At 34.5% G+C, this 72,089-nt stretch overlaps 1 protein-coding gene and 1 long non-coding RNA gene across 2 annotated transcripts; both read left to right on the top strand.

Annotated features, from left to right (window-relative positions):
* Nucleotides 1-16,949: 16,949 nt before the first annotated feature.
* On the top strand, nt 16,950-63,898 carry LOC133321317 (uncharacterized). Its single transcript, XR_009754009.1, has 3 exons — nt 16,950-16,964; nt 61,001-61,084; nt 63,769-63,898. It is a non-coding gene; the product is annotated as an uncharacterized LOC133321317 (long non-coding RNA).
* A 93-nt stretch (nt 63,899-63,991) lies between these two features.
* On the top strand, nt 63,992-67,852 carry LOC133321311 (carbonic anhydrase 5A, mitochondrial-like). Its single transcript, XM_061530404.1, has 2 exons — nt 63,992-64,448; nt 67,643-67,852. Exons 1-2 carry the CDS (start codon nt 63,996-63,998, stop codon nt 67,850-67,852), a joined length of 663 nt encoding a protein of 220 aa, XP_061386388.1. The 5' UTR covers nt 63,992-63,995.
* Nucleotides 67,853-72,089: the final 4,237 nt, after the last annotated feature.

The raw sequence follows: 72,089 nt of genomic DNA, 5'->3' as shown, positions 1-72,089 counted from the left end.
CACATACCCTTAATCATGATCTAAATGCCGATCAGCTGATGTTTGTTAGTATACATATAAAATTATTAATTTGCGCCAAAAATATTTGTTTGCAATTTGAAAAAGAATAGAAGAATTACCACAAAGGAAATGTTTTTGCAATACTGTGATCGTTTGGAAAGTAAAAAAACACCTAAAAACACAAAAATTCTATAATTAATTTTTATTTTCCTTTGATCTGTCATTTTTGTATTTGTCAGCCGTTAAATTTAAAAAAAAAACGGCATGTAAAAACAGTTGCAAATTTTGGTACAATGTGAGAGAGTTGTATTTTTTCGTGCAAAACCCGCGTTGCATCTCAGTAGTATCATGATTTCGATCATGATTTAAAATAAATCCTGCTGCACGATGATTTAAATTTGTGTGGTAAATCATGGTAAATTTAGCCTGATTAAGAAAATAAACCCTGATTCAGCCTTTAATCATGATTAAATGTTATATGTAAATTCGCTTTAAATATATTTTAACTTTTTGCGTGCGTTAACGCGATAACAAAAAACGCTCAACGCGAACATTCTGTTTAACCCTTTAGAGCGTTTGGTACTATTAGTACACATAAATTCGAATTTCTAACAGTAATCTAAATTCCAATTTTAGTACATCTCGTACCCATAAGTACGAATTTCCAAAACTACCTCAGTCATGCTCTGAAATAATAATCTTAAGTCCTCATTTAAGTATTCCACCTCTCTCCATTCACTAACATTCAAATTTAACCAAATTTACTATTTGTTATTTTTTGTAGATGTAACTACGATTTTCCATAACTTCCTCAATTCTACACTCCAACAGCAGTTTTAATCATAAATTTCCAGATTCCAGCCCTATTCCTTTACATAGATCCAAATTGTAGCATATTTAATACCGTTTCGTACTTACTAGTTCGAATTTCCAACACTACCTCAATTCTATACCAGTAATTTTAATTCCAAAATTATGGAGTCCAGGTCTATCCGTTTACACATAATCAAGTTGTACAAAATATGGTACCATTTAGTTCACAAAAGTACTATACTTCCATATTTCAATTCTACAGTCCAACATCAACTATTATTCAAAATGTTAGGTTTCCAGTTCTCTCTTCATTCACCCGAATCCAAATTGTACCAAATCTAGAGCCGTTTAGTACTTTTCGTACACAAAAATACTAATTTCCAAAGCTTTCTCTATAGCTCAAACCTCAACAGTAATCTTAATTCTAAAACTCAGATTTTCAGTTCTATCCGTTCACCTAAAATTCAAATTGTACTAAATTTAGTACCATTAAGTACTTTTCTTACCGATAAGTACATACTTCCGAAACTACCTCAATCATACACTCCAAAGATAATTTTTGTTTCAAATTTCAAGACCGCCAATTGTACTAAATTCAGTACCATTTAGTAATTTTTGTATCGACAGGTACGTACTTACGAAAATACTCACTCATACACTTCAACGGTAATTTTAGTTCCAAACTTCAAAACCATTTCCATACATCAACACCACTTCCCAACCTGTATTCCATATAAAATTTCGAGATTCTATCTATATATGTACATTATCTATACAATTCGTACTAAATTTAGTAAATTTTTGTACTTTCCGTACATATACAGTCCGAATTTTAAAAAATCCTTTTGTACATCTTTCGAACTTTCCATCAGTGACCCACATTCCAAATTTCAGAGTTTTAGTTCTTCTCGTTTGCATAATACCAAGGGTACCATATTTAGTACTTTTTGCACCCTTCTAGTTCGAATTTCCAAGAACCCCACCTTTTCTCTCGCCTACACATCAACAACAACCTCCACTCAAAATTTCAAGCTTCTAGCTTCAGCCGTTTCGTCTGGGTGATGATCTGTCAGTCACTCACTTAACACTAAGCTCTTTTATATATAAAAATTTTAATATATTTATAGTAGTTTTTACTGTATATCTATGTATAAATATATACCAGGTGAAGAAAATGTATAACCTGACGAAGAGTTTTTCAAACATTCCAATTGGAATAGATTTCATACCATAAACGCACTAGTGAACTATAGAACCCTTCTTTTGAATTGCAAAACAATATTATCGAAATAACACATGCCTAGCCATTGTTATCGATTGTTCGAGTGAGTCAAGGGTGGTTCACACGATGCCAGTGCCAAAGAGAATGTATGATTTGTTGGGTAACAATGAAATACGATAATTTAAAATAGATTACACAATTAAATATTGTATTTTTCTAAATAAATGATTGTATTTAAATTAATATATACGAATTTTAATAAAATATAACAGTTTATTATCACAAAAATGAAAAAATAGTGTTCAGCAATTTTGCATAAAGGCATTGCCATGGATTAATAAGAATATGATACGATATCGAAAAATTATTTAAAAAGTAGAAACTTGTGGAAGAAACGAAAGAAATTATGCACAATGGAAGCAGAGTAGAAGAAAAAGAACTAAAACAATTTGCAAAAACAATTATTACTCTGCAATAAGAAGCCAAAAGACAGAGTTACATTTCCTCTTCATTTTCAAAACATATTCCACCTTTAAAATTATTGCTCTGTTTCAAAACTGGCATAAATCATGTATTTTCAATTGCTTTCAATTTTCTTTATACGAAAACATACCATATATCTTGTGATCCTGAGTTTATTTCAAAATTTTTTATATTTTTGTTTTCAAAAATATATTTTCTGTTGTAAAAAGTTTTAATCTGAAAGAATTAATTTATAATACTATTTACAATGTTTGTAACATATTTCAATTTAATTGGTTATATTCGCTTACATTGTTGCCAGCAATAATCACCCAAAAAATTTAAACGGAATAAACAATTTACAATTCCAAATTAGTATGGCGGGGCAATAAATTGCTGTAATAAAATCAAATAGAAATGTAATAAAATTTTAACAAAATAAATTAGATCGCTCGGTATTTTACCATTGTTCGTGGTCTTTATAATTTGTACAAATAAGCGAACAATAAACGATTGCAGTAAATTGTCATGCAATTGGACAATGTGTGGACAAATTGGAAAGGAGGTGATGGTGAAAAAAAAGGATATTATTTATAATACTAAGCAAATGTAGACCAACAAAATTTACAGGAAATTGTTAACAACTGCGGTAATAAATTGAGGGGGATACGATATCGTAAATTGTGTGAACTTTTTGTAACATTTGAGATCAAATGGATTTCACACATCTTTTTCAGATTGAAATTTTAGTTATTAAATTTGTTTATGTTGAACAAATTTAAAAAGTTAAGAAAATTTATTATGAAAATATACGTATGTTGAGTCCTTCAAATCAAGATAAATATTTTCCTTTGACCTAACACAATTTCCCACTTTTATCCTTGACTTATATTTCATTTTAAGTTTTCAATCATTGTCCAATGGCAATGATTATGTCGTCTGCATAAATAAATTCTACACACATATATAAACACAAAGGAAATACTCGTATTTGCCAAAATGACTCACCATCGAAATTCCTGAGGAAGTTCACAGCTACTACGGTGCATATCCTTCGGTGTCCAACTTCAATTTGTCAATTAAATTTACTTTAGATGTCTATCGGGAAGTGTTTATTTGACACAAATCTCTATTTCATGACATGTAAAAATATACAGACATACATATGTTTGTATATATTTTGTCAGCATGTCAATTATTAATATTTGTCAATTTGTGAAAGTGAAGTGCCGGACACTTTGGCAAATTGTCAAATTAAGGTAGTTGGCTGCATGTTAAAATTTAAATTGTCCTCCGCAAAGTTGCGGTAATGCCATGGGCAGGGCAGTCAACAAATTATGAAATATTATATTTTTTAACGCTATGTTGAATATTCTTTAAAAAAGAAAGACTTCTTTAAAAATCCAAGACTTCTTTAAAAAATCCACGCCTTAGATAGGCCATGAAAAAAGTCTTCTTAAAAAACCAACGCCTTAGATAGTCCTTGAAAAAAGTCTTCTTTAAAAATCCAAGACTTCTTTAAAAAATCCACCCCTTAGATAGTCCTTGAAAAAAGTCTTCTTTAAAAATCCAAGACTTCTTTAAAAAATCCACGCCTTAGATAGGCCATGTAAAAAGTCTTCTTAAAAAATCAACGCCTTAGATAGGCCTTGAAAAAAGTCTTCTCAAAAAATCCACGCCTTAGATAGGCCTTGAAAAAAGTCCTCTTAAAAAAATCCACGCCTTGTATAGACCTTGAAAAAATATTCTTTAAAAATTCCACGCCTTAGATAGGCCTTGAAAAAGTCTTCTTTAAAAAATCCACGCCTTAGATAGGCCTTGAAAAAGTCTTCTTTAAAAAATCCACGCCTTAGATAGGCCTTGAAAAAGTCTTCTTTAAAAAATCCACGCCTTAGATAGGCCTTGAAAAAGTCTTCTTTAAAAAATCCACGCCTTAGATAGGCCTTGAAAAAGTCTTCTTTAAAAAATCCACGCCTTGTATAGCCCTTGAAAAAAGTCTTCTTTAAAAAATCCACGCCTTGTATAGGCCTTGAAAAAAGTCTTCTTTAAAAAATCCACGCCTTAGATAGGCCTTGCAAAAGTCTTCTTTAAAAAATCCACGCCTTAGATAGGCCTTGAAAAAGTCTTCTTTAAAAAAATCCACGCCTTAGATAGGCCTTGAAAAAGTCTTCTTTAAAAAATCCACGCCTTAGATAGGCCTTGAAAAAGTCTTCTTTAAAAAATCCACCCCTTAGATAGGCCTTGAAAAAGTCTTCTTTAAAAAATGCACGCCTTAGATAGGCCTTGAAAAAGTCTTCTTTAAAAAATCCGCGCCTTAGATAGGCCTTGAAAAAGTCTTCTTTAAAAAATCCACGCCTTAGATAGGCCTTGAAAAAGTCTTCTTTAAAAAATCCACGCCTTAGATAGGCCTTGAAAAAGTCTTCTTTAAAAAATCCACGCCTTAGATAGGCCTTGAAAAAGTCTTCTTTAAAAAATCCACGCCTTAGATAGGCCTTGAAAAAGTCTTCTTTAAAAAATCCACGCCTTAGATAGGCCTTGAAAAAGTCTTCTTTAAAAAATCCACGCCTTGTTGATGACTTAAAAAAAGTCTTCTTTAAAAAATCCACGCCTTGTTGATGACTTGAAAAAAGTCTTCTTTAAAAAATCCACGCCTTAGATAGGCCTTGAAAAAGTCTTCTTTAAAAAATCCATGCCTTAGATAGGCCTTGAAAAAGTCTTCTTTAAAAAATCCACGCCTTAGATAGGCCTTGAAAAAGTCTTCTTTAAAAAATCCACGCCTTAGATAGGCCTTGAAAAAGTCTTCTTTAAAAAATCCACGCCTTAGATAGGCCTTGAAAAAGTCTTCTTTAAAAAATCCACGCCTTGTTGATGACTTGAAAAAAGTCTTCTTCAAAAAATCCACGCCTTGTATGGGTCTTGAAAAAAGTCTTCTTTAAAAAATCCACGCCTTAGATAGGCCTTGAAAAAGTCTTCTTTAAAAAATCCATGCCTTAGATAGGCCTTGAAAAAGTCTTCTTTAAAAAATCCACGCCTTAGATAGGCCTTGAAAAAGTCTTCTTTAAAAAATCCACGCCTTAGATAGGCCTTGAAAAAGTCTTCTTTAAAAAATCCACGCCTTAGATAGGCCTTGAAAAAGTCTTCTTTAAAAAATCCACGCCTTGTTGATGACTTGAAAAAAGTCTTCTTCAAAAAATCCACGCCTTGTATGGGTCTTGAAAAAAGTCTTCTTTAAAAAATCCACGCCTTAGATAGGCCTTGAAAAAGTCTTCTTTAAAAAATCCACGCCTTAGATAGGCCTTGAAAAAGTCTTCTTTAAAAAATCCACGACTTAGATAGGCCTTGAAAAAGTCTTCTTTAAGAAATCCACGCCTTGTTGATGACTTGAAAAAAGTCTTCTTCAAAAAATCCACGCCTTGTATGGGTCTTGAATAAAGTCTTCTTTAAAAAATCCACGCCTTGTTGATGACTTAAAAAGAGTCTTCTTTAAAAAATCCACGCCTTGTTGAAGACTTGAAAGAAGTTCTTAAAAAAATCCACGCCTGTATAGACCTTGAAGAAAAGTCTTGTTGAAAAAAATCCACGCCTTGTATAGACCTTGAAAAAATATTATTTATGAAATCCATCGCTTACCATGAACCTCAAGACCCTTTTTACCGACCATGAACCCCCACCATGTAATTATGATGACCATCATAGTTCTGCATGAAAATTAAAACAACAACAACAAAAGTAATAACATTTAGTTTTCACATGCAACAGCAATTAACCATTATTGTCATCGTCGTCATTGTTGTTATGGTTTTGTTGTTAATTTACCGCAATAAATAAATGCAATGCACAATTCCGAACTGTAAAATTGTAATCGAAAAAGTAATGAAAAATCAGATACAAAATTGTAGAAAAAGCGGTGCTTTAATTGTATTTGCATGCACTGCTGGCCACCCACACACACACAACCGCACTCACACGTTGCAACAACTGCAACTGCACTATGAATGGAATGCAAGTTCTGATCTGAAACAAAAGTTGCAGTTTTGATTACCTGCACAGGGTCTTCATGTATTCCATTCCATAGTAAGTAGGAAGTGTGAATGGGCGGGGTTATAGTTTTTAATCACTTTGTAATGATTCATTAAACACATTACATGGATTTTACAGCAATTCGAGAGAGACATTGCCCGCGTTAGTTGTTGACGACAAATTGTTGTTGCATTTTTAATGTCAGTGTCAAGGACAAAGCAATTTTCTAATAGAAGGTGGGTCCATTATTTTGTAAAAATGGAAGGATTGCCAGAACACCAAGGAAATTTTAAACAATATTTTTTCAAGGCCTATCTAAGGTGTGGATTTTTTAAAGAAGACTTTTTTCAAGGCTTATCTAAGGCGTGAATTTTTTAAAGAAGACTTTTTCAAAGGCCTATCCTAGGCGTGGATTTTTTAAAGAAGACTTTTTTCAAGTCATCAACAAGGCGTGGATTTTTTAAAGAAGACTTTTTTCAAGTCATCAACAAGGCGTGGATTTTTTAAAGAAGACTTTTTTCAAGTCATCAACAAGGCGTGGATTTTTTAAAGAAGACTTTTTTCAAGTCATCTACAAGGCGTGGATTTTTTAAAGAAGACTTTTTTCAAGTCATCTACAATGCGTGGATTTTTTAAAGAAGACTTTTTTCAAGTCATCAGCAAGGCGTGGATTTTTTAAAGAAGACTTTTTCAAGTCATCAAAGTACAGGTCCCATTTATGATCCGATTTGGATAAAATTTGGTACATGTCACTTATTTGGCCCAAGGACGAACACTATTAGGAATGGGAGAAAATCGGTTCAGATTTAGATGTAGCTCCCATATATAGAGATTCGTCCAATTTCAGGTAAATGGTGAACCAATCTCCCATTATTGGTCCGATTGAGACAAAATTTTGCACAGAATATTGAATTAGGTCTAGATTGAAATCCGTCCAGATTTAGATATTGCTCCCATACATAGCTTCGTCCGATTTTAGGAAAATGGTGCACTAAACTCCCAATATTGGTCCGATTGAGATAAAATTTTGCACAGAGTATTGAATTAGGTCTAGATTGATGTATGCCGAGTTTTGTTGAAATAGGATCAGATTTAGATATAGCTCCCATATATAGTTTCGTCCGATTTTAGGTAAATGGTGCACCAATCTCCATTATTGGTCCGATTGAGACAAAATTTTGCACAGAATATTGAATTAGGTCTAGATTGAAATCCGTCCAGATTTAGATATTGCTCCCATACATAGCTTCGTCCGATTTTAGGAAAATGGTGCACTAAACTCCCAATATTGGTCCGATTGAGACAAAATTTTGCACAAAGTATTGAATTAGGTCTAGATTGATGTATGCCAAGTTTGGTTGAAATCGGTTCAGATTTATATATTGCTCCCATACATAGCTTCGTCCGATTTTAGGAAAATGGTGCACTAAACTCCCAATATTAGTCCGATTGAGACAAAATTTTGCACAGAATATTGAATTAGGTCTAGATTGAAATCCGTCCAGATTTAGATATTGCTCCCATACATAGCTTCGTCCGATTTTAGGAAAATGGTGCACTAAACTCCCAATATTGGTACGATTGAGACAAAATTTTGCACAATGTATTGAATTAGGTCTAGATTGATGTATGCCAAGTTTGGTTGAAATCGGTTCAGATTTATATATTGCTCCCATACATAGCTTCGTCCGATTTTAGGAAAATGGTGCACTAAACTCCCAATATTAGTTCGATTGAGACAAAATTTTGCACAGAGTATTGAATTAGGTTTAGATTGATGTATGCCAAGTTTGGTTGAAATCGGTTCAGATTTAGATATAGCTACAATATATAGTTTCGTCCGATTTTAAATAAATGATGCACCAAACACCCAATATTGGTCCGATTGGAATTGGAAAATTTTGCACAGAGTACGGAATTAGGTCCAGATTGATGTATTTGACGTTTTGTTGGAATCGGTTCAGATTTAGATATAGCTCCCATATATATGTTCGTCCGATTTTATGTAAATGGCGTACCGAGGAGTCGATGGTTGTTCTATATTCACGAAATTTTTCAGCGTGTATTGAATTTAGTCTAGAATGATTTGGTTAAGTTTCAAATCGGTTCAGATTTAAATATAGCTCACATATATTCTTTAGTCCGATTTTATGTCAATTGTGCAAATGGAGGAGCCTATGTATGTTTGCTTTAAATGAAAAATATTGGATTGAATATAGCTTTCGTACATATTTTCATCCGATTTCATCAAAATGATGTACCAAATAACTAAGTTTTCCGCTTAGGACGAATTAGTGCACAACGTACCAAATCGAACCTAGAATAAGGTGTATTGGAATTTGTGTCGAGATAAATTTTGTATAGCCCATAGTGTTGCTGCATACCAAATGGTTGATGCCACGGTTGCTCAAAGACAAAAAAAAAAAAAAAAAATGAATTTAATTCGTAGATGCAATTTCGCAACAATAGTCGACATAAATACAACTTATCAAGAGAAGACATTTGTAGACCACATTGCCCAATATGCCTGATGAGCCGCTTAACCAATGGCGAAACGCGTCGCATAGTCGTGGAAATGTAGTATCTCTCTGGCTTTCCTTTTCATTGCAACTCCGATCATGTAGCTCATCTCGAAAGAGAAATTAATAAAAGACATCCATTTATATTTATAGATCTTATACATATTTTTTTCGATCCTTGACATAAAATTTTACATAGATTTGAGATTGTATCTTTATGGGTTGTTTTTATTTTTTTCAAATATCTACAACTTCATGCAGTTAATTTTGTTAGATTCCATTTCAATGGTCCTCCAAAGATGATATGAATATTCTATCTAAAGGATATTGTACATATGAGCATCCCTTGTATGTCCGCAAAGTGGTGAAGGGTATCATATAGTCGACCCCGTCCGACTTTTGAACTTTCTTTACTGGTTTAAATATATATTTGTTTCATCGAATATTCTTTAAAGTTCGTTATCGAAATGTAGATCATTACCAAAAATCCCAGTCTTATCTCAATCATGCATACCAAGAGTGATCTTTAAATATTATTTCAAATATTCTAACTTTTCTAGACGTTAATGAGTCAGTCTCAGTCACCCACTTACGGCAAATACTTAATTAATCATTTTGATAGTTTAGTAGATATAACCATCAAAAATTAATTATTTTTTTTCGAAGACAATAAATCAGATAAGAATGGTATTTAAAGGGACTGCCCCTTTTCCAATGAAATACCGGTATAAAAATAAAATTTGTAATTCAGAAATTTTCCTACAGATAATCGGTCGAAGAAGGGAATTATTTTTTGATTTCATCGATTTTTTACCTTTATTAGTCATTACATTTTAAACGGTATTTAATCATAACCAGGCATCTTTATTCGGCTCTTGTGATAACATATTTTGAATTGTAAGACTCTATTCAAAATATTTATATTTTAGTAAATTTTAATAAACTGTAAATGTATGGAAAATTCTTTGAAATTCCACATATTTTTTATTTAAGTTTTTTTTAGAAGCATTTCCATTCATTTCCATTAAGATTTAAATGAAGAACCATACCCAGAAGAAAAATCATAAATACATTGAACATATCACATTACCGAAATCATGAAAAATCAAGTTCAAAATAAAAAATTGCAGTCACATCAAATACATCCCAACAACGAGTCACGTTTCACATCACATCAACCATCCAACAACAAACGACAAGAAAAAAAACAACAAATTTCGGATTTGTTGTTTGACGACAGTAGCAAAAAGTAACTGTAACAAAACAATAATAATAGTAGCAGCAACAACAACGAAAACAACAACAAAACTAATTAATTGTTACAGAGATAAGAGAGTGACAATAACAACAACGACAAAAATCGTGGGGTACCTAAATGACTAAAAACAACAACAACAATGACAAAAACAATAATAGAACAACCACAGATATGATAATTCAACCAAATGTTAGTCTGACAGTTGACATTCCACACAGAAATTGTGTGACAGTCGTCGTTAAAATGAGGAAAAACATAAAGAAATTTAAGGTGTACTCGCAGTACTCCACTCCAAGCCACTCCAGATTTAAATGAATTAAAAGTGTCACACACTGACACACAAACATACGTATATAGGCAGTCGGATAAACGACGAAACGAACAATGCTTTAATTGGCAAATTAGCAAACAAAAATGCAATGTAAAACGGTTTATTGTGTGTGGGAGAGAGAGAGAAAAAGAGGGAATGCCACTCATTTGGATTTGTGTGATCCATTAACATACTGATGGAAAATGTAAATATATGTTAACATTTATAACGACTTTTGGGAATTTGAAAATAATAAAATAATATGATATGAGAAACTATTTAAACAAACTCGAAACCTTATATAGGGACTATGTCAAAAAATGAAACTACATATTAATTGTAAAAAATAATAATAAAATAAAAAAGTAGGGGTCTCTTTAAGTTTCGAGGTGCTACAAATGACTTCTTCTTATACTTACTTACTTAGCTGTCTTGTGATAAAACTTTCGTTCCATTAAAGATTTCCAGGCGCGTCGTTCTTTTGCGCAGTTTCTCCAATATGAAAGACCACATCGGCAATATTATCTTCCACTTGATATCGTGGCCTTCCCCTTCTGCGTGAACCATTAGATGGTTCGCTTTTATATGCCTTTTGGGCTGGGGCATCTTCATCCATTCTCATAACATCACCTAGCCAACGTAGTCTCTGCTGCTCAATACATCTAACAGTGTCGATGTCCGAGAATAGCTGGTACAATTCATGCAGATCGGTCCATAGATCTTTCGGAGAATTTTTTTTTTCAAACACTCCAAGAGCTGTCTCATTTGCTTGCGCAAGTACCCATGCTTGAGATTCATATAACAGCACGGGTAGTATCAGCGTCTAGTAGAGTGTGAGTTTGGTCTGGTGGGAGGTGGCCTTGCTTTTGAGTTGTTTGCTCAGATCATAGTAGCATCTGTTGGCCATCACTATCCTTCTCCGAATTTCAAAATTGATGTCATTCGTTTTGTTTATGGCGGTACCAAGGTATATAAAATCTTTAACTACCTCGAAGCTGTAGTAGTTCCACAGTTGGTCCGAGTGTACTGGACGTCTTGCGCGTCCATACCATCAGCTTCATCCTCTCGCCATTGATTGCCAGTCCCACTTTGGCAGACTCCTTCTCAATGCGTTAAAAGGTGGCGGTTACCGCTCGCAATGTTCGACCCATTATGTCGATGTCATCGGCGTTGGCGAGTAACATGTGTTTTTGGTGTACAGAGTGTCATTTCTGTTCACTTTTGCCTCTCGTATGACCTTTTCCAGCAGGATGTTAAAAAGGTCACACGACAAACTGTCACCTTGTCTGAATCCTCGTTCGGTATTAAAGGGCTCCGAGAGGTCCTTTCCGACTTTAACTGCTGATCTTATGCCAGCTAAAGTTATCCTGCATAGCCGTATTAATTTTGCAGGAATGCCAAACGCAGATATGGCTTTATACACCCCTGAACGGATAGGGCTGTCGAATGCGGCTTTATAGCGCTACTATTTGATACCAGAAGTTTTTCAAAATGCTCCTTCCAGATCCTCAGCACTCTGTCTCTGTATCTGTCACCAGGTTTCCTTCTTCATCTCTACAGGAGGATGTGCCTGCACCAATGCCTTCGGTTGGGTGTTTTACCCGTTGGTAGAATTTTCGGACTTCATTCTGACTCCTGTACATCTCAATTTGCTCACGATCACTTTTTTCTTGTTCTTTCTTCTTTTTCCTGAAAATACGTTTCTCCTCTCTTCTTTTCTCCCGAGAGTTCTCCATCGCATTACGTGTTGGTACTGTCCGCAGGGACAACAAAAACGCTGCGTTTTTAATATCAGTAGCATTACGACACTCCCGATCGTACCATAGATTTCTTGATGGTGGTCTTTGGTACCCAAGTGTTGCTTTTGCTGCAGTTTGTTGGAAGTGTGCAGTTCTCCGCCACGATATGGGGAGTGTAGAATGTATGGGCATCGAACTGTAAGTATCCAAAAAGTACTAAAATGTACTAAAGTTTGAATTTTAGAATGCAAATAAAGGTTGAGAAGTATAAGGAGGTGGCTTTAAAAGCGTGTACTCGTGTATACGAAAAGTACAATATGGTACTATATTTGGTACAATTTTTAATTGGAGTTACAAATGGAGCTGGAATCCTGAAATTTGAAATTAAGATTGTCGCCGGAATGTAGGATTGGAATATGTACGTAGTTTTGGAATGTTTTTACTTATGTGTACGAAAAGTACTGAATCGTACTATAATTGGTACAATTTGGATTTGGTCGATCCTATAGAGCTAGGATCCTGAAATTTGGAAATTTTGAAATTCCATCTATTGTGAACTAAATTTTGTACAATTTAAATTTTTGGCGAACCGTTGTATGATATTTTGGAAATTTGGACTAAATGGTACCAAATGTGGATTTGGGTGAACCGATTGAGCTAGAATCTTGAAATTTGACGTTAGGATTATTGTTGGGGTGTAGAATTGGGATTTGTAAAAAGTTTTGGAAATTCGTACTAAATTTGGTACAATTTAAATTTTAGGCGAACCTTGGAAATAAGATTAATGTTGGAGTGTAGTTTTGGAAATTCACACTCATGGGTACTAAATTGTACTAAATTTGGTACAATTTAAGTTTTGAGTGAACTGATAGAGCTGCGATCCTGAAATTTAAATTTTAAGTGAACTGATAGAACTGCGATCCTGAAATTTGGAGTTAGGGTTATTGTTAGGGTGTAGGATTGGGATATGTAGACAATTATGGAAATTTGTACTAATACCAAATGGTACCAAATGTGGATTTGGCTGAACCGATAGAGCTGGAAGACTGAAATTTGGAAATAAGGTTACGGTTGGAAATAAGGTTTAATAAATTTTAACTAATGTGTACCAAATGTGGATTTGGGTCAACTGATAGAACTGCGATCTTGGAATTTTGTGTTAAAATCATTGTTGTTTTGTAGAATTGGGGTATGTAGGAAGTTTTGGAAATTCGTATTAATGTGTACCATTTGTAAGGTACCAAAATGAGTGGACCAATGGGTCCCATCTTCGTACTTGATTTAAGAATTTAATGTAATTTTTTTTTTCACACAAAAGACTGGATCTGTTTGACTCGCTAAATATTGACGAATCTTCGTCAAAATGGTCATGATTATTCCATGGTTAGACCCCTTTCTCCATGTAAAATTTCACGATGTTCGGGCCATAATTGCGACCTCTGGAGAGACCTGAAATTTTTTTTAAGTATTTAGTCCATTTCATCCCCTCAATATTAACCACATGCAAAATTTCGTGGAGATCTGTCCATAGCGGTGGCCTGTATCGTGGATCGACTCAGCTATTCGAGATATAATCGGTATACTTAAAGATGGTTCTAGGACCAATATTTCGTGGCTTTACAAACTCTTAAGCACAATGCTATAATACCCTTACAACATAGTTGTGTAGGGTATAATTAAAGTTTGAAAATTCGGCTAGAAACTACAGAAAAATCAGCAAATCTGATATTGGCAAGTTAATGTCACTTCGGTTGGAAAATGAGGATAGAATCTGCCAATACCTGAAATCAGCCGGGTTCCCCATATAAGAAGGCTACGCCAAAACATTGACCGTAATTGAAATCTTTTGCAAGGAGATTTTTAACTCTGGAAGAACCGGAAATTACATTAACAATCCTGCAAAATACCTAATGAATTTTAATCAATATAAATCTAATACTAATACAACTTGTATCATACTAATACTAATATTAATACTAATAAGAGGAACCGGTGCGGAAAAAGATTCGAAGAAGGACAGAAACGAATCCGGTCAAAGCAGTTCTCAGAAAATATAGGTGAATTCAATTAGAAATTTTCGTATTTAATTTCAGCAAATAAAATTAAAGCATTGTGCGTATTAGTAATAATAGCATCCATACGCCCCATGTGTATATAAATATAATAATATATAACCAATATAGAAAATACTAGAAAAATAATTAATACAATAAAATAAAAATTATGATTATTCAATTAAGCATCTTCATAAATTTTATTGCTTTATTCGAAACTATTTTTGTTATCCATTGTATCCGAATTGTATACGCATGGTACGTATAAGTATTATTAGTACTTATACGCACAAAGGTACTTCATTTATTACATAATTTTAATTTAAATATTAATGTAATAGAATTAAAAATAAATTCTATTACATTAATGCCGACTAGTGTATTGTGTGCTAAATGACATGTTAATTAAATAATCTCTATCTCCCTCCCATGTTCTGTTCGTCTCTTAACCTGTTAATATTCTGTTATAATTTATTCTCTCACAATTCACACAGTAAATATGTTTTGTGCATTGTTTGAGATCACAGCACACAACATAAAAACAATACAATTGAAAATGCTTCTGTAGGCAAAATTTTTTGAAAAATAAAAACGTGTTATATTACTGGAAATTAATATTATGTTGCTTTAGTTGTTTATAAAACGAAAATAAAAGGAGAAAAAACTGGCACATCGTTATATGAAGAAAATACCACAATAAGAGCAGCTATTACATGGAGAATGTGATCTGGCAGGGAAAGGATCTGGATTTGTTAATAGTCCATCCATAGGCGTGGATTTTTTAAAAAATATTTTTTAAAAGACCATCATCGATTTAAACTTGAATACTTTTTTCTCATTCAAAGTTTTTGTTCCGCCGGTCTCACATCAAATCTATCAAAATTCTGGTGATAAGTTCAAATGAGATCTAGCTTTACAATCTATGCTTTACAACTATTATTGATTGTAAAGAAAATGTCAACACACACACCGCACACAAAAGTGGTCCCAATGATGATTCCCCAACTAAATTTCGTCGTTTAGTTGAACGTTTAACGGAAAACGGTATTGTTGTAAGTTTTGCCATAGCCGACGGAGATAATTTCAATTTACAGAATTTTTGAGCTACTTTGACAATAGCAACAACAACAAAGGCAACAAAAATAATAAACACACAAAGCCAGTAATCGCCGACAAACAGCAGCAGCATCAGTCAGTCATCAGACAGCATAATAAGTGTTTAGAAATGTTTGTTATTAATAAATATTAAACAGGTGTGTGTGTGAGTTTGTGTTTGTGCATGCCTGAGGGTGGCAGTTATGCGCCTAAGCCTCTATATGTGTGTATCCGTGTGTTCTGCCATTTAAATTCATTCATTTTTATTATTCTTACCTTTTGTTTCATTCATTGATGATATCAAATTTGTTGTTTTGTTTATTATTTGCCATTTCCGTACTGTTAGCTGAGTGAGGTGTGAGAGAGAGAAAGAGTGTATGGTTGTGTGGGTGAGTGTAACATGTTTGCCGGTATATTTAACAGTGATAATGATTGCTGTTATTTTTTTCATTATTCATTGTGGGTGGGTGGCTGCCTGACATGTCTATTTTGCATGTAACGGGGTATATTTTGTTCTAAGAGAGACAGATAGGTGGAGAGAGAGAGTGTGAGCGACCGCTAGTTCACATATGTGAATTATAAAGCAGTTGTTCATTTTGACGATTATGGGAGTGAGAGTAAATTTTGTTCGGTTTTGTTTTGATTTGCCAATTTGTTTGCTTGTTGTTGCTGTTCTGTTCTATGTTCTGTTAATCGTTTCGTTGGCGCGCTCTGTTATATGTATCGCATCGCAAAATCGTATCACATTCATCAACAACAGTGGACGACGATGTTATGCCGTTGTGGTGGTCGTCGTTGGTGTTGTCGTTGTTTTTGTTGCTATTATTGCTTTCACATATTGACGCCTCGAGACCAAAAACTGTCGGGTACGGTGATATTTTTTAGTATTTAAAATGAAAAGTTTTCAACAGTAATCGTTCAGATTTTGAACGAAACGGTATTCAAAAAAATCACAATCACAACAAAAATTCTCCCCGCCCATTTCAAGAAAAGCGAAAAAATAAAAGAAAATAAATTTTCACGAAGAAAAAAAGAATTACCGCTACCACCACCACCTGTCAGCTGGCTCAATATTATTATAGTTAGCCAAAATAAATAAAGAAATTTTAAAATAAAAAAATATAAAACCGTTGAACGGCTATAAATTTAAACTAACAACCGGCATTTAAAAGATTCGAAAAGGCGGTTTTGCTTTGTTTTATGCTTGATTTTAAAAATTTGAAATAAAAATATTAAATTAAATATCCTTTTCCTGTTGGCGTCCGCGTCGCGTGTTCTATTGTTGTAAATTACAAATTAAACTCACATTACATTAAACTAAATTGTACAACAACAAATAGTGCTTGATTTGCTGTTTTGTTGGATTTATATTTTTTGTAAAATTTCAACAATTATTTCCAACACAAGGATAATTGCTGTGCAATTCATTTTTTTCGAAGACAAAATGTTGTCATATTTGTTTGTAATTACCGGTAAGTAAAGATTTTGAAAGAATTAAAAAAATTGACAAATTTTTGGTCTGCGGAGTGACGTACCATTTTCTATTAAAGAGACTCCCATTAAAAAAAAATATATATTTACACCCTACACAACTATGTTGTCAGGGTATTATAGCTTTGTGCAGCCCCAAAAGTTTGTAACGCCGCGAAATATTGGTTCTAAACCAAACTTTAAGTATACCGGTCGTCATATCTCGTCTAGCTGAGTCGATCTAGACATGTGTGTTCGTCCGTCCGTCTGTCCACTATAATTTGTAAACACGATACAGGCCACAGTTATGGACCAATCTTCACGAAATTTTGCATGTAGGATGGGTTCTGGCCAATAAAGACCCCTATTGTTTTTGGAAAAGATCGGTTAATATTTAGGGAATGAAATGGACCAAAAACTATATTTTTGTCGGTTTTTCTGGTCGCTCCAAAGGTCGCAATTATGGCCCAAACACAAATTATTGCATGGAGAAGGGGATCGGGTCCAAGAATAAGCATGCCTGTTTTGATGAAGATAGGTCAATATTTAGAGGGTCAAATGGACTCTGACTTTTGTGTGAAAAATTAGAAAATTTGTATTCTATAGCGGATATATTTACCCCTGAGGGAGATAGACGCGAGAAGTTGATTGCATATCCAAGAGGAGTGGTCGTATGTACTCGGATGTGGGACTTACACTTAAATATTTGCAGGAGTTTACATATTCATGTATTATATAGTAATCCATTACCACACTAGAGGGCGAAAAAATTGGCCTGATAGTTTTGAAATTTTCCATGAGGATCCAGGTATGGCCAAGGACAGCGTCTATAATTATCGGTGATGATCAGTTGATAATATTGGGATGTAGTGGACCAAAAACTTCATTTGTTGTATTTTTGCGATTCGATCTATAGGTCATAATTGAAAGCCGAACATCACAATACAACCCATGGTGAAGGGAATCTGGACAAGAAGAGCTGCATGGAATATGAGTAATAGTAATTTGTTGACCTCTATTCAGTTAAGATGGTGCAAATATCTATGGTGCAAATATAGAACAACAAAAAGTTAGATTTTCGTGGAAGTTGTGTAGGGTATCATATGATCGGCCCGTCCGAATATACTGCTCCGCTCACTGGTTTTTATTTTAATTTAATATGAATCTACAACTCCTCAAGCATGTTGCATTAAAACTACAAATGAACATCTCATCAACTCTTGAAGATATTGAAGATATAATTGTTACCGACCAATATTTACATCTTCTATGGTCCATGTCATTGTGGGGAAAACAATATTTTTTCTGGAATTTTTAAATTTTTGATTTCATTAACTCCAGGATATTTATAATTCAAAATCTTTCTATAATATTTAAAGAATTTTCCGAAAGTCATAATAACCAAAGTGCTCCTAATTTATTTTACGCGTCTGGCTTTCTTTTATCCCCCCCAACAATAAATATCAAATGTTTATGATTTTTTATTCCGACCTACCCTTCGACAAATATTTTTTTTATGAATGCCTAACAATCACAGAGAATTTCTGCAAGTAATTTTATGTATCTAATCAGTGTGAGTGAGATAAAGATTTTTGGTGACAAGGCATTGACAGATTTCTTAAGCAGAAGATATATGATTGTTGAGCAATTACAATTATGTTTTGATTATTTAAGATATCCAGAACTGAGAAATTTCAGACAAAAGGTTCTTGAGCAAGTCTGGAATGTTTCGAACTCATATGTAAATAATATTGAAAATGTTCGTTTTTGAAAGTCGAATCCAAATGGAAGGGACAGAAAAGAAATTTAATATATTTCAAAGATATATTGCAATTAGTAGAAAACTTTATTTCAAAATTTTCAATTTAGGTAATTTCCTAACCGATGTAGTTACAATTACGCACTATGGGTTTAAAGAGAATTAAAAAAATGTATATCTACAAAGAGCATTCAGCCAATATGGCAAAAAATCGAGAAGTAATTCATTTTTGAAATATGAAATTTTATTTTAGGATATTGGACAATGAAATAAACAATAAAATAAAATTGATACAATGGGATCATTTTCAGCAAGGTGCATATACATTCTGTCATTACGAATACGACCACATGTACCCATTAAAACTCTATGATGTACAACAGGCGGATTTAAAAAGATTACAGAAAAAGCTTACAGTGTGCTTTTGTATACAGTTAAACCTAACGTATACGGTTCTTTGATACCTAGAGAGAAATTTCATAGGTCGAATTTGTTCCTATAAAAAAATCATAAGTACTTGAGTGAGATTTTTATACCCATCACCACACTGTGGTACAGGGTATTATGCATTTGTGCATATGTTTCTGACAGGCAAAAGTAATCGAGATAGACACATGGTTCCTCTTGAGAATATGCATAGAATCACTTTCTGAGTCGATATACGCATGTCCGTCTGTCCGTCCGTCCATGTATTTTTGTTAACAAAGTACAGATCGCATTTATGATCCGATATTGAAATTGGAGAAACTCCCAATATTTGTCCGATTGGGACAAAATTTTGCACAGAGTTCTAATGTTTGCGAAGTTTTGTTAAAATCGGTTCAGATTTAGATATAGCTCCCATATATAGTTTTGTCCGATTTTATGTGAATGAGAATATTTGTACGATTGGCACAACATTTTGCACAGAGTACTGAATTAGGTCCAGACTAATGTATGCGAAGTTTTTTTGAAATCGGTTCAGAGAGCTCCCATATATAGATTCGTCCGATTTTATGTGAATGATGCACCAAACTCTCAATATTTGTTCAATTGAGACAAAATTTTGCACAGAGTACTGAATCCTATTCAGATTGTTGTTTGCGATTTTTTTTAATCGGTTAAGATTTAGATATAGATCCTATAAATAGTTTCGTCCGATTTTATGTGAATGATGTACCAAACTAACAATATTTGTCCGATTTGGACAAAATCCTGTATGGAGTACTGAATTAGGTGCAGACTGATGTTTGCGAAGTTTTGTTAAAATCGGTTCAGATTTAGATATAGCTCCCATATATAGTTTCGTCCGATTTTATGTGAATGATGCACCAAACTCCCAATATTTGTGCAATTGGCACAAAATTTTGCACAGAGTACTGAATTAGGTTCAGACTAATGTATGCGAAGTTTTGTTGGAATCGGTTCAGATTTAGATATAGTTCCCATATATAGTTTCGTCCGGGTTTTTCAATTGGTTTAAATATTTATCTAGATAGCACATTTAATAAGATATTTCAATGTAAAAAATCTGCACATTTATCCGATATATGTTCAGATAAGGTCTGGGTGGGAACTTCGAAAAAGGTCCATACAGTTATATATGTCTTGAAAAAATCACAAACCCTTGGATCCCATTTTCTTCCATAGGAACAATTACAGGTCCCATTTTTACTTATGAATAATGGAAGTAAATCGAAACAAATTTTTCCTAAGAAGCGTATACATTATGTCAACCTGATACGGAGTCGATTTACAAATGTCCGTCCATCTGTTTGGCGGTTGGTGCGCTATCGAAGGGGAAATCGATTACACACAAACTTTGAGATATACAAGAAAACATTTGTTGATAAACGGCGTATACATGCTGTCATTACGTATACGACCCCATATATTCTATGATGTCCTATGATTTGAAACAGACGGAGTTTAAGAATATTTAAAGTATAAATATGGAACAATGTCTTCAAAGCAGACATGAGGGATATCAAGACATTTGAACCTGATTTAGTTCCCAGATACTTGGAGAAAAAATTCAAAAGTTCTATGATTTTCCAAAACAACCCTTAGACGCTTGGATCTAATTTTTTAAACATAATAAAAGAAAGGTATCGCATTAGATAATATTGATGAAATATACAGGAGATACAAGGGGGAAACATTATCTTCAAGGAGCTTATACATGCCGTCATTACGTACACGAACCAATATATTTTGTAAAGCCTTATGCCTTATAGAAAAACAATGTGCTGACTCCAGGATCCATTTTTTATTTATGGAGAAATCAAATTAATCCGTTTCCCTTTCAGTGTTTTTGTCGAATATATTCGACATTTAAACGTACTCTCTTTCTTTGCGATTTTTCGGTTATCCTATGTACCGTTACTATTGATGTTTTTATTTTTGCTGAAAGACAGACGAAACATGCCGAGGGTTAAAATGGCAGTCGCCATTTTTTCTAAACTATGTCCCTTTATATGATTTTAAATACAAAATTTTAGATTTTTATTCCGACAAAATTTTTTATTGACATTGAAAGGGTTAAAGAAGAAAAGTGAGATATAATGGGTAAATAATCCCAAGGAGCGTATACATGCTATCAGTACGTATTCGATCCAAATACATATTTGAAAATATATTTAAAAATATTAGAAAATTGTAGTAAAAATATAATAAAACCAGTGACCGAGGCAGTATAGTCGGACGGGGCCGACCATACGATACCCTACACATTTACCACAGAACTCTATATTTCTGCGGATTTTTATTCCGAGCCATGGGTAATATTTCGTCATAGTTGCACCCTCTTCCCCGATTAAAAGTCAACAGCACCTTTTCCTTACACTGACATATTTCCGAATATTACAAATATTAAGGACAGCCCTTCTAATTACTTGTCCATATTCCCTTCACCGTGAGTTGTGTTGTGATCGAATCGAAAAAAATAAAAATAAATAAATAAATTTTCGGTCCACTTTATCCCAAAATTATAATCTGATCATTACCGAAAAATTATAGGCGTTGTCCTTTACCATGACTGTAACCTCATGCGCTATATTTCCGCCCTCCCGTGTGGTAATGGACTACTAAATAATATCTCAATATGTAAGCACCTGTAAATATTTACGTGTAACTCCCACATTCGAGTACATACGACAATATAATTGGTACCATGTCAAAGGTCAACCACTCTTCTTGGATGTACTATCAACTTCTCGGCTCTATGTTCCTTAGGGGTAAATATATACGCCATAGAATACAAATTTTGTCATTTTTCACACAAAAGTCCGGGTCCATTTGAACCGCTAAATATTGATCGATCTGTATCAAAACAGGCATACTTATTCTTTGGCACGATCCTCTTCTCCATGCAAAAATTCGCGGTGTTTGTGCAATAATTGCGACCTCTGGAGCGACCAGACAAAAATAAAGTGTTTGGTCCATTTCATCACCTAAATATTAACCGATCTTTTCCAAAAACAATAGGGGTCTTCATTGGCCAGAACCCATTCTACATGCAAAATTTCGTGAAGATTGGTCCATAACTGTGGCCTGTATCGTGTTTACAAATTATAATGGACGAACGGACGGACACACATGTCTAGATCGACTCAGCTAGTCGAGATATGACGATCGGCATACTTAAAGGTGGGTCTAGGACCAATATTTCGCGGCGTTACAAACTCTTGGGGCTGCACAAAGCTATAATACCCTGACAACATATTGAAATATTTCATTTCGAAAGTCGGAAAGCGTTTATGTATAGGTCCATGATTATCTTTAGGTACTCAATTTTTTTCTAATCCACGCTTTGTTTAGGTCCTTGATAAAATAGTCTTTACAAAATCCACGCTTTGTTTATGTTCTTGAAGAAATATTTTTCAAAAAATCCACGCTAGATAGAGGTCATTGAAAAAATATTTTTCAAAAAATCCACGCCATATAGAGGTCATTGAAAAAATATTTTTCAAAAAATCCACGCCATACAGAGGTCATTGAAAAAATATTTTTTAAAAATCCACGCCTTGTTTAAGTCCTTGAAAATTTTTTTAAACCTATTTTAGTCCTTTGAAAAAACATTTTTTAGAAAATCCAAGTCTTTCATCGATTTTTTTAAAAAATCCACGCCTTGTTTAGGCAATTTAAAAAATATTTTTCAACAAAAATCCAGGGCTTGTTTAGGTCCTTGAAAAAATATTTTTTAATAAATCCAGGCCTTGTTTAGGTCCTTGAAAATTACTCTTTAAACATTCTACGACTTGTTTAGGTCCTTGAAACAATATTTTTTATAAAGTCTACCCCTTGTGTTGGATGGAAATACGAATGTCGAACGATTCATTATTCGTTCTTAAGTAGGTCAATTCTTTCTCCCAAAATTCCCCAAACAGTAACCCCCAATAAATCATAAAAATCCAATCAAGCAGCCATCTTATGAAATTAATAGCCAAAAACGCCCAAATCTTAAAGAAAAAAAATTCCACTCGACTAAATTGTGATATTTGAATTGTCATTAAATAATATCTTAACTATCCGGCAATTAAGTTAAGAATCATATAACTTCCCCCCGAAAAAAATCATAAATTTAATATTCACTTTGTTCCCCCGGTATTATCATTCGAACAAATCAAAAGTCATCGCCATTTAGAAAAGAAAAAAATCAAATGATTGCTTCCCCATGATTTCGGGTAACGTCATTATGGCAGCAGACGCCAGGCAAAATACGTCAACAAATCAAATGATAGTAAATGTTTTTGGTATTTTTCCAAAATATTATCGATTCGGATCTGGCCAAGTGTCTCATGGGAAAAAAAGAAAGAAAGGGGTATTTATCCAAAAGCATACTTACGTCGAATCTTTTATGATGTTGCAGCAAATATTTGCAAATAATAAATGATTCCCATAAGTGGAAGTGGTGCTATAAATCAATTCAATTCCTCACAGGAAGGTTTGGTGGTAAGAGGTTCGGTTATTAATTGATTATCTTTAAATGTTGATTAAAAAGGCAGAATATCAGTTTTGTTGTTGCCCAACATATTGAAGATAATAACGAATTAAAAAAAATAATTTACTTATCGTTGGCCGGTAATGACAGAATGTCGAACATGTGCGTGTGTAACAATCATGTTTTATGTTTATGATTGTTCGCATGCATGTTTAGGGCATAACTGTCTGCTACCTTTCGAAAGTTCCCACCCAGACTTTATCTTAATTGATATGTGGTCGAGACATGTGCCCGACAAATGTTCAGATATTTAAAAAGGAAATATGAGATTTGAGATATCAATTTTTTGCCTCTGCCTACGAACCCTGTTTCTATAGAAAAAATGGATGTAATAACTTTTTAGAGAAAAATGAAATTGTAGTGCATTGGGTCGTATGCGTATTGACAGCATGTATACGCTCCTTCACACGTTGTATCTATTTTACCTTCTTTTTCGATAACATCGAATGTGATAACAACTGCATTTCCATTATCCTTAAATAACTATTAATTTATGCTTCGAATGTATACTTAATGGGGCCCTAGCTCCTTTGTAGGGCATACCTGTCGGCTACCTTTCGAAAGTTCTCACCCAGACTTTTTCTCACTTTATCATTTATCCTTAGAATGTGTACATAGTAGGGCCCTAGCTCCTTTGTAGGGCATAGTTAGGACATACCTGCCTGCTACCTTTCGAAAGTTCCCACCCAGACTTTATCTTAATTGATATGTGGTCGAGACATGTGCCGGGTAAATGTTCAGATATTTAAAATGGAAATGTGAGATTTGCGATATTATTTTTTTTGCCTCCATGGAATAGAAATTGGTCTATGCATTTTATACGAACCCTGTTCCTATAAAAAAAATGGATGCAATGACTTTTTAGAGAAAATTGAAATTGTAGTGTATTGGGTCGTATGCGTATTGACAGCATGTATACGCTCCTTTGCACAGTGTATCTATTTTATTTTCTTCTTTGATAATATCAAATGCGATAACAACTGCATTTTCATCATCCTTAAAAAACTATTGGCTTGTCCTCAAAATGTGTACTTAATAGGGCCCTAGCTCCTTTGTAGGGCATACCTGCCTGCTACCTTTCGAAAGTTCCCACCTAGACTTTATCTTAATTGATATGTAGTCGAGACATGTGCCGGGTAAATGTTCAAATATTTAAAATTGAAATATGAGATTTGTGATATCCATGTTCTGCCTTTGCGGAATAGAAATTGGTCTATGCATTTTATACGAACCCTGTTGCTATAGAAAAAATGGATGCAGTGACTTTTTACAGAAAATTGAAATTGTAGTGTATTGGGTCGTATGCGTATTGACAGCATGTATACGCTCCTTCACACAGTGTATCTATTTTATTTTCTTCTTTGATAATATCTAATGCGATAACAACTGAATTTTAATCATCCTTAAAAAAACTATTAGTTTATCCTCAAAATGTGTACTTAATAGGGCTCTAGCTCCTTAGTAGGGCATAGTTAGGGCATACCTGTCTGCTACCTTTCGAAAGTTCCCACCCAGACTTTATCTTAATTGATATGTGGTCGAGACATGTGCTCGATAAATGTTCAGATATTTAAAATTGAAATGTGAGATTTTAGATATTCATATTCTGCCTCCACGGAATAGAAATTGGTTTATGCATTTTATACGAACCCTTTTTCTGTAGAAAAAGTTGGATGCAGGTGATTTTTAGAGAAAATTGAAATTCTAGTGTATTGGGTCGTATACGTATTGACAGCATGTATACGCTCCTTCACACAGTGTATCTATTTTATTTTCTTCTATTAGTTTGTCCTCAAAATGTGCACTTAATAGGGCCCTAGCTCCTTTGTAGGGCATACCTGCCTGCTACCTTTCGAAAGTTCCTACCTAGACTTTATCTTAATTGATATGTAGTCGAGACATGTGCCGGGTAAATGTTCAAATATTTAAAATTGAAATGTGAGATTTGAGATATCCATGTTCTGCCTTCATGGAATAGAAATTGGTCTATGCATTTTATACGAACCCTGTTTCTATAGAAAAAATGGATGCAGTGACTTTTTAGAGAAAATTGAAATTGTAGTGTATTGGGTCGGATGCGTATTGACAGCATGTATACGCTCCTTCACACAGTGTATCTATTTTATTTTCTTCTTTGATAATATCTAATACGATAACAACTGCATTTTCATCATCCTTAAAAAAAAAACTATCAGTTTATCCTCAAAATGTGTACTTAATAGGGCCCTAGCTCCTTTGTAGAGCATAGTTAGAGCATACCTGTCTGCTACCTTTCGAATGTTCCCACCCAGACTTTATTTTAATTGATATGTGGTCGAGACATGTGCCGGGTAAATGTTCAGACATTTAAAATTGAAATGTGCCATTTGAGATAACCATGTTCTGCCTCCACGGAATAGAAATTGGTCTATACATTTTATACGAACCCCGTTTCTGTAGAAAAAGTTGGATGCAGGCGATTTTTAGAGGCAATTTAAATTGTAGCGTATTGGGTCGTATACGTATTGACAGCATGTATACGTTCCTTGGGGAAAAAATGTTTCGCCCAATGTATATATATTTTTTTCTTCTTCGATAACATCTAATGTGATAACATCTTTATTTCCATTATCCTTAAACAACTATTAATTTATCCTCCGAATGTATAGTTAATAGGGCCCTAGTTCCTTTGTATCACAACATAAATCTGTTTGCTTTTTTTCAAAAACCATATTTTCTGCCTAACAAATCTGTCAATGTCTTGCCATCAAAAAAGCTTTATCCCCCTTCTCACGCCGATTCGATACATAAAATTACTTGCAGAATTGTTATTGTGTGACAAGTGACTGTTAGGCATCCAGAAATATATCTGGCGAGGGGTAGGTCGGAAGAAAAATCATAAAATTTGATATTAATTGCAGGGTGAATAAACGAAAGCCAGACTCATAAAATAATTTAGGGGCACTTTGGTTATAAGAACTTTTGAGGAAGAAATCTTAAAATTTTGTAGACATTGTTTTTTTGTTGGAGAAATTTCAGATTTGAGAATAGTCTTATCAAAGGTGGATAAAAAACATACAAGAAGAAGACCTACTGGACTTCTACAAGAAGACTAGTATTTCTTTAACAATGCCTTTAGGTATTCTATAGCAAGAATTTTTGGATTTTCTATTTTTTTTTTTGATCTGATATTTTTCTATAAGAAGGCCTTCGGCAGACTTTCTGATCTTCTTTAAAAATACTTTATGGGCTTTTGAATTAAGGGGACCCCCCATTCTCGGGGTCAAAAATTTTTTTGATTTAATTCGAGTCTACACTAATTCAAGAATGTCCCTACAATTCAAGTATTTCAAGTGTAAATCTCAAGAACTCTTGAAGATATAGCCGATTTATTGTGTCAGCATCAAGTGACGGCTAAAGGACTTCTCAAACTTTAAACGCGTTTTTCTCTTTTGCGAATGGCGGGCACGGTCACTCAAAATCCCTTAAAGGGTTCTTTTTTTAAGGACCTAAGAATCTGTAAGCGTGGATTTTTAATTTTTTTTTAAGAATCGGCAGGGCTATAACAGTGCATTTTTCTGGAGCCTACATTAACTAATTTGTAAGGAGATCTTCTACTTGGTCTTTCCATCTAATTCGTGTCCTTCCCCTTCTGCGTGAACTTTTATATGGCTTTTGAGCCGGGGGCATCGTAATCCATGTTCACAACATGACCTAGCCAATGTAGTCGCTGCAGCTCGATACGTCTGACTATGTTGATGTCCGAGAATAGATGGTAGAGAACGCTTGGTTCATTCGACGGCAGTATTCACCGTCAACGCAGATCGGCCCATATATCTTTCGGAGAATTTTTCTCTCAAACAATCCAAGAGCTGCCTCATGTGCTTGCGCAAGTATCCATGCTTCCGATCCATACAACAGCATGGGCCAACACCATTCTCCTCCGAATTCCAAAAATTATGTTATAGTTTTATTTATGGCGGTGCCAAGGTATATAAAATCTTTGACTACCTCGAAGCTGAAGTTCTCAAGTTCCGCAGTTGGCGCGAAACTGTTGGATGTATACTGCACGTTGATATCATCAGTACAACAGCATGCGTAATATCAGCGTCTTGTAGTGTGTGAGTTTGGTCTGGTGGGAGGGGGTATTGCTTCCAAACTGCTTACTTAGACCATAGTAGCATCAGATGACCAACACCATTCTCCTCCGAATTTCAAAAATTATATTATTAGGTTTATGAAATCTTTGACTACCTCGAAGCTGAAGTTCTCAAGTTCCACAGTTGGACCGAAACAGCTGGATGTGTACAGCACGTTGATGGTCTTTTCGCCGTTTACTGCCAGGCCTACTTTGGCAGATTCCTTTTCAATTTGTTCAAAGGTGGCTGTTAACGCTCGCAATTTTCGACCCATTATGTCGATGTTGTCGGCGAGTAACATATGTTGTTTGGTGTACAGAGTGCCACTTCAGTTCATGTATAAGCATAGGCGTGGTTTGCAGATGGATGAAGATGATTGGCTCAGGCCTTCTGATTTGGTGGATGGGGAGATTTGGTGGATAGCGGTACAGCACTATCCTTCGGGATTGTATTGTTGATAGGTGGAGGACAAGGTGGACGAACAGTGACAATGGGAGGGTGACGTACGAATTTATTTGTGACGCAACGTTCGTAGTAGACCGGTTTCTTACTGCCGGGGCAAGGCTCTCTCAATGCTTTTCTGCATAAAAAAGGCCTGTCCCAGACGGATTTATGTGGGTGCAGGATGACTGAGGACTGGAAGCATATACTGACGGAATGCTGTTACTATGATGACATTAGAGATTTAGCAAGTATGGGTATATCGAATGGAGGGGCGGGTGGGATTTCAGTAGGGCACTTGAAGACGATCGGACCTTTAATTGTTTAAGTAGTTTTGCTCGTGAAGCATTTACTTAGTGGAGGTGGTCCTCGTACATAGCCTTTGCAGTTGGGTTTGGTCGGTTGCACCGGGTGGTGGTGGGTAGGTGCACCGGGTGGCGGTGCTGGTCTTGGTGCGGTTATCGGCGGTTGTTGACAGTTGTAGGTGGTGTACGTGCTGCCTGCGGTTGTCTGTGCATCGTGGGTGGTTCGTGGTTTCCACTTCATGTGCTTCATCCGTCCTGTGGATGTAGTGTAGGCTGTCCATGAGGGCAGTTTTGTTCCAGCCAGACAGTTGGTGTGGCCCCCTGGGGAGCTTCGCGGGGATTGTGGTTTCGCTCCTCACCAAGGGGGAGAGTGTGCCTTCTGCATGCTCTCCAATTGGCACAGTGCTTCGGTGTTGGTGCGCTGGTGGGCGCTTTTCCGCCTGTGGCTCAGCCACTGTGAGGTAGGCCTTTTGGCAGGTACTCACATAAAACACTTCAAGATACTTTGCATCTCGTATGACATTTTCCAGCAGGATGTTAAACAGATCACACGACAAACTGTCACCTTATCTGAATTCTCGTTCGGTATATAAGGGCTCCGAGAGGTACTTACCGACCTTATGACCTTGTGCCAGTTAAAGTTATCCTGCATAGATGTATTAATTTTGCAGGAATGCCGAACGCAGACATGATTTTAAATGCCTCCAAACGGATAGGGCAGTCGAATGTGATATTATAGTCGAAGAAAAGGTGGCATGTGTCGATATGTTTTTCGTGGGTCTTTTCCAGGATTTGGGCGCAGTTTAGGTCTAGGTTATACTATAGATCTAAGTTATGCATATACCATATTCGATACAAGCTAAATGGCTGAAATTTGACATTCCGGATTTTTAGTGGTTGTTCAATACAAGCCCATGTTTTGCCATAGACTCCATCTAAAGGCCCGATCCATTTTACATATTTCGAAAGTAAGATCAGCATTTCGAAACCGAGTGGCAGTAACTTGGAAAATCCATCTGATAGCAATGTACCATACTATAGCATTTATACAGATGTCTCAATCGAATATCTACCTCATGTTGGGGGATATAAAAACAGTTAAAGCTTTTTTTATTGGTTTTGAAAAATATTTAAGTGTGCATTTTTTTAAGAATACTTTTTTTGGGGTCTCCGAAATATAACGAGACGTTTTGGTTATCTTAGTTAATCATTTTCGGGTAACAATTTTCGTCGAAGACCTCTGTCATATTTTTCAGAGATTATTCATTACACTTTGGTGATTCATTTGAAATTTTCTGAGCGGTCATTAAAAGTTAATAAAAAAATGAGTTGATTGAACTATTTGAAAAAAATCTCCCCTTCCAGAAATTATCTTGGCATAAATTGTTAAAATATGACTAATTGTGATAATAATCGGTATACCAAATGTATTGATTTATTTCTGGAAAACATTATTATCATGATATGACAATTTAGTTTTTTTGTTTTTGTTTTGCCAAATAATATGGGGATTTTATTAAAATTTTTAGATTAAATATATATATATATATATATATACATATATATATATATATTTTTTTTTTAATTATTAATAGAAGGGTACAATGGCATTACCCTGGAGGGTGAAACACCTCTTTGTAGAGCAATGTTAATGTCGATCAAATTTGTATACACTACATGTAGAGCTCTTGCCTATTTTCCTTACGTATAAGTTGAAAACTGAGCCTGAAATTCAAAGACCTTCCGACAGCAATTTACCATACCATGACCCAAATAAAAAGGCCCCTCATGACCCCAATAAAAGGCTCCAGGTCGATTCGGTGTTGAAAATGGTGTACTTTTGGTGTAAATTAAAATGTATCGATTTATTTTAGGTTTCGATTAAATTCAGGAATTTTATATATCTACCTCTAGGTGGAGGGTATAAAAATTCGGTCTAGCCAAACATAACGACAATTTTAACCCTTCTTCTTCTTCTTCAATAAAGACGAATGCAATAACTACTGGCATTTATTTTTATTGAATTTAAAAAAAATTCTAACGTGTATTTTGACTTCAGAAAAATGAATCACTTTTCGAGACTCTCCTAATAGTTCCAAAATATATGGTATTCAAAACTATTTATTATCATGTTATGACAACTGTTTTTTATAAGACCCCCCATTTTTTGGAAGTTATTAATAGAACAAAATAGAACACGTTTTTTATTAAATAATATTATAAATAATGATAACGTTTCAATTTGTGGACTTTATCTGAGGTAGTTACTTAGGCCGTGGCTATAAATTAAATTTAAATGGAAGCCGTGTGAAATTTTTAAAATAAAATTGAAACAAATAAGCGATAAGAAGGCGATCGTTTATAGAAAGACCAGTTAGAGAAATCTCTATTACAAGTGTATTTTATAAGAAGATATACGGATACGCAGATTTTCAGGTCTTTTACCATAACAGATTCAAATCCTTTATAAGGGGCATATCTGATTTTCTTAATAGTATATTTTATCCAAACGATTATATCCTCATCCTCTGTAAGAATCCCCATCGAATCGACTATAAGAAGACCTATTGGTAGAGTATGAGAATGTTTTACGTTTTCTTATGGGAAAATCTTCTAGTCTTCTATATGACCCTTTGGTCATCTAGAAAAAGGTCACTTAGTCTATTATAAAACCAGTAAGGAAAGTAGTAAAGTCGGACTGGTCCGACTATATGATGCCATTCACCACTTTGGGTATATTCTACATATGCATCCGTAAAATTGCATGTCACTGTTCCCTCGATGAAACATACTCATGTCTTTGTGCAACCTATGATAAATTTAATTTCATTCGGGCAGATTTAGATCATGGGACAAATTTATGGAAAATTAAACATTTTTTTGATTTAATTCGAATCTACACTAATTAAAGAATGTCCCTACAAAATTTCAAGTGAAAATCTCAAGAACTCTTGAAGATATAGCCGATTTATTGTGTCAGCACCAAGTGATGGCTGAAGGGCTTCTCAAACTTTAAACGCGTTTTTCTCTAAACTTTTTTTTGCGAATGGCGGGCACGATAACTCAAAAACTAATAATCCAATCGGTTCCAAATTTTGCAACGTTTCTCTGGGAGTGTATAGCTATCGTATGAACTGGGATAAAGCCAATCGGTGAAGATCTTCCTTATTTTTTAACTAGGTTTTTGGTAAAAAATCGGCGATTTTTCAAAAATATTTTTTCAAAGGTCCACCATTTTGTTAATTTTAGAGCGATGTCAATAATCCTAGTTCATACGAGAGCCAGACATGTACTCTTTCTAACACCGTTGGAATTTTCGGATTCCGATGTTCCAGTGAGGAGTTATTATGCCCGCCATCAAAAACAAAGCAACAAAGCAATAACAAAAATTTTTTGTAAATTATTTTTCTTCTCTTTTAAATCTTCAAATATATATGTGCAAAGTTACAAACCTTAACAAGCATTGGTATTGATTTACCAGCCCATTGAAAATCTTGAAAAATTAAAATCGAGAATGGGTGGGGGTTCCCTTAAGTCTCAATTCGATACGTTGTGCAAAATTTCGTGTTAATCGGACAAACATTAGTAGTTTGGTGAACCACTTATGTAAAATCGGACGAATATATATATATATATGTGGAAGCTACATCGAAATCTGAACCGATTTTCCCGCAAGTTAGCACTCATCATTCTAGACTCAATTCAGTACGCTATGCAAAATTTCGTGCAAATCGAAAGATATATAGGGACTTTGATGCACTATTTACCTAAAATCGGACGAAAATATATATGGGAGCTATATCTAAATCTGAACAGATTTTCACGAAATTTAACACGATTCGTTCTAGACTTAATTCAGTATGCTATGCAAAATTTCGTGTAAATCGAAAAATATATAGGGACATTGGTGCATCATTTACATAAAATCGGACGAAAATATATATGGGAGCTATATCTAAATCTGAACATATTTTCACGAAATTTAACACGTATCGTACTACACTCAATTCAGTACGCACTGCGAAATTTCGTGCAAATCGAATGATATATAGCGACATTGGTGCATCATTTACATGAAATCGGACGAAAATATATATGGGAGCTCTATCTAAATCTGAACCGATTTTCGCGAAACTTCGCACACATCATTCTAGACTCAATTCAATTCGCTATACCAAATTTCATGCAAATCGAAAGATATATAGGGGCTTTGATGCACTTTTTACCTAAAATCGGACGAAAATATATATGGGAGCTATATCTAAATCTGAACCGATTTTCGCGAAACTTCGCACAGATCATTCTAGACTCAATTCAGTTCACTATACCAAATTGCATGCAAATCGAATTATATATAGGGACAATGCTGCACCATTTACTTAAAATCGGACGAAAATATATATGGAACCGATTTTCTCAAATTTCAATAGGGTTCGTCCATGGTTCGTCCTAGACGAGCTGTCCCAATTTTATCCAAATCGGATCATAAATGCGACCTGTACTTTGTTAACAAAAATACATGGACGGACGGACAGACAGACGGGCATGCATAACTCGACTCAGAAAGTGATTCTATGCATATTCTCAAAAGGAACCATGGGTCTATCTCGATTCTTTTTGCCTGTTACAGACATATGTACAAAGACATAATACCCTGTACCACAGTGTGGTGAAGGGTTTTTTCTAAGAAGAACCCTTGGTCGTTTATAAGAAGATTATTTGGTCTTCTTTTAGGAGACCCGTTTGTCTTCTAGATCCGTTGGTCTTCTTCAAGTATAAGATCTTCTGATCTTATAAAAGAATATACTTTTGTCTTATACATGAAGCCCCGTTGGTGTTCTATAAGAAGGACCTTAGGTCTTCTCTAAGTAACTTTCAGAGTTAAATATGAAGATTTTTTTTCAAGAAAGTTTCAGAGCTAAAGCCTTGGTTATTTTAAAGACCTCTACAGCGATATGAGTGTTTTTTTTTAAGAATAGCTTTTAATGAACTTAGAGACATGGTAGTTTCAAATACTATTTTTCAGGCACCTTCGAAGAGTGAATTTTTAAAAAATATTTTTTTCAGGGTCCTTCGATGTCTCAATATATATATATATATATATATATTTTCAAGAACCATCGATGTGTGGACTTTTATGAAAAAAATATTCAGGGAATTTCGAACACTTTGATAATATTTTAAAGGCTTTCGAAGCTGGCATATTTTTAAAATATTTTTCCATATAATTCAAGCGCGGTATTGTCAAAGACCCTTGGCACCTGGATTGTTTAAATAACCTAGGTACCTGGACTTTTAGGGACTCAAGAACCATTTTCGAAGCCTGAATATTTTAGAAAATATTTTGGAGAAGACCCGTATTAAAAAAGCATATATAAGCAGAACCGTCAGTGTTCTATAAGAAGGTCTTTAAGTCTCCTCTTTGAATTCCCTTTGGTCTTCTATGGAAAGATCTTTTGACCTTTCCTTCTAAAAGTAGTCAATCTATCAGAAGATGCTCCGATAGTGTAAAAGACGTTGGACTTCTGTTTTAAACCCTTCTGAACCTTTCTCAAAAGACCTTCTATAGGAAGATATTCTGAGTTTCTAAATAATACACTGTAATTCTACCCCCCAAGGAGAAAATATTCAAGTATGGCATGTGAAGATCTGAGTAGAATTTCTGGTTTTCAATAAAAAGAAATTTTGGATTTATATTTCTGAAAATATTTTTAGGTTTTCATTGAGAGACCCAAGTGGTCTTCCTGAAAATACAGTTCGCCTCTTCTATAAGAAAAATCTGATGGCCAACGTGAGAAATACAATGGAATGCAAAGCCTCAAATTGTAATTTAAAACAATTTATAATTTCCCATTTCTTATTTTTAAATACTTATTAATACGCGAAAAAACCCACCCACACACTAAAAATAAATCCCACATTAGATGCCAAAATTAGCCACATACAATAAAATTCGATATTCAATTGATTTTTATCAATTTCCCGGCATTTCCATTAAACTCATAAATTTGTGTTTTCGTGAATGGAAAATTGCAGTGGCAGTGCGAATTTCGTTTTGCCCGGATGCAGTTTACAATACACACACAAATTTCAACAATTCAATTCAATTTTTTTTCGAAAAAAAAAACAAAAATGAAAATGAAAAAATCGACAAAATTTTGTAAATTGTTTTATGGCATTGTTGTTTGTTTCTCGCCGGATTGCTAAACTAGGTATGAATATTTGTTGGGTTTTTTCTTATAGAAAATTTAATTAATGCTAAATTGCCAACAAAATTCTTTTTTAACAAAAACGTTGCAAACATTTCATTCACACATTTTCGTGTGCATTGTTTTGTTGTTGTTGTTGCTGCAGTAGAAGTGATTACATCGTCACATACCGATTTGGAGGCAAAGAAAGTGATGTGGGAATCGGTATTGTTTGTTGTTGTTATCTTTGCTGAGGTGTGAAAAATTAAAATTGAAATGAATGAAGAAAACCAAATTCACAACAACAACAATAAAAAAAACGAAACGATGTAATTTTTTTAAACACTTACTAGGCAATATTAAACATGTGTAGGACAGGGTTGAAAATGTGGGACCCAATGGTGTTTATAAAAAATAATTTTTAATGGTCTATCCGTAGGCGTGGATTTTTTAAAAATAATTTTTTAAAGTCTATTCATAGGCGTGGATGTTTGAAAAAAAAAAAAAAATGTTGAATGGTCTATTCATAGTCGTGGATTTTTGAAAAAAAAAAAATGTAATGGCCTATCTAGGTTAGGTTAGGGATGTGCGGTTGTTAATAACAACCGTCCACTCGGAGACTATGTCCATTGTGATCCTTTTAAGAAAAGAAAAAGAGAGATTGGTGGAGGAGAAGAGGTTATTTTAGCCATGTCAAATTTTTGACAAAGCCTAGGATCTGGTTTGGATCTATTTTGGAGAAGAAGACTAGATTATCAATTTCATATCTTCCAAACTGTTTACGTCTTCTGCTAAGCAGCGATAGACATTTACAAAGGATGTGTTCAATTGTTTACAGTTCTTCTTCGTCCTTATATAGTCGACAGTAATCCTCTCCACTGGAGTCCCACTTCGAAGTGAGAGATCTAATCTTGCCGTGACCTGTTATGATCCCCACAACGATTTTGATCTACCTCTTATTGTGTGTCAGCAGCGAAGACGTTTTTTTACGAGAGAATTCAGGCCAGATAGATTTTGAGATTCTGCAAGCAGTTTCTCTTAGCCATCTGTTGCCGACTACGTCGCAGTAGAAGAAGACGTTCTTTTACGAGAGAATTCAGGCCGAATAGATTTTGAGATTCTGCAAGCTGGTTCTCTTAGCCATCTGTTGCCAACTACCTCGCAGTAGAACGCACGGCTTTCTGCCAATGAAATAGCCGATGGGAGGTTTCACAGATCTCTCAATCGGAAGATTGGACGACTGTGAGCCCCCATCGAGCAAGCTCGTCGGCCTATTCCCTTCAATGTCAATATGTCCTGGAACCCAACATAAACCAACTATCTGTCATATATCATTCAAAGCGGTCTTGCAATAATGAACTGCTTTTGAGTTTATAGTAAGCGACTTCACAGTTTTAAGGGCCGCCTAACTATCGACATATATAGTCACCAGTCCCGTACTGTCGGCATTAAGTGATTTTACGATCTCGGCCGCTTTCGTGATTGCAAGAATCTCTGCTTGAAAAACGCTACAGAGATTGTTGAGTTTATATGAGTTATATGTTCCTAATTCCCTACAGTATACGCCTGCGCCAGTGCCTTCCTCCATCTTTGACCCGTCTCTAAAGATTGACAGACCTGGCAGAGGTAAGGAACCACTAGTCCAGGATTTCCTACTAGGAAATTCAACTTTGATATTATTAAAGTCCCTATGACAGGGAACATTGTCACTAATATGACTATTCCCCCCAAAGAGGTCACAACCTGGCGTTATGTTTAGGATGCTGGCATGACCATAGTTCAGGGATTTCAAGGCCTCAGTCTCAGGGCCGCCTGGAATTTAATCAGAATGTCCAAAGGTTGGAGATTCAAAATTACGTTCAAGTCTGCCTGTGGTGTACTTCTTAACGCTCCGGTGATCAGGATTGAAGCCGATCGCTGTACTAAACTCAAATTTGTCAGCAGCATCTTTTTGTTAACCTCCTGCCACCAAACAAGACAATCATAAGTAGGAATGGGTAAGACGATCGTCGTATACAGTCAGGGTATAATTTCGGGTCTCAATCCCCAGCTCTTACCTAAGGAATTCTTACATGAGTAGAGTGCCAACAGTCCTTTCTTAGAGCATTCCTCAATATTCCTATTCCACGTTAGCTTGCGTTCAAGGATGTTGCCAAGATATTTTGCTTCTTCAGAAAGGGTTAAAGTCACTCCTCCCAGTGATGGCAGACGGAAACTAGGAATCTTGCGTTTCCTAGTGAAGAGCACCAGTTCTGTTTAGTGGGGTTTACACCAAGACCTTTGGCGCAAGCCCAATTAGACAGGGTTGAAAGGGCACCCTCCAGGATATCTGCAATTGTCATTAGAAACTTACTCCCAACGGCATAGGCTACAACCTTTATCCTGAGATGATTGAATTTAAGAAGTATCTGATTTATCACCAGAAGCCACAAAAGGGGGGATAGTACTCCTCCCTGTGGTGTGCCTCTGTTGACAGATTTCCTCACGGAACTCTATCCTAAGGATGAGTTAATAATTCTGCTTTCCAGCATTCTATCAATCCATTCCGTAAGGAGTGAGGGAATACCTGTGGACCTCATTTATCACCAGAAGTCACAAAAGGGGGGATAGTACTCCTCCCTGTGGTGTGCTGCTGTTGACAGATTTCCTCACGGAACTCTCTCCTAAGGAGGGAGTGAGGGGACACCTTTGCTTACGAGAGCAAAATGGATGGCTTCTAGCTTTACATTGTTGAAAGCTTCCTCAATATCGAGGAATGCTGCTAAAGTGTAGCCAGAGGACACCATATTCTTCTTCGATGCAGCCAACCACCTCATGCAGGGCTGTATCCACTGATCTGCCTTTGATGTATGCATGCTGGGATTTGCTAAGTTTACTATGGTCAATAGTGTTCCTAATTTCTGAGTCTAGTAACCTTTCCAAGGTTTTGAGTAGAAAGGAAGATGGACTAATCGGTCTATAGGCTTTTGGTAGCGTATGACTCGGCTAAAGATGTCCTGAAGAGATGATATATCTCGTTCATCTGCGTGTTGCAGCATGGCCGGTATTATACCATCTGGGCCAGGAGATTTATACGTTTATCGCCCATACCATACCTATGGTCAATAGTGTTCCTATTAACCTTTCCAAAGTTTTGAGTAGAAAGGAAGAAAGACTAATCGGTCTATAGTCTTTTGGTAGCGTATGACTCGGCTTCCCGGCTTTCGGGATGAAGGTCACTGTTACCTCTTTCCGTAGACTTGGTATATACGACAGAAGTAAACAAGCCCCAAAAGATGTCCTGCAGAGATGATATTGCTCGTTCATCTGCGTGATGCAGCCTTTCGAACTGTAGGCTGATGCAGATACTGCGCACCCTCCCTATAGTCCTTGCAACCAGGAAAGTGGGTTGACGATAGAAGATCAAGAGTCTCACTGCCAGAGTTTGTCAACGTTCCATCACTTCGCTTAATACTGGATTTTTGATCCTTAGATAGTACTCTGCGAAATCTGGCCGCTTAGCAGACCCAAGACTCACATTTAGCTTTCTTGATTTCGCTCTTGTACCTATTGAATTGTCTTTTATAGACATCCCAATCTGTACTGAGTGTTGTCTATCTATAGAGGTGGATTTTTGAAAAAAAAAATAATGGCCTATCTCTAGCCGTGGATTTTTTAAAAATTATTTTTATAGGTTCCCTATGATAGATACTTTTAGGTCTTCTGATCTTCTCCATAAAGAACTATGTAGATAATATTTGATCTGGTACTCTATACGGTGTTAATTGAATACTATATGGTTATTAGATCCATATAGTATTCAATTAACCAATTTCAAACTGATTGTAGACGATATGTCTGGCTCCATTGTTTCAAAAAACATAGAAATAAATTCTAGAAATATTGAATCACAAAACAAAACAAAAAAAAAAAAAAAAACAATTTTGATTTATGCCTCTCGGCATAGCCAATGGGGCGATTGTCGGCGACAAAAGTATTTGAAAGTTTATGACCCGAAGCATAACGCTTTTGTATTGAGTCATTTTCAATTGTTTTCATTATTTGTTTTTTTTTCTTCTTGTAAGATAATTAGACAGTGGTGTTAAAAAAAAAACAAATCAATAAAATGTAATTTAAAAAAAATTGGAAAGAAATAAAAAAATATTTGGAGAAACGGATTCTCGGAGCCCAAAACTCTAATAAATAAAATAGGTACACAATTAAAACATTTAAAAAAATTAATAGATTTTCTGAACCAAAATTGTGTTAAGTTCGATTCCTATCATTTTGAATATTTTCCCATCTTTATATAGTCCATAAAGTGGCATAATTTTTTAAATTGGAACCACTGTCTTAAGTAGTGCTCATTGTTGTTTTTGCTGCTGCTGCTGTTTGTTATCATTCTCCCAAACCGAGTTGTGTGTGGTCAACGACTCTATTTGCTAGTTTATATCATTTTTTTTTATTTTATGCCGCCTCGCTATGGTCTTTAAGCGTATCTATAATTAGTAATTACAATCTATAAGATCGTCATTATGAGATCTCATTGTGATGGAGAGGAGGGAGGCCGAATCCACAAGCCATGATCAATTGATATGAAATGTGACATTTATGAACAGTTCAGTTGGTTTTTTTTTGGTTTGCCTGGAGCTATATGACGAAAGCCATGTTTAGTGATGTATGTAACGAACATACATATTTATGGTTGTCATTAACTTGAAATTATGATTTTATAAAATAATAAATTTAAATGGTCTATACATAGGCGTGGATTTTTATACCCTTCACCATACTGTGGTACAGGGTATTATGTCTTTGCGCATATGTTGTTAACAGGTAAAAGGAACCGAGATAGACCCATAGTTCCTTTTGAGAATATGCATAGAATCACTTTCTGAGTCGATTTATGCATGTCCGTCCGTCTGTCCGTCTGTTGGTGTTAAATTGTAAATAAAGTACATGTCGCATTTATAATCCGAATTGATTGAAATTTGTCACAGCTCATTTATTTGGCCCAAGGACGATCCCTATTGAAATTGGGGAAAATCGGTTTAGATTTTGATATAACTCCCATATATATTTTCGTCCGAATGGTGTACCAAAGTCCCTATATATCTTTCGATTTGCAAGAAATTTGGCACAGCGTACTGAATTAGATATAGAATGATGTGTGTTACGTTTCCTGAAAATCGGTTCAGATTTAGATATAGCTCCCATATATATTTTCGTCCGATTTAATGTATATGGTGTACCAATGTCCCTATATATCTTTCGATTTGCACGAAATTAGGCACGGCGTACTGAATTAGGTCTAGAATGATGTGTGTTAAGTTTCGTGAAAATCGGTTCAGATTTAGATATAGCTCCCATATATATGTTGGTCCGATTTAATGCAAATGGTGCACCAAAGTCCCTATATATCCTTCGATTTGCACGAAATTTGGCATATCGTAATAAATTAGTTCGAGAATGATGTGTGTTAAGTTTCGTGGAAATCGTTTCAGATTTAGATATAACTCCCATATATATGTTGGTCCGATTTAATGTTTACATTACCAAAGTCCCTATATATCTTTCGATTTGCACGAAATTTGGCATAGCGTAATGAATTGAGCCTGGAGTGATGTGGGCCAAGTTTCGTGAAAATCGATCCGGATTTAGATATAGCTCCCATATATATATTTTCGTCCGAATGGTGTACCAAAGTCCTATATATTTTTCGATATGCACGAAATTTGGCATAACGTACTGAATTGAGCCTAGGATGATGTTTGCCAAGTTTCGTGAAAATCGGTTCAGATTTATAGCTCACATATATATTTTCGTCCGATTTAATGTGAATGGTGCATCAAAGTCCCTGCGATTTAATGTTAATAGTCTTTCAAAGTTCTTATATTGCATAGCGTACTGAATGTAGTTTAGAATGATGTGTGCCAAGTTTCGTGAAAATCGGTTGAAATTTAGATATAGCTCCCTTATATATTATCGATCTATTTTAAGTAAATGACGCATCAAAGACCCAATATTTCGCGGATAGGAACAAAACGTATTGAAATTAATATAACCTAACTTGTGACAAGTTTCGTTGAAATCGGTTCATATTGGAATATAGCTTCCAAATATATTTTCGTCAGATTTTAAGTAAATGGTGCATTAAACTTCTTTTGCAGAATAACGTAGTTGTGTTTTGTAGAATTACAGACACAGCCACAACGAATGTCCGATTGATATTTGTTTGAAATCGGCCGACTTACATACATTTGTCCGACTTACAATGGGACAAATGTATGTAAGTCGGTTCACATTTAGATAAGGATCACATATTTTAGTTCATCCAATTTCATGATAATGGTCCGACGTCTGTTAGGATGCATCTGTTGAATATTTTTTTTTTTAATCAGTAAGTCCCCGTTCCTTGGCCCCTGATTTAAAAACAATTTTATTGGTCTAACCATAGGCGTGGATTTTTTTTTAAGTATGGAAATATTTAATATTTCACATATTTATAATTTCGCCCTGGCCCGCACTCCTTGCATGTGAATATCGCGTGAAGCCTAAAATTAAAAACTGATAGCATTTTATTTTAAACAATTTAGTAAAAATTTTAAATCTAAGGTATTAGTTTATCTAACCTTTTCATATAATTTAAAAATAATATAATTTATTGTCACAACAACATTTGTTTATAATTGAGTTTTGACAACTTCAAATAAATCATTTTTTTATTTATTTTTATCATTTGAACGGGAATAGCACGTGCCGTGGAGTTAGGGATAGATAATAAAGGGCAATGTGAGTGGTGCTGCCATACATATAAACTGCGCATTTTTATAAGGTTGGCATTCCGTTTACAACACCTCAAAATTTTCGTCGGACACCCATGCAAAACTTCTTCTAATATAATAACAAAATGTCTTCTTAATACAGAACAGAACATTTTCTTATAGAAGACCAGCTTTCAGGACTTCTTATAGAAGACAACAACATATTTACATAGAAATGAAAATAGTCTCCTCATACAAGACCGAAAACCAAGAGGTCTTCTTAATGACGACCAAGGTCTTTTAAATAGGAGAAGGTCGTTTTTCTTCAGGGAATTTCTTTTGTTACCAATTTCTCCGAAATATTCCATAAATTTATTATTATTTTATTAATTAATTATTATAGAGTCTACTCCAATTGTTTGTGGAATATTTACTCTGGATATTGATCTTGTGATCTCTGATGAGTTTGATATTTTTTTGTTTTCTTGCAGTTAATTAATTTCATACAATTTTTTTATTTTGGGGCAATGAATTCATAATTGAAAATATTTATTATCGAAATATGGCAATCTGATTATAGTGGAGTTCAATAAAATCACTATTGACATGTACCCCTTTGCAAAAAATTAATATAAACAAAAACAACAATAAAAAAACGTCAGTTGTTCAAATTCGGGAGAGGATGAAAATTATCAGCAGCTATTTCCAATAACGTCATTAGTAAATTGTCATATATTTTATTTAAATAAATAAATTGTCCTAAAAGTAATCCATAAATCGATAAAAATATATAATTTGATTTCTTTTCAGTTCTTTTTTATCAATTTTTTCTGATAACATTTACGTGAAAACCTACTGTACTGTCTGACGTTGAACTTTTAGGGTGTGAATGCAATGCAATAGGGGGAAAAACAAAAAAGTCATGATACTATCTGCAACCGAACACACCTACATGTAGACAACGTCACACATATATATTTTTATTATTAAATAAATATTTAAATTTATCAAATATTTCTTATAAATACAATCAGATTTTTTTTATTTATAGTCTATAGTCTATATAAAGAGGTGGGGGGGTTTTTTTTAAATATATTTAAAGGACTATCTATACGCGAGGATTTCTTAAAGATATTTTTAAAAAGTCTTTAAAGAATCGTGGATATTTTAGAATAATTTTTAATGGTCAATCCAAGGTTGGGACTTTTCTACACATAATTGTTAATGGCATGCCCTTAGGCGTATATTTATACCCTTCACCACACTGTGGTTCCTTTTGAGAATATGCATAAATCACTTTCTGAATCGATTAACGCATGTCCGTCTGTCCGTCCGTCTGTCTGTCCATCTTAAATTGTCAACAAAGGACAGGTCGCATTTATTATCAGAATTGGATGAAATTTGGCACTGCTCATTTATTTGGCCCGAGGACGAACCCTATTGAAATTGGGAAAAAATCGGTTCAGATTTAGATATAGCTCCCATATATATTTTCGTCCAATTTAATGTAAATATATATATATATATATCTTTCGATGGCATAGCGTACTGAATTAAGTGTAGAAAGACGTGTGTTGAATTTCGTGAAAATCGAATCAGATTTAGATATAGCTCCCATATATATTTTCGTCCGATTTTAGGTAAATAGTTCATCAAAGTCCCTATATATCCTTCGATTCGCACGAAATTTGGCATAGCGTACTGAAATGAGTCTAGAATGATGTGTGCTAAATTTCGGGAAAATTGTATATTTTCGTCCGATTTTGGGTAAATAGAGCACCAAAATCCCTTTATATTCTTGGATTTGCACGAAATTTGGCATAGCGTATTGCATAAGGTCTAGAGTGATGTGTGTTAAGTTTCGTGGAAATCTGTTCAGATTTAGGCATAGCTCCCATATATATTCGTCCGATTTTATGTAAATGGTGCACCAAAGTTCTTACATGTACTTCGATTTGCACGAAATTTGACATAGCGTACTGAATTGAGTCTAGAATGTTGTGTGTTAAGTTTCACACATTCATGGTGCTTCAAACTCCTAACGTTTTTCCGATTAACACGAATTTTTGCACAACGTATCAAATTGGGGCTTGAATGATGTTATTACAATGCGTTGAAATTGGTGCAGATGCAGCCATAGCTTCCATATGTATTTCGAACGGGTGTCGAATTGAAATTACATTTTTAACAGTGCGGCGTACCGAATAGCGTGCATCAATTTTGCTATGAATCGTTTTCCATAAATTTGTCCAATGGTACGCAGACGACTCTAAATCTGCCCGAATGAAATTAAATATAATAATCATTGATTTTTAATTTTCTTAGATTTGTGATGGTTAGTTATATGAGCCATCATAAACAATTTCAGCCTGAGTATTGCGTTCCCTAAGAAGTGTGTGCTAAAATTTGGTTTTGTGATAAACTTTGAATTATTATTGACCATATAAGAAAATAATACAAATTCTATTGGTCAACATTCTAATAAAATTTTATTATTTAGATATCAGCACTTTATAAAAAATCTAATATTATTTTTTTAGTGGAAAAAACAATTAAAGAAATGGACCTAATAAGAATATTTTATTTATACGTACTATATTCTAATAAATACTTTTGAATCGGAAAACATGCACATTAATTAAAATATGTCTATTTAGGCCACCATGTGTTATCTCAGTGTATGTAAAAAGAAATATACATAATTTGTCAACAAAAGACATTGTTTCTAGCAATAAAAAAGATATATTGATATGGAAAAATCCAAATATTTCTAGTATTCCAACACAAGCAAAAAAAAAAAAAAAATATATATATATATATGTAGCCATATGACGTTTATAAGTTAAACTCTTATATTTAAATCATAAATCTGTTGGTAACAATATGGGAAGAATTTAGAGGGAAGTAAACATGGGAAAAAACTAATATTTTTTTTGATTCGCAATGTATAAAAAAAAACATAAAAAATCGACAATTATTTTTAAAAATATTTTTGAAAAAGTTGGCACTTTAAGCTCTTATAAAAATCCACTTTTAAGGAAACTACAAAAAATAATTCATGTTTATGTATTGGACTATACCTGATTTTTATTTCACGCTTATAGTTCTGAATATATTTCAAAAGATATTCACGTTTATTGCACTGATTCTCCTTCCGGAACAAACAAGTATATATAAACAAGTAAAAAACATCGTTAAGTCGTAAAGTCCGGGCTGAACTTTTTATCTATGTCGACCGATACAATTATATGACAAAATAGTTTTTATATCCTTCACCACACTGTGGTACAGGGTATTATGTCTTTGTGCATATATTTGTAACAGGCAAAAATAATCGAGATAGACTGATGGTTTCTTTTGAGAATATGCATAGAATCATTTTCTGAGTAGATTTATGCATGTCCCTCCGTCTGTCCATGTTATATTGTAAACAAAGTACAGGTTGCATTTATGTTCCGAATTGGATAAAATTTGACACAGCTTTTTTGTTTGGCCCAAGGACGAACCCTATTGAAATTGGGAAAAAGCGGGTCAGATTCATAGCTCCCATATATATCTTCGTTCGATTTAAGCCAAATGGTGTACCAAAGTCCCGATATATCTTTCGATTTGCAAAAAATTTGGCATAACGTACTGAATTAAGTCTAGAATGATATGTGCAAGTTTTCGTGACAATCGGTTCAGATTTAGATATAGCTCCCATATATAGTATCGACCGATTTTGGATAAATAGTCAACTAAAGTCCCTATATGTCTTTTGATATGCACGAAATTTTGCAAAGAGTAGTGAATAAGGTCTAGAATGATGTGTGTTATGTTTCCTGAAAATCGGTTTTTATATTTAAATATAGCTCCCATATATATCTTCGTCCGATTTAAGGTAAATTTTGTACCAAAGTCCCTATATATCTTTCGATATGCACGCGTACTTGTCATAGCGTACTGAATAAAGTCTAAAATGACGTGTGCTAAGTTTCGTGAAAATCGGTTCAGATTTAGATGTAGCTCCCATATATATTTTCGTTCAATTTTATATAATTGGTGCACCAAACTCCCTATATATCTTTCGATTTGCACGAATTTTGAGATAGAGTACTGAATTAAGTCTAGAATGACATTGCTAAGCTTCGTGAAAAGATCCATAGCTAGGCCGATTTACACAACGTACTGAAGTAATATAAATTAGTCTCTGGCAAGTTTCCCTGAAATCGGTTCAGATATAGATATATAACAAACACGCGACGTCTGTTAGGATACATATGTAGAATATACCCAAAGTGGTGAAGGGTATCATATAGTCGGCCCAGTCTGACTTTACTACTTTCCTTACTAGTTTTTTTCAATATATGTTTCAACCTCCATGAACTTGGAAGGTTGAAATACAGCCACATAGGAGTTAGCTACGAGCAAATTCTTTACCCACCCAAAATACCAAATGACATATATTTCTGGGACTTTTATGTGGGGGTTAAAAGTTACCTAGATCTCGGAAAACTAAATTACAACCATTTCAGAAAATGTAACTAAGACCAGACCAGTAATATTAAAATTTGGGCAAAAAATTATATGGGGGCTATGAACTCTCCATGAGCTCTGTATATCAAAATATAACCACTTTGGTAGGAAAATATTCCTAGGACATGAAAATACCTAATATTTAGCTCTATTTGTCTGTGGATATATTTTTCTTCCTTTCCTTTCATTTGGTTGAAAAAGTGCAACTACAACATACGGGACATTAATATGGAGATTTTGCCAAACATAGACCTAAGTTGAAAGTGTGTGCCAATAATTTTCCACCCTCTCAGGACTACGGAAGGCGGCTGAAACCTTAAAAATAACGAAAATGGGTATTTTAATGCCAAATTTCAAAACTATCTTCAATATCACGATTTCAACAGACAGACAGATAGGCATGTCAAAATCTACATAGAATTTTATTGAAATTCTTAAACAGTTCTGCAAAAATTGCCATTAAGAATATATAGAAAATTCTTCAGAAAATATTACTTAGATAATCGTTTAAAAATATTTTTAATAATTCCTGAACATTTCCTAAATATGCTTTTAGTCTTTCGAAAAAAATATATATTAAATAGTACTTCAATATTACTATTAATAAAAATTTTTTACAGTATTTCAAATATAGTATATTTTTATTTGATCGTCTTTAATAGTACCTCAATAACTATAGTATCTCCGTTGATAGTCCTTTAAAGACTAGTTTCAAAAATCCTTTAATAGTCCTACAAAAGTGTTCATCAAAAATCATTGGAAAGTACTTCGACAGTCTTTGAAAATTTTGTTAACATTCTTAATAAAAAATCTTTTTACAATCGTTGAAAAAAAATAGTATAATTTTTTTGTTCGTCCTAATCTTAACCTTTAAAGAAATCCTAAAAATCCTTGGGTAGTACTTTAATTAAATATTCATAAAAATGCTTTGATAGTCCTTGAAAAATATATTTTTTAAATAATCCTATAATATTTTTTCAAAATTTTTAATAGTACCTCAAAAAAGATTAACATTAACAATTTTTTGAATTTGTATTTTGAAATGTTTTCGAAGGATGCTTTACACAAACTTTACCGAAGACTATTTACGACTTTTTTAAATATATATATATATATATATATATATGGGAAATTACAAAAATCTTTTAAATTCCTTGAAGCTGAGGTTTGCAAGGTTATAACTCGCGAAATATGAACATATTGCATATAATTTAAATTAAATTCTATAAAATGAAGTGTTCTTGTCAAAATCTTGAAATATTGGTAATAAATAATAAGCTGCGTGGAAGCTGTGATGGTGGTAACGTAAAAAAATGGGTGAAAATGTGTTGAAGCCAACGAGTTTTTTTGTGTTCGTTCCCGATTTGTGGCTAAACTACACAATGCACGCACATGTGATCAGTGACTAAGTTGCAGAATACCCCATGGACAATATGGTTCTAATGTATAATTTTTCGATATAATCACTGCATCCACCCAAAATGGATGCTGACATTTTGAAGCCGGATTTTCGGTGTTTTTTGAATTTTTCTTATAATTAGGATGCGCATCCAGATAATAGAATATACTAATTATAGAATCGTAGAACTCGTGATTCTGCTTCGTTTAGTGTATATCTCATGAATGTGCTCACTGTAGCTTCTTTGCAATTGGGTTCCAAAGACGAAAATTTAGTGCGTAAATTTTTATAAAAAACATATTTTTTGAGTCTAAGATTAAGAAAGTCCATTCAAATTCCGTGGAACCCCGCGTGATTTTAGTTTTTTTACGTGCCGGATCAAATGAGCCCATCCATGTTGAATTCCGTCCAATAAAACGGCGGATATAGGTACCTTGAATGTGGGAAAAACTGCAAAAACTTATTTTGAGAAATTCGCGTAAATAATCGCGGTTTTCTTTGAATTAACTTTACATGCATTTATGCTTGTATTGTCAAATTCGCGAATCTGTTTGGAAATAGGTCAAAACTACATCGATACGCGAATAATATGCGTATTTTATCCAAAATTGATTGTGGAGGCACATCCGCGGTTCTTAACCGATCCTTTTAAAATAGGTGTCCTTTTGCGTATTTTCATAGGAGATTACTAAAATCGGATGCGCATAAAAATCGTATGCACGTTGCGTGATTTTTAGCCATTTTTAGGGTTTTTGCATAGTAAAGTGCATCGAGTGGCACACTTTGACCGCTGAATTAAACATCGAAAAAATAATAAATATTGAAAGACATGGATTCGGTTTATACGAAAATCGCATGCGCATCAACTGATTTCAACTAATTCGCGAATTGCAAGCTTTTCAATATTAATCATTTTTATGTATTGTAAGTGCAATATATTTAGCCATTAATGACGTCGAAACTCTTATCAGATGAATCTGCCGATATTTAACAATCATCTAAAAGAATTTGCAGAAGAAAGCGTCGTATATTTTAGAAGATTAAGGAAAACCCGTATCCTCTTAACCATTCTAAAAAATCGAAAATTCAAAAAAAATTTGTTTTAATTCAAAAATTAATTTATTTTATTTTCCGATATCTTTATGTTTCTATTTGTTTTTCGCGACTATTAAACCGTATTTCAGTGTGATTTGACTAGTATGCAAAGAAAACAATGGTGTTTAAGCATTTGTGAAGAAATTCGCGAATTACAACGAATAGGAATTCATCAAATTTATATTTGAAATAAAAGATTTAAAACCGCTATAACTTTTGTGCGCAGCATCCGAATTTGTGAACGCGAACAGATTTCGAATCAGCATATTTTTCTTAACATATGTACCAAAAATCATAAATGTGCTCGCAAAAAAATTTTTCAAAATTTTTTTAATGGAATTTTAAAAGAATTTTGTAATTTCCCATATATATTTTGTATTTATTGTTCAAAATCTGTTTACCTCTTGTTTTTACAAATAAATAGGAAATGCATACACATGCAAACTACATTTGTTTGTTTCCATGTGAGAAATTAAAAAAATAAAATATTAAATGCCCTCTTAACATGCATCCACACACACTCACATACATACATTTATATTTTTATAGCAAACATGGTGATTTCCCTACCCCATCAAAATCATCAAATCATTTGTCTCGGCTGTCATTACGCCCATTCATTTAGTCGTGTCAAACAAATGTTCAAATCTCAATATTGGGTGGTCAAATAATAATAATAAATAGAGACAAACTGAAAAATAAACTAATTTTCAAACATGCAAATTATAACAGTGATTTTGTGTTGTTGATTTTAATATAACACTATTTTTATAATTATATAGTGGCTATTATCAAAAAGCAGCAAAAATAAAAATAATAATAATAATAAACAAATTATCATTTTTGAGTCGGCCGCCAAGTGAAGTGCAAGCAATCAAACTGTCTGCGGGATGCCTACATCTGTCATGCGGACCGAGGCAGCGATAAGCTTGTCGGCATAGTTTTCCCTTTCAATGCAATTGAGTTTGAGCTGAATTGCTGGCGATCATCATCATCATCGTCGTTATGACGAAGACTTATGAGACTGATGTTGGGTATGGATACGTAGCCAACCCAACTATCAATTGTATTTTGTAGTTGTGTGTAATGTTTTCTGTTTATTTGTTTGTGTGTATCGCATGGTATTGTTGCAACAAGTGCATTTAATTATATTAAAAGTTCATGTGAGATTTATTTATTTATTAATTTGTTTATATATGTCTAGCTATTATTCTTTTGTTTATTTATAGAGGAGGTGGATTTTTTATTTTGCTTAGCGATAATTGTAATCAGTGTGTCAGTTAGTCGGTAGTAATATTGTAATTATTATTTATTGTTTTTTCCCCACTTGTTTCCTATAATTAAATCATCTGTCGAAGGAAACTCCATGACAACCACAATTTATTATTAATATATATTGTAAACAATTGTATCAATCGCACATTACCATCATGAAATTAAAATAAAAAATAATATAAAATTATTTTTAAAAACTTTTTCCTTTGTTTCATACCTATTCAGTTAATCCATATTTTCTGAAGGACAATCAAAGAAATTTTAAAAATATATGTCGGATAATTTGAAGGATTTTTTAAAAAATATATGTTGGAGGCTTTCAAGGGGTTTTAGAAATAATTTTTGAGGGAAGTATATATCATTTATTAAAGGTCTATTGATTTTTTACTATTTTGAGAAAGTCTGAAAATAAATTTTGAAAAATATTCCTTAAAAAATCCACGCCTGTCTGTGGCCCTTGAAAAAATATTCCTTAAAAAATCCACGCCTGTCTGTGGCCCTTGAAAAAATATTCCTTAAAAAATCCACGCCTGTCTGTGGCCCTTGAAAAAATATTCCTTAAAAAATTCACGCCTGTCGCCTGCCCTTGAAAAATATTCCTTAAAAAATTCACGCCTGTCTGTGGCCCTTGAAAAAATATTCCTTAAAAAATTCACGCCTGTCTGTGGCCCTTGAAAAAATATTCCTTAAAAAATCCACGCCTGTCTGTGGCCCTTAAAAAATATTCCTTAAAAAATCCACGCCTGTCTGTGTGGACTATCACACCATTGGTAGTCTTTGAAAAAATATTCCTTAAAAAATCCACGCCTGTCTGTGTCGACTATCACACCATTGGTACTCTTTGAAAAAATATTCCTTAAAAAATCCACGCCTGTATAGGGCCTTTGAAATAATATTTTATAAAATCCATGTATTCTTTAAAAAACCCATGCCTCTGTAGAGGACCTTAAAATTCATGCATTTGGTTCGGATTGGAAAAAAAAATATTAAAAAATGCCCTAGAGTATACATAATTGATCAAAATACTTACTTACATAGCTGGCTTGTGACAAAACACTCGTTCCATAAGCCGAGCTTAGAAAAGATTTCCAGGCGGGTCGGACTTTTGCGCAGTTTTTCCAATTTGAGAGACCATTTTCGGCGATGTTGTCTTCGATTTGATCTTTCCAACGTATTCTTGGCCTTCTCCTTCTGCACGAACCATCAGCTGGTTCACTTTTATATGCCTTCTGGGCTGGAGCATCTTCATCCATTCTCACAACATGACCTAGCCAACGTAGTCGCTGTAGCTCAATACGTCTTACAATATCGATGTCCGAGAATAGCTGGTACAACTCATGGTTCATTCGATGGCGATATTCACCGTCAACACAGATTGGCCCATAGATCTTTCGGAGAATTTTTCTCTCAAACACTCCAAGAGCTGCCTCATCTGCTTGCGTAAGTACCCATGCTTCAGATCCGTATAACAGCACTTGTAGTATCAGCGTAGAGTGTGAGTTTGGTCTGGCGGCAGGTGGCCTTGCTTTTGAGTTGTTTGCTCAGACCATAGTAGCATCAGTTGGGCATCACTATCTTTCTCCGAATTTCAAAATGGATGTCATTCATTTTATTTATGGCGGTACCAAGCTATATAATATCTTTGACTACCTCGAAGCTGTAGTTTTCAAGTTCCACAGTTGGTCCGAGTCGACTGGACGTCTTGCGCGTTGATACCATCAGCTTGGTCTTCTCGCCGTTTACTGCCAGACCCACTTTGGCAGACTCCTTCGCAATTTGTTCAAAGGTGGCTGTTACCGCTCTCAATGTTCGACCCATTATGTCGATGTCATCGGTTCTGTAAAACGTGCTCACATGCCAAGTGCAGATTCGCAGACCGTGGTCCTTTATACGTTTGCGGGGGTTGTCAACATTAGGGGGGTTTGGTTTTCTTTTTCTTTGCTTTTTCATATTAGGTTGGGTTTTCCGAGAGTGGCAACTAACCTGACGCCTCAACCCATTTTTTATAGTTCTTATGGGTGAACTTGCGGCACATATTAGCTCACTATTTCATCATACCCAGGTGGCACCGCGGGGAGGTCAGTGTTCACAATTGAGATGAAAGAGGGACCAAGATAAGCCTGGACTTTGCCATGTTAAAGCCAATCAGAGCCGTTGCTTGGTATCTATCATCCCCTACGCCACCCTACTTGAACAAAAAATTATCAGCTTTATATCTTATCAAACCTTCTGAAATATACTTTCTCCTCTATTTTTAATCTTAAAAAAATGCAAGTTAACTATCGATTTAAAACATATTAGAGATAATTTGTATTTATTCGCTAACAAATTCCCCGTGTTCCACTTGAAGTTTTTTTTAATTCATCGATACGATTTTGAGATTTAATTAAAGAAATTAATTTAAAATAATATTTTTATTTGTTTGCCAAATAATAAAATTTCCGAAAAAAAGCTATTGAAAGATAGGAAATATCTGCTGGCGTCAAAATAAATCAGAACACCCCATTATGGTTTAATCTTAAGTGTTGCCACATTCCGATCGCCTGGACACGACAATACACAGTAGCATGAAAAAAAAAATAAAAATAAAAAAACTCATCAACAATACTTTTGACATCATTGATTGACAGGCCATTCACAAAAAAAAGTATCAAAAAATATTTTTAGAATTGAAAACAAAAAAATATTTAATCGTCTGAAACTCGTGCTCCGTGGCTATTGTTTCACATAAATCAAATTCTTTATCACTTCTTGACATTTACGATTATCATTATTTGCCCTGGCAACTATATTAAGGCATTAAGTAAAATCCATAAAATTTGCAATTAAGAGATCAGTGACCAATCTTAGCCCACCAACCACATGGATGTGTGGTCGGTAGCATAATTTTGTTTTGTTATTATTGAGATATCAACCTCAGCAGCAACAGCATTTAAACAAATAAGGGAAATTATTTCAAATATTTTGACATTAGATTGATGGCAAGTATCAGAATTTGACGTCAGTGGGGGTGTTTGTGTGGACACTTGCCAGATTTGTTTGTAAAAAAATGCTTCCTGTATTGAATTTTGATGTTATATGTATTTCAACAATTATGTTTTCAATTTAGAAAATAGATTTTTTTGGTGTTCATCAAATGTTTTGAAATGTGGTTTATTTATTTTATTTACCAGAAATTTGAAGTAATTTTTGACAGTTCATACATAATTTTGTAAATATTAAGTAAATGTCAAAATGACGTCTAGAGAATGATTTAATGTTATTTTAACATGTTTCAATCGAATGAATTCAAATATTTTCAAATAATCTAAATATTTTCGAGATTAATAAAATAAACTGAATTTGAAAGACAGGAGTATAATGGATATTTGACAGCTTCAAGAACAATCTTGTAAATGTGAGAATCATTAAAAAAAGTCTTAAAAAAAATCACTTCGTTGACATAAGGTCTTTAAAAATAATTTATTTAAAAACAAAAATATTTTTTTAAATAATTCGGCTGTAAAACATATTATGTACAATTCTAAAGTTTGTAGGTCTAAGGATCAAATATTTAAGAAAGATCCCTGCTTGCAGATCGTTTGCGGGCAGAAAAAATTTTAAACAAATCCGAGTTCTAATAGAAATAGTCTTTGACAAAATAATCTATTAAAAATCCGAGCTTTTAAATCTGAGGAATATAATATATATATATATATATATATACCAGGGTATTTGAAAAAAATATATTGTAAAAAAACGCGCTTATAGGTCGGAGGGTATTTGAAAAACTATATATTAAATAAAGTTCGGGAGCTGGTTGAAGAAAATGCCAGTTGCTGGTTGAGAATTGTTTCTTTTAAAAATCCACACCTATCGATCATCTCTCTATCTCTATCTATAGATGCTGGTTGAGAATTTTTTCTTTTAAAAATCCACGCCTATCGATCATCTATCAGGTGCTGGTTGAGAATTTTTTTTTTAAAAAATCCACGGCTGTGACCAGAGGATTGTGGCGGAATTATTTTTTTTAATTCACATTAGCAGATCTGGGGATTTTAGCGGACATTTTTGACAATTTTTTTTTCAAAATAATTCACGCATATAAAAATAAAAATAGCGTATAGATCACAGGTTATTTAAAAAATAAATATTTAAAAGTCCGCGGTTATAGATCAGGAGCTGCTTGAGAAAATGCTTACTTACTAAGCTGGCTTGTGACCGAACTTTCGTTCCATAAGCCGAGCTTAAACAAGATTTCCAGGCGCCTCGGTCATGTGCGCAGCTTTTCCAATGTGAAAGACCATGCTCCGTAAATTTTGTCTTCCACATGATCTTTCCATCGAATTCATGGCTTCACCTTCACCTACGTTGATCTAGCCAACGTAGTCGCTGCAGATCGATACGTCTGACTATGTAACCGTCCGAGAATATATGGTACATCTCAGTGTTCATTCAACGGCGATATTCACCGTCGACGCAGATCGGCTCATAGATCTTTCGGAGAATTTTTCTCTCAAACATACCAAGAGGTGTCTCATCTATTTGTGCAGTTACCCATGCTTCTGATCCCTACAACAGCACGGGTAATATTAGCGTGTTGTATAGTGTGAGTTTGGTCTAGCAAGATGTGACCCTGTTTCTGAATTGCTTACATAGACCATAGTAGCATCTGTTGGCCAACACTATTCTCCTCCGAATTTCAAAACTGATATCATTATTATTATTTATGGTGATACCAAGGTATATAAAATCTTTGGCTACCTCGAAACTATAGTTCTCAAGTTCCACAGTTGGTCCGAGTCTACTGGACGACTTGCGCGTTAATAGCATCAGCGTAGTCTTCTCGCCATTTACTGCCGGACCCAGTTTTGCAGACTCCTACTCAATTTGTGCAAAGGTGGCTGTTACCGCTCGCAATGTTCGACCCATTATATCGATGTCATCGGCGTAGGCGAGTAACATGTGTTGTTTGGTGCACATAGTGTCGTTTCTTTTCACCTCTGGCTCTCGTATGACCATTTCCAGTAAAAAGATCACACGACAAACTGTCACGTGAAATTTCCGTGTTGTGTGAGATCGCACCTTTGCTGCTAAATTAAGTCGGATCGACGAAATGGTCCGAATCAATATTATTCGAATGTTTCTTGTCCGACCTGGGGCCGAAAATTTAAGCAGAATTTTAATGTCATGACCAGGGCAGCGGTCAAATCCTGTTTCATAAAATATGTCTTTAGTCTGTTCATTTTTGTCTTTGGTCGGATCATAGGCGCAAATGAAACTGATGTAGAAGAACTTCGCTACTGGAGTGAATCTGGAGACGAATCTGCAGCCAAATTCATGTCTCGTTTCATGGCTATAATACAGTGCGCAATCATCTGATTTACTTACGCCAGCCCCTTTCCATCGCATTTCCTGTAAGGCAATAATATCGACATTGTACTTCTGTACAACGTGTGCACATTCCAAGTACAGATTCGCAGATAATATTCCTTAATACGTTTGCGGGGTCGTTAACATTGCGGGGTGACGCCGCGGGGAGGTATGGGTCCACAATTGAAAGAGGGACCACGATAAGCCTGGGCTTTGCCATGTTAAAGCCAAGAACAATTTGCCAAACAATGGGAACCCAAGATATCAAATAAGAAACTATTCGGATGAAAATTTTTTGTGAAGTCCTCAAAATACCAAAAATAGGGGGTACAGTTATATGGGTGCTAATAATATGTGGTATGAAATTAGAACTAATTCAGATTAAAAACTTGCACAAAATCCTTAAAAAGGGGGATTTTAATGGACATACAGACGGGCACACATGTCCAGATCGACTCAGCTAGTCGAGATACTAAAGGTATACTAAAAGGTGGGTCTAAGATCAATATTTCGCGGTGTTACAAATTCTTGGGCCAAACAGAGCTATTTTATACCTTACGACGTAGTTGTGTTTTTTTTTAAATACATCTAGAATATGAAGTCTAAACATGGACATATATCGAACATGTTTCGCCATTATATGTTCTGAAAATTCAAATGCCTTATTATAAACAGATCAGCTGCAAAATGTGAATCGAATCGAATAACCCTTTTACCAATGTACAAAACCACAACACATTTTACATCATCCCAAAACTAAAATAAAAACAACAATAATACCAACACAAATATTTCTTATCTCTTTTGTTTTGTGTCGTGTCAAACAAAAAAGCAAACCTTCAACTTGAATTTGAAAAAATCGACACTGACCGACAAACGAAATGAAAGTGCAATGAATTGGATGATGGCGATGGGTGTGTTAAGGGAATAGCTAAATACACTGAGAGAAAAAAACAATATTAGCAACGGAGCATAAATTAACAATATAAGATATTAGAAAAATTTTCAAAATAATATAAAAAAATAAATAAAAACAAAGAAAAAATTAAATAAAAAGTGCAATCTAATTAGAATAAATATTACAATTTATTTTTTGTTTAAGTTTATTGACATAAACGCCTCTAGTTAAATATATATGTAAATTATATATGTATGTCTTTAACAATATAGATTAATTAAAGGTGTATTTATAATACATATATAATTTTCGTTCGCCATGTGATTGACGGAATAGGAATTTCATTTGAATGAAACTAATTAAATGCTTTGCATCAAAGACCACATGAATCGTTTACAAAAAAGCAAAAAAACAAAAAAAAAAATACAACAAAAAAATTAAATAATCAAATGTTTTATTTTATTTGCTGTCGTTGTTGTTGTTGTTAGGCAAAGAAAGATTGTTCACATCATGTTTTTTGGCGACCATTGCTTGGCATTAATTTATTTAAATTTCGGTTGACCACGCGTAATTTTTTGATGAAATTTTCAACATCCAATTAAATGATGCTACTCGTAAACTATACAGATGGTTTGCATATTAGAAGCAAATCTATATCTCTTTTGTTTTCTAATACATACAAGTGTCTGTGTGTAAATGTTGTCATTTAAGATTATCACTGAAATATGTTCTTCAGTGGGCATTTTCAATTTATAGCAATTTAAAATTTAAAAAATGAACAAAAAAATACAAACTGAAAAATATAAGCATTGTGTCTGTTTCAATTTGTTTGCCAAAACAAATTTTGTTGAAAAGATATTATTTCCAGGGGTTTTATAAAAATAGAAAATGGGGACAATAGGTATATATACAGAGGAATAAATATATCCTCTATATATAAGTCGGTTTTTTTAAAATATGTTCTTAAAGATAAAACTGAGGTAGTATTTTTATACCCTACACAACTATTTGTTAGGGTATTATAGCTTTGTGCAGCCCCAAGTGTTTGTAACGCCGCGAAATATTGGTCCTAGGCGAACCTTTAAGTATACCGATCGTCATATCTCGACTAGCTGAGTCGATCTAGACATGTGTGTCCATTCGTCTGTCCATTATAATTTGTAAAAACGATACAGGCCACAGTTATGGACCAATCTTCACGAAATTTTGCATGTAGGATGGGTTATGGCCAATGAATACCCCTTTTGTTTTTGCTAAAGATCGGTTAATATTTAGGGGATGAATGGACCAAAAACCTAATTTTTGTCGGTTTTTCTAGTCGCTCCAGAGGCCGCAATTAAGACCCAAACATCGCGAATTTTACATGGAGAAGGAGATCGGGCCAAAGAATAAGCATGCCTGTTTTGATAAAGATCGGTCAATATTTAACGGGTCAAATGGACCTTAACATTTCTGTGAAAAATGACAAAATTTATATTCTATGGCGTATGTATTTACTCGTGAAGGACATAGACCCAAGAAGTTGACAGTGGTAGTGGTTGGCCTTAATTGATACCAATTATATTGTCGTATGTAATCGAATGTGGGAGTTACACGTAAATATTTTCAGGAGCTTACGTATTCAGTATTATTTAGTAATTCATTGCCTCACTAGAGGACGGAAATATAGCGAAATTTTCCATGAGGTTCCAGTTATGGTCAAGGACAACGCCTATAATTTTCGATGGCGATCAGATAATAATTTTGGGATGAAGTGAACCACACTAGAGGACGGAAATATAGCGAAATATTCCATGAGGTTCCAGTTATGTTCATGGACAACGACTATAATTTTCAATGTCGATCAGATAATAATTTTGGGATGAAAACTTAATTTTTTGTGTTTTTTGGAGTCGATCTATAGGTCACAATTATAAACCGAAAATCACAACACAACCCACGGTGGAGGGAATCTTGACAAGTATAGAAGGGATGTACTGAATTTTAGAAATATTCGGAAAATATGGCAGTGCCTCTAATCGGGCAAGAGGGTGCAAATATCAGAAATATCAGGCTAAGAATAAAAATCCGCAGAAAGTTAGAGTTCCGTGGTACTTGCGTAGGGTATCGTATGGTCGGCCCCGTCCGACTATACTGCTCTGCTCACTGGTTTGAAAATACTTTTTAAACATCCCCTATATATAAGTCGAATTTGTCAAAATAGTGTCTTAAAGATAAAACTGAGGTCGTATTTTTTATACCCTTCACCACACTGTGGTACAGGGTATCATGCCTTTGTGCATATGTTTGTAACAGGCAAAAGGAATCGAGATAGACCCCTGGTTCCTTTTGAGAATATGAATGGAATAAGGTCTTTCGTGCACCAACGACCGTATATATCTTTCGATTTGCACGAAATTGAGCATGTTGTACTGAATTTCGTCTATAATAAATATAGCCGATTTTAGGTAATTGGTGCATCAAAATCTCTGAAAATCATTCGATTTTAACGAAATTTGTCATAGCGCACTGAATTAAGGCTAAAATGACGTGCGCTAAGTTTCGTGAAAATTGGTTCAGATTTAGATATAGCTCCCATATATATTTTCGTCCGATTTTATGTAAATGGTGCACCAAAGTCTCTATATATCTTTCGATTTGCACGAAATTTGGCATATCGTACTTAATTGAGTCTAGAATGATGTGTGTTAAGTTTCCTGAAAATCGGTTCAGATTTAGATATATATATATATATATTTTATATATATATATATATATATATATATATATATATTTTACTGAAGTTAATATAAATTAATTTCTGACAAGTTTCCTTGAAGTCGGTTTAGATATAAATATAGCCTAGCTTCCATATATAATTTCGACCTATTCATGTTAATTGTACACCAAGTAATCAATGGGTGTGTGATTGAGATTAAATTATAAACCATGCGGCATACCAAATAGCGTGTGTCAAGTTTGCTTTAAGGGAACCCCCCCCCCCCCCATTCCCCATTTTTAAGATTTTAAATGGGCTGGTAAATGAATACCAATGCTTGTTAAGGTTTATAACTTGGCACATATATATTTGAAGATTTAAAAAGTAAGAAAAATAATTTACCAAAATTTGTTGTTATTGTTTTGTTGTTGTTTTTTGGGTTCAAAGAGAAGTCCATATTTTCGATGGCGGGTATGATAACTCCTCACTGGAACATCGGAATCCAAAAATTCCAACGGTGTTAGAAAGAGGACATGTCTGGCTCTCGTATGAACTAGGATTATTGACTTCGCACAACAATTAACAAAATGGCGGAACTTTGAACATTTTTTTTGGAAAATCGCCTATTTTTTACCATAAACTAAGTTAAAAAATAAGGAAGATCTTCCCCGATTGGCTTTATCCTAGTTCATACGAGAGCTACACACTCCCAGAGAAACGTGTCAAAATTTGAAACCGATTGGATTATTAGTTTTTGAGTTATCGTGCCCGCCATTCGTTTTGAGAAAAATGCGATTAAAGTTTGAGAATCACTCTTGCCGTCACTAGATGCTGACACAATAAATCGGCTATATCTTCAAGAGTTCTTCAGATTTTCACTTGAAATGTTGTAGTAACATTCTAGAATTATAGTAGATTCGAATTAGATCAAAAAAAATTTTGACACCGAGAATGGGGGGGGGGGGGTCCCTCTAAATCGATTTACAAAATTTAGCACAGGTTGCAGAATGACATGTGTAGGGATTGATGTTAGTCGGTTTAGATATAGATAAAGATCACATATTTAAGTTCGTCCAATTTAATGACAATGTTCCTTCAAAATGGCGATGTCTGTTAGGATACATATGTAGAATATACCCATAGTGGGGAAGGGTATCATATAGTCGGCCCCGTCCGACTTTTTTCCTTACTGGTTCAAGACTTAAATATGGCGCAGATTTTTTAAAGACAATTTTTTCAGGCCTATAAATGGCGTGGATTTTTTAAAGAATATTTTTAGGGCCATTCAAAGCGAGGATGTTTTTAAAAATTATTTTTTAAGAGGAACCACATGTCGTGGATTTTTATAAAATATTATTTTTAAGTGTCTTCTTAAAAATAATATTTTATAAAAATATTAGAAAATGTTTTTTCTAATATTTTTTAGGTTTAAATGGTTATACGGGAAAGGCAAGACCTGTTTGAATTTTTTACACACCTGTAAAAGTAATTATTATGACAATTGGCCCAAAAGAGTTGTAATTAAATTGTCTATTGTCTCAATACAAATGCGTGAAAAATACTTTTTTCAAGCTAATTGATTTAATGTTTTGCCTTATTTAGTTATTCAATTCAAAACTGGCATCATTTGATTTTTTTTTATTTATTTTTTTCAATTAAAACGTTTTACGAAAATCTGCTTGCAAACTATTTCCCAGATGTGTTGAATGATTTTTGAGTTTTTTTTTTGTAGATTATTTTTAGATTAACACTTTCGTTGAAAAGTTGTTGCATAAACAATAAATTTTGGCACGTTTTTTTGATTTTTTTTCTTTCTTTCCCCTCCCCCCCTCTTTTCAACCATTAAAGATTTGCTTTTAAAAAAATGAAAATAAAAAAATCTCGCCACCCAAAAAAAAAAACCAAAAATGTGTCAAGAAAATTACTTGTGACATTTGTGGAATTTGAGCAGCTACTTTCTCTTTAGAAAATTTTAATGGTTGGGGAGGGAAATCGGATTTTTTTTGTTTTAAACAACAAATTATTTATGGGATAATTTGTGTTGAAAAAATTTCCACTATTTTCAGATTAACTGTGACAAATTTTTTTTTGTAAGAAAAAAACACAACAACATACACCATAATAAATCACCCAATTTGTTAAAAAAAAAACTATTTGATAGTGGTCCCACAAACCCGATCATCCGACTTAGCTACTTGGCAAATAAATAATCTTCATATCAAATCATTTCACTTCAGTATTCTAATGAGAATTTATTTTCTTTCGTTTCAGCATTTCTAAGTTTGAGTGGCCTGCCGTTGACCGGTGCTGATGGAGGAGCCCATTGGGGTTATCCCGACTATAGCGAAAATGAAGGTAATTTTTTGTATTTGTTGATTTGAATTCATGACGAAATATGAGCCCACTTGAGATAATTGTGGAGCAGCAATGGTCACTACAACAACAACAGCAACAATTGCTATAAAGATGATGATAGTTGTCAACATTAATGGGGGCTACTAATTTAGGATGGTATGATATGCAAACATACATACACACACTTGGAGGCACAGCAAGTGAACTAAACCCATAAGAATGTGGCATAGTAAAGGCACAGTGTTTTGATACCAAACTTAAAAAAAAAACCAGTAAGGAAAGTAGTAGTTGGACTGGGCCGACTATATGATAACCTTCACCACTTTGGGTACATTCTACATATGTATCCTAACAGATGTCGCGTTTTTGTTATATATCTATATCTGAACCCATTTCGGGGAAACTTATCAGAGACTAATTTATATTACTTCAGTGCGTTGTTAAGTACCCTATACCAAAATTCGTGCAAATCGAAAGATATATAGGGATTTTGGAGCACCAATTATCATCAATCGGATGAAAATATATATGGGAGCATATGTAAATCTAAACCGAGTTTCACGAAACTTAGCACAATTCATTCTAGACTTATTTCAGTACTCTATGCCAAAATTCGTGCAAATCGAAAGATATATAGGGATTTTGGTGCACCATTTACCTAAAATCGGCCGAACTATATATGGGAGCTATATCTAAATCTGAACCGATTTTCATGAAACTTAGCACACATTATTACAGACGCAATTTAGTACAATATGCCAAATTTCGTGCAAATCGAAAGATATATAGGGTCTTTGGTGCACAATCAATCGGATGAAAATATATATGGGAGCTATATCTAAATCTGAACCGATTTTCATGAAACTAAGCACACATTATTATAGACTCAATTCAGTACAATATGCCAAATTTCGTGCAAATCGAAAGATATATAGGGTCTTTGGTACACCATTTACCTTAAATCGGATGAAAATATATATGGGAGCTATATCTGAATCTGAACCGATTTTCACGAAACTTTGCACAAAACATTCTAGAATTTATTCATTACGCTTTACCAAATTTCGTGCAAATCGAAAGATATATAGGGACTTTGGTACACCATTTACCTAAAATCGGACGAAAATATATATGGGAACTGTATCTTAATCTGAACCGATTTTCACGAAACTTGGCAGACATCACTCTAGGCTCAATTCAGCCAAATTTCGTGCAAATCGAAACATATATAGGGTCTTTGGTGCACCAAAGACCCTATATATATTTGGTACACCATTTACCTTAAATCGGACGAAAATATATATGGGAGCTATATCTAAATCTGCACCGATTTTCACGAAACTTAGCACACATCATTCTAGACTTTATTCATTACGCTTTGCCAAATTTCGTGAAAATCGAAAGATATATAGGGACTTTAGTGGACTATTTAACTAAAATCGGACGAAAATATATATGGGAGATGTATCTAAATCTGAACCGATTTTCACAAAACTTGGCAGACATCATTTTAGGTTCAATTCAGTACGTTATGCCAAATTTCGTGCAAATCGGTGCACCATTGATCTTAAATCGGACGAAGATATATGTGGGAGCTATATCTAAATCTGAACCGATTTTCACGAAAATTAGCACACATTATTCTAGACTTTATTTATTACGCTGTGCCAAATTTCGTGCAAATCGAAAGATATATAAGGACTTTGGTACACCATTTACCTTAAATCGGAAGAAAATATATATGTGAGCTATATCTAAGTCGGAACCGATTTTTTTACAAATTCAATAGGGTTCGTTATTGGGTCAAACAAATGAGCTTTGGCACAGCTCATCATCCAATTCGGCCAAATTTCATCCAATTTATCATGGACAGACGGACGGACATGCATAAATCGACTCAGAAAGTGATTCTATGCATATTCTCAAAAGGAACTATGGGTATATCTAGATTATTTTTGCCTGTTACAAACATATGCACAAAAACATAATACCCTATACCACAGTGTGGTGAAGGGTATAAATATGTTTGGATAGAGGCGAGGATTTAAAAAATAAAAATTCAAGACTCCAATATAGGCGTGGATGTTTTAAAAAATATATTTCTAAGGCTCCAAAAATAAGGCGTGGATTTTTTAAAGAATATTTTTCTAAGGCTCCAAAAATAAGGCGTGTATTTTGTAAAGAATAATTTTCTAAGGCTCCAAAAATAAGACGTGGATTTTTTAAAGAATATTTTTCTAAGGCTCCAAAAATAAGGCGTGGATTTTTTAAAGAATATTTTTCTAAGGCTGCAAAAATAAGGCGTGGATTTTTTAAAAAATATTTTTCTAAGGCTCCAAAAATAAGGCGTGGATTTTTTAAAGAATATTTTTCTAAGGCTCCAAAAATAAAGCGTGCATTTTTAAAGAAAAATTTTTCAATTCTTGATTTTTTCCAAACACTGTGCCTATTATCTGTCACAAAGCTATTCCAAAAATGCCATAGCTTAGTAGCCCACTTTAATAGGAACTAATCATCTAAAATGTGTATTAAATTGGTAAATTGCCTATATGTCTATGTATGTAAATAGGTTTGTGAAAAATCAGGCCAACATGTGTGTCAAAATTTATGATTATTAGTTTTAATTTGGAAATCTAAAACAATTTAATTGAAATTAATTCATGAAAAAAATTCACCCTTTGCAGAATTTCCAAAATGGGGAGGAGTTTGTGATAGCGGCACCCGGCAATCGCCCATCAATTTAAGTCTGAGAGGTGCCATTAAAGGTGTCTATGAGAAATTGGAGGGAGATAATCATGATAAGACCATTACCGAGGCATCTCTAGTCAACACCGGACATTCTGGTAAGATGGACCCTTAATCGAAATTGAATTTCAAAATCGTAATTTTCCTAATTTCCCTTTCAGTTCAAATGTCCGATTTCGATGTCGATTTGGAATTGGAGGGTGGCCCGCTCAAGGATGACTATGTCTTGGAACAGATACATTTCCATTGGTGGTCAGAGCATACCATTGAAAATGTCCGTTATCCCTTCGAAATGCATATGGTCCATCGTAATAAGAAATATCCCAATATGACTGTGGCAAATTTGAATAAGGATGGTTTGGTTGTGATGGGTGTATTGTTCCATGCCTCGTTGGAACGTAATCGTGTTGTGGATGACATTTTGGCGGATTTTGTTCCCATCATGAGTTATGAACAGATTAATATGCCCATTAAAATTAAGACAAATTTCAAAATGACCGATTTGGTGCCAGCCATTACTAGCTATATTACCTATGAGGGTTCATTGACCACACCCTCGTGTAATGAAGTTGTAACATGGATCGTGCTGGCCGAAACATTCCCCATTGGTATTGATCAGGTAAGGAAACTTCAAAAATATGGGAATAATGTTCTTGAAAAAATATTCTTTGAAAAATCTACGCCTATATTACTAACTTACTTAGCTGGCTTGTAACAGAACTGTTGTTCCATAAGCCGAGCTTAAAAAAGATTTCCAGGCGCGTCGGTCTTGTGCGCAAATTCACCAATTTGGGTGGTCTTTCCATCTAATTCGTGGCCTTCCCCTTCTACGGGAACCATCAGTAGGCTCGCTTTTATATGCCATTTAAGCTGGGGCATTCTCATTCATTCGCACAACATGGCCTAGCCACCGTAGTCGCTGCAGCTCAACACGACTGACTATGTCGATGTCCGCGTATAAATTGAAAAGCTCGTGGTTCATTCAACACCGATATTAACCGTCGATGCAGATCGGCCCATAGATCTTTCGGAGAATTTTTCTCTCAAACACCCCAAGAGCAACCTCATATGGTTTCACAAGTACCCATGCTTCAGATCCATATAACAGCACGGGTAGTATCAGCAACTTGTAGAGTGTGAGTTTTGTCTGGCAGGAGGTGGCCTCGTTTCTAAACTGCTTACTTAGACCATAGCAGCATATGTTGGCCATCACAATCCTTCTCCGAATTTCAAAACTGATGTCTTCGTTTTATTTATGGCGGTACCAAGGTAAATAAAATTTTTGACTACCTCGAAGCTATAGTTCTCAAGTTCCACAGTTGGTCCGAGTCTACTGGACGTCTTGCGCGTTGATACCATCTCGCCGTTTACAGCCAGGCCCACTATGGCAGACTCCTTTTCAATTTGTTCAAAAGTGGCTGTTACCGCTAGCAATGTTCGAACCATTATATCGATGTCATCGGCGTAGGCGAGTAACATGTGTTTTTTTTTTTTTTGGTGTACATTTCTATTCACCTTTGCGTCTCGTATGACCTTTTCCAGCAGGATGTTAAAAATATCACACCACAACTGTCACCTTGTCTGAATCCTCGTTCGTTATTGAAGGGCTCCGATAGGTCCTTTACTACTTTAACTGCAGACCTTGTGCCACTTAAAGTTATCCTGCATAGCCGTACTAATTTTGCTGGAATGCCAAACGCAGACATGGCTTTGAACACCTCTGAACGGATAGGGCTGTCGAACGCGGCTTTTTAGTCGACGAACAGGTGGAATGTGTCGATGTGTTTTTCGTGGGTTTTCCAGGATTTGGCGCAGAGTGAAAATCTGGTCAATGGTGGATTTGCCAGGACTGAAGCCGCATTGGTATGGTCCATTAATGTCATTGACCATTGGCTTCAGTTGTTCAAACAGCACCCTGGATAGCACTTTATATGCGATGGGAAAGAGACTAATTCCTCTATAGTTGGCACATATCGTCTTTTTTGTGCACGGGACTCAGGATGCTGAGGTTCCAATCATTGGGCATGCATTCTTCTAGCCATTTAGCTGTGCGGCTTGTAACCCATCGGCACCTGCTGCTTTATTATTCTTCAACCGATGGATTGCTATTCCGACTTCATCTTGGCTAGGGGGTATACACTCTATACCGTCATCTATTATTGATTCTGAGGTATCCTCTCTACCGCTACTAGTTGATACCTGAAATTTTCCAAAATGCTCCTTCCAGATCCTCAGCACGCTGTCTGTATCTGTCACCAGGTCTCCTTCTTTATCTCTATAGGAGGATGTGCCTGCGCCAAAGCCTTCGGTTTGGTGAATTTTCGGAATTCATTCTGACTCCTGTATATCTCGATTTGTTACGCTCACGTTTTTCTTGCTCTTTCTTCTTTTTTTCTGAAAATACGTTACTCCTCTCTCTCCTTTTCTCCCGATAGTTCTCCATCGTATTACGTGTTGCTACTGTCTGCAGGGTTGCCCTATACGCTGCGATTTGCATATCAGTAGCATTACGACACTCCTGATCGTACCACGGATTTCTTGATGGTGGTCTTTGGTACCCAAGTGTTGCTTTTGCTGCAGTTTGTAGGGAGTGGTCAATTCTCTGCCATCTTGCTTCTATATTATTATCGGTACAAGGGGCGTTGAGCGGAGTAGGCTTCTGCTATCTGTTGTGTTTGCAGATTTTCGACTTCAAATTTCCGTGTTACATTAGATCGAACCTTGGCTGCCACAAGGTAATGGTTCGAATCGATATTCGCTCCCCGGGTCGATCGGACGTCTAAAACACTGGATGAATGCCTTCCGTCTATCATAACATGATCGATTTGATTTCTCGTTGTTCGATCGGAAAAGATCCTAGCGGCCTTGTGTATATCGAGATGCTAGAATCTGGTGCTGCTAACTACCATGTTTTTTCTGCCGTTATCTGATGTTTCTTCATGAAGGCTGAATTTTCTGACGGTGGGCCCAAAGATATTTTTTCTTCCGATTTTTGCATTAAAATCTCCTAGCGGAATTTAAATGCCGTTATCTGATGTTTCTTCATGAAGGCTGAATTTTCCGACGGTGGGGCCAAAGATATTTTTCCTTCCGATTTTTGCATTAAAATCTCCTAGCGGAATTTAAATGTCATGGTCTGCTCATCTTTGTCTTCGGTCGGAGCATGGGCGCAAATAAGACTGATGTAGAAGAACTTCGCTTTTATACGGATTATAGCTATTCGCTCATCTACGGGATTGAATCTGGAGACTCGGTATTGTATTCTCCTGTTAACCATAAATCCCCAGCCAAATTCATGTGTCGTTTTATGACAGCTAAAATACAGTGAATAATCATCTGATGTACTTACGCCAGTCCCTTTCCATCGCATTTCCTGTTAGGCAATAATATCGGCTTTGTACTTCTTGAGTACATCCGCCAAAATGAACACTGCGCCTGTTCTGTACAACGTGCGCACATTCCAAATGCAGATTCGCAGATCGTGGTCCTTTTTATGTTTGCGGGGGGTTTGGTTTTCTTTTTCTTTGCTTTTTCGTAGTAGGTTGGGTTTTCCGAGAGTGGGCAACTAACCCGACGTCTCAACCCAATTTTTTATAGTTCTTATGGGTGAACTCGCGCCACATATTAGCTCACTATTTCAACGGGTGATGAAAATAAATCTACACCCATATTGAAGGCGTGAAAGAATATTTTTAAAACATCCACACCCATATCGGAGGCTTGAAAAAATATTTCTAAAAACTCCACGCTTTTCTTACACTATAATTTTTTTAAATTTCTTTATTAATAAATTTATTTTTTTTTCATTTCCAGGTCGAAGCCTTTAAATCATTGGAATACGAACGCGGAAAAACACTGGCCAATAATTATCGCGTCATCCAAAAGACCAATGATCGGGCTGTTATCATCGTCACCAATGAATTCAGAAAAGATTCAGGAAATGGTTCGGCCTCATTGAAATCGACTGGATCGGTGACAGCCCTGCTTGTCGTAGCTGGATTATTGTTTAAATATTTCAATTAAATAGAATATTTATTTATTTATTGTGGTGTAGATAATTCATTTTCATTGACTACGACATTATGCTCTCTCACTACCGCTCCCGCTCCCGCGCTCTCTCTCTAACTCTCTAAACAAAAGAGTATACCAAAGATATAATTTATAAAATATTATTAATAGTAATCACCTAATTATGTGTGTTATAATTTAAGACTAAATATCTATATATGTATATTTATTTTATATATATGTATGTAGTGTTACATTCATTCTGTCATTCATTTGTGTTGTCGTACATAGTTCCTCTAAATTAAATTAAAAAAACAAAATATTTAATTTAAGCTGAACAAAAAAAAAAAAAAATAATAATAATATAAAAAATCTGCATTTTATTTAAAAAAATCCATTCAATCATAACAACAAAGTATCTCAAATAGTTTATAACAGGAAAAACAACAACTACAAACAAAAACAAAACAAATCATTGACAACGAAACATTCAAAAGAAACAAATTTTTAACTACCTTGTTAATTTAAAATTTAAAATAAGTGTTTGTTTTTTATTATTAGCTAATAATTATGCACTGTTATTTATTTGGCAACTTACAAAAATAAGAAGAAGAATTTGTTTTTATTAATTACAATTTACAATGAATTTGCATAAAATTTTAAAAATGCTTTGCTTTCGATTTATTTCTGCTACTAGTCAATGTCAATATTGCGTTTATGTAAATGTGTTGAAAAATAAATAAAAAATATAAATTAAAAAATATATATTACCGTTGTGTTTTAATCACTATAGATTAAGGAAAATTAAAATAATGTGGGTCTTTAAAAAATATTGTTTTGATATATATTTAGCGGGTCAAATGTACACTGACTTTTTGGTGTGAAAATTACAACATTTGTATTCTGGGACGTATATATTTACTCCTGAAGGACATATACCCGAGACGTATCCAAGAGGAGTAGTTGACCTTTAAATTGATACCAATTGCATTGTCGTATGTACTCGGATGTGTGAGTTAGACATAAATACTTACAGGTGCTTACGTATTCAGATATTATTTAGTAATTCATTACCAGACTGGACGGCGGAAATATAGCGCTGATCGTTTTGAAATGTTCCATGAGGTTCCAGTTATGGTCAAGGACAACGCCTATAATTTTCGGTGATGATCATATAATAATAATTCCCTTCACCACACTGTGGTACAGTGCATATGTTTGTAACAGACAAGAGGAAACGAGATAGACACGTGGTTCCTTTTGAGAATATGCTTAGAATCACTTTCTGAGTTGATTTATGCATGTCCGTCTGTTGGTGTTAAATTGTAAACAAAGTACAGGTCGCAGTTATGATCCGAATTGGATAAAATTTGGCATAGGTCACTTATTTGGCCCAAGGATTTAGATATAGCTCCCATATATATTTTCGTCGAAATGGTGCACCATAGTCACTATACATCTTTCGATTTGCACGAAATTGGACATAGCGAACTGAATTAAGTCTAGAATGATGTGTGGAAAGTTTCGTGAAAATCGGTTCATATATAGATATAGCTTCTATATATATATTCGTCCGATTTTAGGTAAATGGTGCACCAAAGTCCCTGTATACTTTCTATTTGTACGAATTTTGGCATAGCGTACTGAATTGAACCTAGAGTGATGTCTGCCAACTTTCGTGAAAATCGGTCCAGATTTAGATATAGCTCCTATATATAGTTTCGTCCGATTTTAGGTAAATGGTGCACCAAAGTCCCTGTAAATGTTTCGATTTGCACGAAATTTGGCATAGCATACTGTATGGAATCTATAATAATGTAAGCTAAGTTTTGTGAAAATCGGTTCAGATTTAGATATAGCTCCCATATATATTTTCGTCCGATTTTAGGTAAATGGTGCACCAGAGTCCCTGTAAATGTTTCGATTTGCACGAAATTTGGCACAGCGTACTAAAGTAGGCCTAGAATGACGTACCTGAAGGTTAGTGAAAATCGGTTCAGATTTAGGTATAGTTCCCATAAATATTTTCGTCCGATTTAATGTAAATGGTGTACCAAAGTCCCTATATATCTTTCGATTTCCACGAAATTTGGCACAGCGTAATGATTTAGGTCTAGAATGACGTGTGTTAAATTTGCAGAAAATCGGTTCAGATTCAGATAGAGTAACTTCGGGTAATGTGGACCACCATTTTCTTTTTTTTATATTGTGGGCGTAACAAAGGTAAAAAATAAAAACAAATTGCTTTCACAACATGGTAGATTTGTTGGCTAATTATATTCCAGGTCAAAAATTATATATATTTATCCATAAAAATGTTATTGCATTTTATTTCAAAAAACTCTAAACTGCAAATAAAAATAACTTGGCGGGTAATGTGGACCAGTATGTGTGGGTAATGAGGATCAGTAAGTTAAAGGTAGGTTGTGGATTAATTGTGATAAATATCAATTTATTGTACTCTTGGGTAACAATGAATGCAAAAATATATGGGTCCATGTTTTGGAATAGCTCCCTTTTAGGGGTACCACCACATTTGAGGTATTTTGAAGGTCCTTGCTTCATTATCCAACCGAGGCACCTATAATTTCGGATATCGAGTTTTCAGAGGATAGAATACCTCCTCGCATATTAAATGCGTCCTTGTTTCGAGCTCGTCCTTATGAAAATGTCCCACTTTTTTATAGTGGTCCACATTACCCGACACTGAATATTTTTATTTAAAAATAATTATCGGCTTCAAAAACGAATAAAAATTTAAAAATAACCGATTGTAATTACAGATAAACGTGTATTTTTGTTAAAGAAAACAAGAAAACCACATAACCTCTTTATATTCCAGAAAAACATAATGTTCGACTATTTTACAAAATCGTTCGACTATTGTGCTAAAAAATTTTCAAATCACACTTTTACAATCAGAGCTACATTTTCACCTACTAAATTTTTAATATTGCAATTATATATTAAAAACCAAGTTTGATGGTTGTTTTCACTAATTGCGAAAACATTTATCAAGGCGGCATTGACATATTTCAAGCATTTTCTTAGATATGGGGGGTGGTCCACATTTGACGCATGGTCCACATTACCAGAAGTTACTCTATAGCTCCCATATATATGTTCCACCAAAGTCCATATATGTCTTTCAATTTGCACGAAATTTGACATAGCGTAATGAATTAGTTCTAGAATGATGTGTGTTAGGTTTCCTGAAAATCGGTTCAGGTTTAGATATAGCTTATATAAGGAAAGTGTTTTAAAATTCTAAAGGAACGGAGAAAATCTGTTGGCGATTTGAAAAATGGCAGGTGTGGTACGTATTGCAGCGCTAAACACGGAGAACTATGACACATGGAAATTGCAAATGCGTGCAATTTTGGTGAAAAACGATTTCTGGATATATGTCGATGGAAGCGATGAATGTCCCAATGGTGCAATGGAAGCAGCAGCTTGGAAAAAGCTAGACCAAAAGGCAGCGGCCGACATCATGTTGTCATCGCTAATTTCACCGGAATTGGGCTTGATGGCAGAATGTAAGAGATTGGAATCAACGTATCAATCGAGAGGGCCTGCGAAGAAGGCTACCCTGTCGCATTGTCGGAAATGCGTGACGGCGATAATTTATGGGAACATCTAAACGAGGGAGGTACCATTGTCGGAAGTCAATTAATTGGGCGATCATCGTCGATTGGACTTTTGGCAGCTATTTTTAATATGACTGTATATATATATATATATTGACTTACCAAAACACAGCTTACGGTTCGCCATGCTCAACCCTGAAAGTAGCAAAAAAATTGTTAAATTAATAAAATGTAAAATTTAAGTATAGTCCATGACAATAATGAATATTTTTGTAAAATAAAAATTTCAGTAAAATTTTTCAAGCTCTACCAAAGGTGTGCATTTTTAAAGAATATTTTTTCAAAGCCCAAATAAGGCGTGGATTTTTTAAAGAATATTTTGCAAAGTCTATGTAAGGAGTGGATTTTTGTAAATATTATTTTTTTTCAAGGCCTATGGAATGGGTGGATTTTTTAAGAATATTTTTGTTTCAAGGCCGTGGATTTTTTTAAGGAATATCTTTTTTACACTTTTGCCCCCCCCCTACCCCAGGTAAATTTGGAGGTGGTCAAATCATTCTCTCAGCGATTCTTATGCCGTTATAGACTTATAAAATTATTTTTATAAAAATTTGATTATGTTAATTAATGATTTTGTTGAATAAATCTGGATATTAAATGTTTAA

This window comes from Musca vetustissima, unplaced genomic scaffold (genome assembly GCF_032173495.1).
Source record: "Musca vetustissima isolate MV318-11 ecotype Yass unplaced genomic scaffold, APGP_CSIRO_Mvet_v1 utg33308, whole genome shotgun sequence".
In the NCBI taxonomy this organism is placed as follows: Eukaryota; Metazoa; Arthropoda; class Insecta; order Diptera; family Muscidae; genus Musca; species Musca vetustissima.
This window is presented reverse-complemented; position numbering and strand designations above follow the sequence as displayed.

What these genes read in the sequence shown, in the direction of transcription:
- LOC133321311 (XM_061530404.1), top strand. Translation starts at nt 63,996, where the DNA reads ATGTCCGATTTCGATGTCGATTTGGAATTGGAGGGTGGCCCGCTCAAG. An exon ending in TCCCCATTGGTATTGATCAG is followed by an intron (nt 64,449 to 67,642) that starts GTAAGGAAACTT and finishes TTTCATTTCCAG; the next exon opens with GTCGAAGCCTTTAAATCATT.